The sequence below is a fragment of the Dromiciops gliroides genome, chromosome 4, assembly GCF_019393635.1.
Source record: "Dromiciops gliroides isolate mDroGli1 chromosome 4, mDroGli1.pri, whole genome shotgun sequence".
Classification (NCBI taxonomy): Eukaryota; Metazoa; Chordata; class Mammalia; order Microbiotheria; family Microbiotheriidae; genus Dromiciops; species Dromiciops gliroides.
The window spans coordinates 476,178,763-476,250,494 of record NC_057864.1 but is presented as its reverse complement, the minus strand read 5'-3'; the positions used below and the strand labels follow the sequence as shown (position 1 = coordinate 476,250,494).

Sequence of the window (71,732 nt, the reverse complement as noted above, 5' to 3'; positions counted from 1 at the left end):
AGGGGAAAGGGAAACCATGAAAGAAATCCTTGGACTTCTCATGGGGAGAGAGGCATGGCACAAAGCATGTGGCTCTGAGATACCAATCTCCTCGAGCAGGAGACTGGCAGGTACTTTTATAGAGGACTGATGGGGCTGACCATCTGACTGTGGAAAGTTCCTTTAGTGAGGGAGGACCATCCCCCACTGGTGGTGGCTGGAGGAATTGGGTGAGGGGTGGCTGTAGATCTCTGAAGCCATCTCCTCAGGACACAAAGGAAACAGGCACACCCAAATTTATCTCCCCAGGATTGAAGGAGACTAGAATGAAGGGTGGAGGTCCCGAAGCTATCTCTTTAGGTGTGTCTGTCCTTTAGATTAGTTTCTCAAGGAGAAGATTCTTTGAAGTGCCCCAGAGAACTTCTGGGGTACTCTGGGCACATAACAATTACATTGATGAAAATAACCAAGTCGTTCACAGCAGATCATCTTACAATATTGCTGTTATTTTATATACAGTACATTTCACTTTGCATCAGCTTATGTAGGTCTTTCCAAGTTTTTCTGATAGCATCCTGCTCATCATTTTTTTTTTATGGTAAAATACATTTATATAGTACTTTAAAGAGAGATTTCCTTACAATAAACCCATGAGGTTGATTATTGCAACAACAGTACTAGATAACCTTTATATAGTATCTTACACCTGATAAAGAATTTTCATCACAATAGCCAAGCAAAGTAAGTACCCTACAGGCCTGGATGTTTTTTTAAAGGCAATTAGGGGTAGTGGCCACTAGTAAGTGTCAGAGGTGAAATTTGAACTCAGGTTCTCCCAACTTTTATCCAATGCTCCATTTAGCTGTCTGGTATGTGTTGGATGTCCTTAGTAGAAGGTAAGCCCCATGCTCACTTCAGCAGCACATATACTAAAATTGGAACAACACAGAGAAAATTAGCACGGTCCCTGTGCAAGGATAGCATGCAGACAGGACTATTTTGTCTTTGTCTTTGCAGTTCCAGTTCTTTTCATTAACTTTTTTTTTTGCAGGGCATTGAGGGTTAAGTGACTTGCCCAGGGTCACACAGCTAGTAAGTGTCAAGTGTCTGAGGTTGGATTTGAACTCAGGTCCTCCTGAATCCAGGACTGGTGCTTTATCCACTGCACCACCCAGCTGCCCCCAGAGCTCCAGTTCTTAGCATAGTGCCTGGCAGATAGTAGACATGAAATAAACATTTGTTGATGGCTATGTGGTATGTATTTTATATTATAAGGTAAATGTAAACTCCTTGAGGGCAGGGGCTATTTAATTTCACCTTGGTATCTGAAACATAGTAAATGCTTTATAAAAGCTCATTGAGTAATTGAACTATTTGATCATTTTATTTTTGTTGAGTGGTGACTGTGAGCTTATTGGGCAAAGATCACATTTATCAATATTGCTATGGTTCAGGGGCAGCTAGGTGGTGCAGTGGATAAAACACCAGCCCTGGATTCAGGAGGACCTAAGTTCAAATCCAGCTTCAGACACTTAACACTTACTAGCTATGTGACCCTGGGCAAGTCATTTAACCCTCATTGTCCCTCCAAAAAAAATATTGCTGTGGTTCCAGATTCATCACTGGGACTTTTATGCTGGTGTGTCTGTGGACAAGTGGGGTCAGTATTACGTGTGAGACTGTCTTCTCATATGTACATAACAATAAATCAAGGTTGTTGTAGAGAGCAAACTTAGAAGCTGAAAAAACCTGAGAAAAAACATTTCTAAAGAAAATATCCCAGTTCAAGAAGGAAAAAATGAATTCTCAGTTCTGACAAGAAACCCTTTAGAAAGCTTCTCAAGTGAACAGGGAAAACTCTGCTTGGGCATCTCTTGGAGAAAGCAAAGTCAGAATGAGGAAGAAACTGGATGGTTAATTTCAAGATTTCCCTCATGTAAATTTCAATGAGGTTAGTACCTATAGATATAGTATCTATAGTACCTATAGATGTAAAAATAGAACATATTTTAATAATATCATATATTTTAATAATATAGAATATATATTTCACATATATACATACACATATATATCTTGTCAGAATTTGACAGGTTGGACTACTTTTTTTTTTGGATGGGGAGGCTTTGAGGTGGGATGGAAGTGGAAGATTAAATTGTTTAGGGAATAAAATCCCAGGGACAAATGTGATGTTTAAAATCTAAATTGTGTGGTTGCCTTAAATTAGAAGCTTTAGCACCAGTCTTTGGGCATTAAGCATTTATTAAAGCATACAGATATTCACTTGGAGTTCAGAAAATTAAGAAAAGGCCTCTTTAGCCTAGAGTTCCAGCCTGGTCTGGTTCTTCCTCAAGTCCTCAGCCATGAGCCTGCTTCAACCACAAACTCCCCAGCAAACTGAGTGTGGAAGCTTTTTATAGGTCTGGAGCAGAGGTGGTCCTTACACACTGCTTCAAGCTGATTGGTAGTCGTCATGCAAATCCATCGGTTCACTGGACTTGAAGGTGGTCTTGAATTGAGTCCTTAGCTTCTGAGAACAATACCTCCTTAAGGGGTAGCTAGGTGTGCTTACAATCTAGTTAATTTGAAGTAGGCTAATCAGCAGTCAATCACTCTCACTAAATTCAATCAGTTTAGATTAATCTCCAGGTGGGCCTTTGAGTATCTGCTAAATCCCATTATTTTATCACACAGATAGTGAACTTAAAAGATATTAAAAATTTGCAAGTAAATTGAAGTCACTGAAAAAAACACCCTACAATGCTCTTGATAAACAATTCTGAGGGAAGGAGTAATAAAGTGCTAGTAATATTTAATAGGGAAATCTGATGACAGTTGGATACAGAACTATTGAAATAAATTTTATAATCCTAGAGTAAGAGTACGTGGATAATGTCCTAGTAACTAGTTTATTGTGTCTACCTGTATTGGCACTTCTGTTCTCAAGGTGACTGGTCCTAGTGTCTAGTGCCAGCAGTTAAGGGTTTAAAAACTCCCTACTTCTTTTTTTTTTTTTTGCGGGGCAATGAGGGTTAAGTGACTTGCCCGGGGTCACACAGCTAGCAAGTGTCAAGTGTCTGAGGCCACATTTGAACTCAGGTCTTCCTGAATCCAGAGCTGGGGCTTTATCCACTGTGCCACGTAGCTGCCCAACTCCCTACTTCTTAAACACTGGAGGAAACAAGTCACTTAACCAAGATGAACACAGGTTGACAACTGATGATGATCCAGCAAAAGACATCGTGTTGATTCATTCCTACAATCAGGATAGGTGTAGAGACACAGTCGTCCTTGGTGTCAGGAAGTCCATATTCCACTTCTGACATGGATTGACTTCAGGCCTTGGGCAAATCATCGCTTCTCAGTCTCCCTGCCCCCCCATCCCTACCCCCACCCCCAAGCCCTTTGGGCCTCTAAGTCTATTTGTGGCAGAGAAATTTTCAGTTTGCATTGGTAGAGGATCTCTTAATCAGACAAAGTCACAGGGCTGGTCAAAATGATCTGAATGTGCTATCTCTGTATCTCTGTGTTTCTGTCTCTGTCTGTCTCTCTTTATCTCTCTGTCTCTTCCTGTCTCTATGTGTGTCTGTCTCTCTCTGTGTCTGTCTCTCCTCTAAATTCCTCTCAACTTTTAATTTCTCTCATTTGCCACTTAATCACACTCTTCTACTGTTGTAAGACTTTTCACTTCTACATGGCATGCCTTCCTAGATAGATAATAAGCTCCCTGATCACAAAAATAATGTTGTAAGTTTTTCATTTTATATTTGTTGCCCCTTGTGACTGAGCAGAGGTCCCTTAAACTTGATGAAGTTGACAAATATTTGTTGATTTAAAAATCATATATAGACACATGCACACACATATATGTATATATGTGTATGTATAGATATATGTATGTATGTTTTATCTGTGTATCTAAATACACACATATGTGTGTGTATCTTTCTGTCTGTCTAGCTGATAGGACAGCAAGGTAATACAGTGGATAGAATGTCAGGCCTGGAGTCAGGGAGATTCATCTTCCTGATTTCAAATCTGGCCTCAAACACTATCTGTGTGACCCTAAGCAAGTCACTTTACCCTGTTTGCCTCAGTTTCCTCATCTGTAAAATGGGCTGGAGAAGGAAATGGCAAGCCACTCTAGTATCTTTGCCAAGAAAATGTCCAATGGGTTTTTGGGTCACAAAGAGTCAGACATGACTGAAATTATCAAACAACAATAAACATATGATAGATGAGATCAGTACAGCCAGGATGCTAAAGCAATAGTCTAGGCTATCTTCTGTGATACTTATCAGATTGTTTTAGGCTAACGCAAACATTTTTATGAACAATAAATTGAAAGTCTGCTTTGAGAAGTTTATTGGAACTTTTGATAATGAGCGAGTTTGATTTAAAAAAAACCAGATGTTTTATTTAAAAACATTGAAAGGTAGTAGATATAATGGATAGAGAGCTGGCCTCAGAAATGTGGCCATTGGCACGTACTAGCTCTGTAAGCCTAATCTTTCTTAATCTTTCAGTGTTTTAGGCAATTCTCTACAGCTGTCAGTTTCAGAAACTGTGCTGACCTGCATTTGTTGGGTGGAATTTCTTCATCAGGAGCTCCTTATATAGTACTCATTCTGGAACTTGTACTCTCCAGTAGTGGTTCTCAGAGGGTGTAGCTTACTTCTTCTGACAGGGTTCTAGAGATACCTCGAAGGGGCTGGAGTTTATAGTGCTATTGAAGTAGTATAGTGTTGTTCATGAGCCCCCACCAGCGTGTCCCCTGTTGTTATCAACCAGTTGAACTTCATTAGATTTTAGAAAAAAAATTATCACTGAGGAAAGCAAAAAGAGTTGGTTAAAAACATTCCCTCACCCCAAACTGGGAGGCACACATGTACTGTAGGAGCTAAATCTTATGTGATTCCTTGGAAATCCTTGGTAAATTATTTAAAAATCTTAAGGAAAATCCTTCTACCCTTCTATAAGGCAATACTTAATTAGTATTTAATACCATCAAATGTCAGAGATTATGTGATCAAAGAATAGTTACGTTAGAGCTAGAAAGAACTTAGGTATCCTCTAGTCCCTAGTTTCTTAAACTGTGGGTCACAACCCCATATGTAACCTATTTCATATATCTACACACCTGGGGTCAGGTAAAAGTTTCTTGGGTCAAAAGGGGTCATGAATGGAAAAAGTTTAAGAAGCCTTGCTCTAGTCCATTCCTCATTTTACAGATGAGAAAAAAAACCCAACCCAAACAAAACAACTGAGTCCTAGAGAGCAGAAGGGATTTGTTCAAGGTCCCATACGCAGAAAGGGGCTGAACTGATTACAATTCAAATCAAGTTCTATGATCCCAATTTCCAATCTACTTTTGACTCCACTGAAAGGTGTTTATTTTGTTTCTCAGGGTATACATTTGTGTCTCCAGAGATAACAAGCTTATGAATAAGTTTATGGAGATGGGAGGAAAAATCAACAAGCTGACCAATTACATTGTGTCTCTGTCCATTGACTACTAATGAGAAAAACATTCAGGAATGCTAAGTTATAGAATCTTGGCTACATAAGGCCACAGTTTCAGTTTGCAGGCCCAGTGAAGCGTACATTGAAACGTCTGTTCCTTTGGGCAGGAATTCATGCTTTGTGGCACAAGTATGAGCTAAATGTCATTAGTCACTGATTGTGTGGGAGATGATGAGGCACCTAGCAAAGGCGTCACAATTTCCATTTCATTTAGTTGTGGGAAAGCTGTGGAATGAACTTCCAAATGAACTATCCCAATGACCCACTGATTTAAAACATGTGGTATGAATCTTAATGCTACATTGGAAAGAGCCCAGGCTCTGGTTTCCTGGAGTCAGAAGAAATGAGTGACCCTGGCCAGCTCCCTTCACACCTCCTTGGGCCTCAGTTTCCTCAATTGTAAAATAAGGGGGTTGGAATAGACAGCCTTTGAAGTGCCTCACAGTTCTAAATCTGTGATTGTTCAGTCACGTCTGATTCTTTGTGATCCCATTAGGGGTTTTCTTGGTAAAATATTGGAGAGATTTACCATTTCCTTTTCTAGCCTATTTGACAGATGAGAAAACAGGCAAACAGGGTGAAGTGACTTGCCCAGGGTCACAGAGTTACTAAGTGTCTGAGTCTGGATTTGAACTCAGGAAAAGGAGTCTTCCTGATTCCAAGCCTAGTTCTCTATCCACTGTATCATCTAGATGCTCCCAAATTGATAATTCTATGAAAAGGGAAAGTTATGCCAAGCTCTGAGCTGTGCAGGACATCATAGAATGCATGGATTATGGAGGTTATTTCAATTCAAGTTCTTCCATTTACTGGCTGTGTGACCTTGGGCAAGTCTTGTAAAGTAATATAGATTTGGAAGAGGACTCATAGGTCATTGAGCCCAATTACGTTATTTTACAGAGAAGGAAACTGATGGCAACGAGGTGATGCAGTAGACCAAGTTCAGGTGCTGGAGTTGGTTCTGGAGCAGGAAGACCTGCTTCAGATCTGGGCTCAGATTAGCTGTGTGACCCTGGGCAAATCACTTCACCTCTGTCGCATTTGTAAATGGGGATAACAATAGCACCTGCCTCCCAGGGTTGTTTTGAGGATCAAATCAAATGAGATGATAATTGTAAAGCTCTTGGCATATAGACAGATGAAGGGACACACCCAAGCTATGGAATTTCTCTTTTGGGCCTGTTTTCTCATCTTAAGTTTGAGGGTATTAGATCAGGGGGTCCCTAAGTGTGGCCTGGGAAATGCATTTGAAGTCAAGATTTGGGTCTGAAACCAGGGTTCTGCTGCCTCTGTGATCTTGGGCACAACTGATGAACCTCTCTGGGCCTCAAGGATGTGTATCCCCATCAAAGGTTACCACTGCCACACCAGATGCCTTGTGCAGAGCTGATCTGTTTCTGTTGGATCAGTATTTTAAAATGCGTTGTTCTAATAGTAATATATAGCACTCATACAATGCCTTAAAGGGATAGTTAGGTGGTACAGTGTGGATAGAGCACCGGGTCTGGAGTCAGGAAGACCTGAATTCAGATTCCACCTTGGACACTTTCTAGCTGTGTGACCCTGGACAAATCACTTAACCCCTATTGCCTCAGTTCCTCATCTATAAAATGGGGATACACTGGAGAAGGAAATGGCAAACTACTTCAGTATCTTTGCCAAGAAAACCCCATAGACAATGCCCATGGGGTCACTTACAGTCTGACATGATTCAACAACAACCCAAAGCTTTTAGGTTTATGAAGATCTTTACATATATTAGCCCATTTCATTCTCACAATGATCCACAAAAGGAGGTAGGTACAGGGCAGCTAGGTGGCGCAGTGGATAGAGCACCAGCCCTGGATTCAGGAGGACCTGAGTTCAAATCCAGCCTCAGACACTTGACACTTACTAGCTGTGTGACCCTTGGCAAGTCACTTAACCCCAATTGCCCCACAAAAACAAAATGAACAAAAAAAAAGGAGGTAGGTACTATTATCATCCCCACTTTACAGATGAGGAAACTGGAGAAGTTCAATGATTTGTCCAGGATTATATAGCTATTGTAGTAAGTGTCAGAGGCAGGATTCCAATTAAAGTCCTCCTGACTCCAAGGTCTCCTGTCTATCCACTGCACCACCCAGCTGCCTCTAATAAGAAAACAACTTTTGGGGCACCTAGGTGGTGCAGTGGATGGAGCATTGGCCCTGGATTCAGAAGGACCTGAGTTCAAATCTGGCCTCAGATGCTTAACACTAGAAGAAGAAGAAGAAGAAGAAGAAGAAGAAGAAGAAGAAGAAGAAGAAGAAGAAGAAGAGAAGAAGAAGAAGAAGAAAGCTTTTTTTCTTTTTAAATAATCATTTCAGAGGAACTCCTGTGCTCAAACATACCAGTGTCGGGAAAATTTCTAAGCCCGACAGAGGAACAGAAACAACAAAGTCTCCAAGCCATAGAAAATAGGTTTATTACTTACTAGCTGTGTGACCCTGGGCAAGTCACTTAACCCCAACTGCCTCACTAAAAAAAAAGAAAAGAAAAAAAAGAAAAGAAAAAAAAGAAAATAGGTTTATTGAGAGAAGGCCTCACAATAAAGCCAGTCAGTCAGGAGTTGGACCTGAAAGATCCTGAGTGACAAAATCAATGGGTTTTTATACCCCTCCCAGAGCTTGAATGCTTCTGTACAATTGTAATGAAAAAGTATCTAAAATTAAAGCATCTTATTAGGAAATAGAGGAACTGCCTACATGACAAATGTCAGCATTTTCCATTACTCATATTATCCTTCTTGTGGCAACAGGGTCATAAACTGCATGATCACTTCTGTTGTTGGTTTTTGTTTTTTTTTTAAGTGAGGTAATTGGGGTTAAGTGACTTGCCCAGGGTCACACAGCTAGTAAGTGTTAAGTGTCTGAGGCCAGATTTGAACTCAGGTACTCCTGACTCCAGGGCCTGTGCTCTATCCACTGTGCCACCTAGCTGCCCCGTGCATGATCACTTCTAATCAAGAATATCACTAGTGAGCTGCATGACCCCCTTGAGTCAAGAATAACACTTGTGGTTTCTAAAATATAGTATTGCTGACTATTGTATCTTGTGATATTACTTAATGCTTGACATTGGAAAGTATCATCTGACATTATTAAGTAGTAAGAAAAGAAACTTAATCTACTAATACAATTAAAATATCTAAATATAATACAGTTTTCCAATTAATATGCTGATTATTATCTTAATTCAATCACTTTAAATCTCTAATAACTAAGGGATGGGGAAAATCTCAATCACACTAGACTAGGGGAAAGTCCCTCCTCCCCCTCCCCCTGCCCAATTTTCTCTGGGGATAACTCCAGCTGTTAAAGGAGCCATTGTATTTAAATTTAATTTCAGTTTAAGATGGAAGTAAAAAAGACTTAGTATTTAGTGTATGTTTCAGGCTTGCAAAAAAAAAATCCCCAACCAATTAGTAGATAAATTTGTTGGAAAAGGATAGACATGTTGTTCTGTATGGAGACATCTTTTGTGGCTAGACTCTTGCTTTGGGTCTCTGCTGTGTGCTGAGCATGTAGATGATACTCAGGAAATATTGGTGATGAGGCACCCAGGAGGGGGTGGGAGGGGGCAATTAAAAAGGCAAACAAGCTTTTCTTCTCAGGACTTTCATAGAATAATGCATTCACTAGAAGAAGGAAGCCACGGGCAAATAAGGAAAATGTCGAAAAGGGCTCTTGATGCCAAGCTGGCTTAAACCCCTGAGGCTACATATATGCCCTAGGAAGGACTTCCAGTTCAGAAGAGAACCCTTTTTAAAAAACAATACATGGGGGGGGGGGCACCGGCCCTGGAGTCAGGAGTACCTGAGTTCAAATCCGGCCTCAGACACTTGACACTTACTAGCTGTGTGACCCTGGGCAAGTCACTTAACCCCCATTGCCCCATGCAAAAAACAAAAAAAAAAAATACATCGGGGCAGCTAGGTAGCGCAGTGGATAAAGCACCGGCCCTGGATTCAGGAGGACCTGAGTTCAAATCCGGCCTCAGACACTTGAAACTTACTAGCTATGTGACCCTGGGCAAGTCACTTAACCCTCATTGCCCAGCCCCCCCAAAAAAACACCACATCTTTTGTTTTGTTTTTTGTTTAGTGGGGGCAACAGGGGTTAAGTGATTTGCCCAGGGTCACCCAGCTAGTAAGTGTCAAGTGTCTGAGGCTAGATTTGAACCCAGGTCCTCCTGAATCCAGGGCCAGTGCTCTATCCACTGTGCCACCTAGCTGCCCCAAAACAACACATTTTTTTTTTTTTAAGTTTTGAGTTCCTCCTTGGCGCCTCATCACCAATATTTCCTGAGTATCATCTACATGCTCAGCACACAGCAGAGACCCAAAGCAAATTCTATTCCTCCCTCCCTTTCCCCCTCCGTGAGGTGGTAAGCAGTGAGATATAGATTATACATGTGCAATTGTGTAAAACATTTCCATATTAGTCACATTATATTGAATAAAAGGAAAAAAAGAAAGTGAAAAAGAGCATGCTGAAGAGAGCTCTTAAGGGAAAAATGTCAGAATGTCCAACTGATCCGTGGAGCAGAGAAAGTAGAGTGTTGTAGGATGACACCATCTCTGCCCTTCCATAAAGTGAAGTCTAAGGTTATAAAGCATAATAAGTAGGGGGAGACAAGCTGGACGAACTTAGGGAAGTCCTCGAGAAAACTCAACTATGCTTAATAGTGATTTTAATCATGTCATATTGACTCTAGGGACTACTTACTTAAGTCTAAAGGATTAGTACTAATTGGGCTGTGGAGTTCATGTCAGACAGATTTGTTTTAATTCATAGAATCTTGATTTGTGGCACCATACAATGAATAAATAGTTTACACTGCTAGCTGTATCCATCTAAGGAATCATTTATAGTAGATATCCTCTCTCTTATCAGAGTCTTGACAGAGTCAATTAATATGATGAGCATAGCATCTAAAAAACTTCTTGAGCTGTCTCTATTTCGGCCTTCCACATGATTCAAGCACGCCTTCTATAGCCTCCCAAATAAATGACCATCTTGTCCCTATTTGAGTATCTCCGGTCACAGAGAAGCTCACTATTTCAGGAGGCAGACAGTCCATTGTGGACAGCTCCAGTTGGTGCTGTTTTAGGTTGACCCGAAATCTCTCTTCCCTCTACTTGTCCTAATTCTGCTCTCTGGAGTAATACCAAAAACTTCCTTCTTTAAGACAAAATTTCTTTGAGAATTAGAAGATAGCCACCGCACCTCCCTTTTTAGTCATTTTCATTTCCCTAAAAGGCATCCATATTACATGGTTTTGGGAATCCACTTCAAATCGCTATTTGAAAAATGGCGTATTCACCTCTCTCCAGCCTTCTTGCATGTCTCCAATGCTCTAAAAATGATGGTCAGATGGGGGAGACAAGTCAGTGCTACCTAGCTCCCCATCTGGAGGCTTGCAGCATTTCTTCTTTCTCCTCACTTTGAAAGCCACCAGGATAAAAAAAGAGGAAGTCCAATCAAGTCTTTTGTATGTACACTCAGTTATGACTCAGAATCCAGTCAACTCACAAACATTGATTCACCACTCGTTATGTTCCAGGCATTGTGCTAAGAGCTGGGGATACAAAAGGCAAAAATAGGGACTGCCCTCAATGAGTTCACATTCTAAAGAGGCATCCACCTGGAAACAACATATATGCACATGGACAAAAGGCAGTTTCAGAAGGAAGGTACTCACGGGACAGAGGTTAGGCAAGGCTTCTCATAGAAGATGGGGTTTGAGCAAAACCATGAAGGAAGCTAGGGAAGTCAGGAGTGAGAGAATTCCAGGCATGGGGGACAGCCAGTGAAATTTCAGAATTGGAAGATGGAGTGACTTGGGAGAGGAACAGGAAGGAGGCTGATGTCACTGAATTGTAGAATACATGGAGGGTGGGGAAAGGTAAAAAGACTGGAAAGGTTAGAAGCCAAACAAAGGCCAATGTAGTTAATCCTGGAGGTAATGGGGAGCCACTGGACTTTGTCGAATAGGGTATCTCTCCTTTCTCTCTCTCTCTGTCTCTGTCTCTCTTTCCTCTCTCTCTTCTCTTCTCTCTTTCCTTTCTCTCTCTCTTCCCTTCTCTTCTCTCTCTTTCTTCTCTCTTCTCTCTCTGTCTCTCTCTGTCTCTGTCCCTCTCTGTCTCTGTGTGATATAATTAGAAGATACATTTGTTAGCTGAGTGGAGCATGGACTGAAGTTGGGGAGAGACTTCAAGCTGGGAGACCAACCCAGAGGCTATTTAAGGGTCCAGGTAGGAAGTGCTGAAGGCCTGCACCAGGGTGGCAGCAGTGTCAAAGGCAAGAAGGGGGAGAGAAGGTATAACTGACAAGACTTGACACCAGATCAGACCCAGGGGATGGGAGAGAGTGAGAAGCCAAACATGACACCTTGGATGTACTTGGGAGGATGTTGGTGCCCTTGATAGTAATAACAGGGAAGTTTTGAAGAAGGAAGGCTCAGAGAAGTTATGTGACTCACCCAGGGTCACTGAGTTAGTAACTGTCCAGTGCTGGGTTTGAATCTAGGTTTTCCTTGATCCAAGTTCAGCTCTCTCTCCTCTCATGTCTTTGACATTCATATATTTAAATTCATATTGTCCTCTTTGGAAACCACTTATTTCCATGATGTTGCCATCACTCAGAGCATTTTTAGAATTCTTCTTTTGGAAACATCTTTACAGTTGGGACACTTTTTTGTGTGTCAGATCTTCAACCTATGACAGTAGGTTTGGCTTTTGGAAGTAGCCAGAAGTCATTAGGCACTGTCAGGGAATCAGGTTAGTAACTGGTTTGGGTCTCCAAGAAAGAAAAGGAAAATAGTCAATAGTTGGTCAGTAAACACTTGCATGGTGCAGTGGATAGAGTGCTGGGCCTGGAATCAGGAAGACTCATCTCCCTGAGTTCAAATTTGCCCTCAGACACTGACTAGCTGTGTGACCCTGGGCAAGTCACTTCACCCCATTTGCCTCAGTTTCCTCATCTGTAGAATGAGCTGGAGAAGGAAATGGCAAACCACTCCAGTATCTCTGCTAAGAAAACCCCAAATGGGGTCATGAAGAGTCAGACATGACTGAGAACAAATGAACAACAATAACAAACATTTATGAAGCACCTACTATGGGCTAGGCACAGTGCTAAGCACTGGTCTAATTAGATGATATTTCTCATGTGACTTGGAATAGATCCCTGCTACCCTGCTCTACAGTTATCTCCCCCTTTTTCTGACACAGTCAACTTTTATTTGACATAAATTGATTATATTGTTTTAAGAAATCAGGCAGCTCAGGGCAGAGACAGAATCTTGCCCTCTGACTTCTTAAGCCTAAAAGGGTCAGGAATGTGTGTTCAAAGCCTATATCTGACACTTTCTATCTGTGGGACTCTGCTAAGTCACGGAATCTCCCTGAGCCTTGGGTAACTCCCTAAGCTCCCTAAAGTGGTGACCTGCTTTCGTGAAGGGAGTTCCCTACGTGAAAGGCCAGTGGAATCCCAGATCATCTGAACAGTAACCCCCCCCCCATTTTATTAGTGAAGGCTTCCCCCCACCCCCAGCCTGTGGCCTGCAGCTTCCTCGAAGGGATCACCGGAATACCAGAGCCCTAGGAGAGGGGTTTCATTATGGCTTCATAGAAAATATTGGGTTCACGTGGGTCAGTCTTGTGTGGTTTCCTTTAAGGTTCCTTTGGCCGTGTTGTCTCACTTGAGTCTTTGGACTGTTCCGCTTCCCTGTTTTATTACCAGCTCATTCCTTTTCAATGTGCTATTTCTCATATTCCACCTTTGACTGAGTGTGTTTCGACATAGCTTTTTAAAGTTTAGCTAATCAGTGAAACAAGAACTCGAGCCCGGCTTTGTAGCTTCTGCTGAGACATAAATGCAAACATTTAGCAATGGGATCTCAGGCTTGAGCGCTGCCTGCCCCCAGGCTGCTGCAGGCTCTCTTCACCTCTGGCCTGGACCATCGCAACCACCTCCCTGGAGGCTCCTTCTGCCGCCTTCAGGCTCTCCTCTCTCTCAGACCATCCTCCCCACAGCTGCCAAACGGCCTGTGATAAAGTGCAGGTCTGACCCTTGCTCAAGATGCTCTAACCCTGAGAATGCCCCTCGGCTAAAACACAAACAGCCTCCCTTGGCCTTACTTTTCCTGACTACTTTCACGTTACTCTCGATCACCTACTCTGGGTTGCAATCAAACAGGTCTACTGGCTGCTTTTCATACATGACATTCTATGAAAGAGAAACAGAGAGAGAGAGAGACAGAGAGACAGAGAGACACACACAGAGATGCGCACGTGCACACACACACACACACACAGAGCGAGAGTGAGAGCGAGAGCAAGAACGAGAGCGAGAGAGCGAGAGAGCGAGAGAGAGAGAGAGAGAGAGAGAGAGAGAAAGAGAGAGAGAGAGAGAGAGAGAGAGAGAGAGAGAGAGAGAGAGAGAGATTCAGACACAGAGTTAGAAAGTCAGAGACAGAGTTACAGAGACATACATAGAGAGGCAAAGACAGAGTTATAGAATCAGAAAGAGAGAGACAGGGGCAGAGAGACACAGAGACAGTTATAGAGACACACAGAGAAACACAGGCAGAGACAGAGAGAGAATTATAGAAACAGAAAGACAGAGGCTGAGACAGAGAGAAAGACAGAGACAAAGAAATTTTTCTGGCCTATAGAATGTGGGAAGAGGAATAAATTAGGCTGGAAAGATATGTTAGGACCAATTTGAAAAGGGCTTTAAAAGAGAAGCTTTTAGGGGCAACTAGGTGATGCAGTGGATAAAGCACCAACCCTGAATTCAGGAGGACCTGAGTTAAAATCCAGCCTCAGACACTTGACACTTACTAGCTGTGTGACCCTGGGCAAGTCACTTAACCCTCATTGCCCAGCAAAAAAAAAAAAAAAGAAGAAGAAGAAGAAGAAGAAGAAGCTTTTATTTTTATCCTAAGGGCAATAGGGAGCCACAGAGGTTTATTGAATAAGGGAGTGATGTTATCAGAGCTTTGCTTAAGGAAAATTGTTTTGGTAGCTGTGTGGAGGATGGATTGGAGAGGTAAGAGGCTTGAGGCAGGGAAACCAATTGGGCCATTGTAAATCGTCCAGGAGAAAGGTAATAAGTGTCTAAACTTAGTCATTGTGTGAGTAGATAAAACACACCAGGTGTGAAAGAAATAAGATTTGGCAACTGATTGTATATATGGGGTGAGAGAGAGTGAGTTGAGGTTACAAACCTGGGGGAATGGAAAGATGTTGGTGTCCATAGGTAGCTAGGTAATATGGTGGCCTTGGGCCTGGAGTTGAGAAGAATTGAGTTCAAATCCATCCTTAGATCCTTACTAGCTGTGTGACCCTGGGCAAGTTACTTAGCTTCTGTTTGCCTCAATTTCCTCAACTGAATAAAATGGGGATGATAACAGCACCTTCTTCACAGGCTTGTTGGGAGGATCAAATGAGATAATATTTGTCAAAGCACTTTGCACATCACCTGGCACATAGTAGGCACTATATAAATGCTTATTCCCTTCACTCCCCTTGATAGGATTAGATGAGTCCAGTACAGAGGTGGCGCTGGTGGGTGAAGATGAGTTATTCTGGACATGTTGAATTTGACATGCCTATAGGAGATCCATTTTCAAATATTCAATCGACAGCAGGTGATGGGAAACTGAAGCCTAGGGGAGAAGCTGCCTCTGTATGTAGATGGGTCTGTGAGTCATTAAAAATAGATTGTGGGGGCAGCTAGGTGGTGCAGTGGATAAAGCACCAGCCCTGGATTCAGGAGTACCTGAGTTCAAATCTGGCCTCAGACACTTGACACTTACTAGCTGTGTGACCCTGGGCAAGTCACTTAACCCCCATTGCCCCGCAAAACCCCCAAAACAAAAATAGATTGTGATAGCTAACATTTATTGTGCACCTACTATGTGCCAGGAGTCATGCTGAGCACTTTACAATTATAATCTCATTTGATCCTCACAACAACCCTTCAAAGTAGCCCCTGTTGTCCTCATTTGACAATTGAGGAAACTGAGGCATATGGAATTTAATGACTTGCCAAGGGTCACACAACAAGGGTCTGATGCAAAATTTGAACTCAGGTCTTCCTGACTCCAGACCTAGCCCTTCATCCACTACACCCCCCTAGCTATCATCTGTATAGAATAAAAATTAAACACATGGTTAACAACAAAATGAAGCTCTGAACAAAGAAAAGGTGCAGAGGAATTCCTTCAGTTGGGTAGGGAGAGCTCCTATAGAAGATTTGTGTTCGGAATGGGGTGGACAAGAATTGCCCAAGATGAGAAAGCTCACAGGATCAAGGGATCCCAGAATTCCAGAATTTGAGAGTTGGAAGGGACCCCACAGCTGTCTTCTTGTTGTCGTACAGTTGTGTCTGACTCTCTGTGGCCCCACTTGGGGTTTTCTTGGCAGAGATACTGGAGTGGTTTGTCATTTCCTTCTCTTGCTCATTTTACAGATGAGGAAACTGAGGCAAACATAGTGAAGTGACTTGTCCAGGGTCACACAGCTAGTAGGTGTCTGAGGCCAAATTTGAACTCAGGAAGATGAATCTTCCTAACTCTAGGCCAGGTGCTCCATCTGCTGTGCCACTTAACTCACCCCACCTCTACTGCTGCCCCCCACCCCCTACCAACCCCTGGCCAGTAACCATCTAGTCTAAACTATAGTTGAAAAAGAATTCCTCCTGTAACATACTAGTTTTGACGAGTAGTCTCCTTACCTTTTTTTTTTTTTTTTAGTGAGGCAATTGGGGGTCACGTGACTTGCCTAAGGTCACACAGCTAGTAAGTGTTAAGTGTCTGAGGCCGAATTTGAACTCAGGTACTCCTGACTCCAGGGCCAGTGCTCTATCCACTGCGCCACCTAGCTGCCCCCTCCTTACCTTTTTATATTGTAGATTTCTAGTCTTTCTAGAATTAAAAATTTTTTTTCTAGGAATTTTTGTTCATATTCCAAATATTCTCTTTATTACTTGTGTCTGATCCAGAGGAGATACTAAGTATGGGAAGGCGGTAAGGGGTTGAAAGGGAGCTGTGAGGGGAGGGTATGTATGTGTGTATGTGAGGGACCTGACCTTCTGGAATCGCCCCCCTCTCCCACTAAAGCTGAGGTGTTTCCTTCCTGGGCTACAAAGGAGGAGGGGGCCAGGAAGGGGTGGGGCAGGTGAATCCTTTGATCTGGAGGGGGAGTTCTCTTTTGGGCATCCTGCCTGGGCTTGTAGACCTCCAGTGAGGGATACCACGCTCCCTTCCAAGGCAGCTGAATTTTGCCTAGATAGGTGCTGTTCTTATCTCCATTTTATACTTGGGGAAACTGAGGCAAACAGAAGTTAAGTGAAGGATTCAACTTGTTCCATTTGGTCCCAAAGGGAAGAACCAGGAGCAGTGGGTGACTTTTTTATAGAGCAGTGAGTGACTATTTTATAGAGAACTCACATAAGGCAAGTATTCACATGAAGGTGACTAAAGTGACCCTAAAATAGCCACCCACCGCTCCTGGTTCTTCCGTTTGGGACCAAATGGAACAAGTTGAATCCTTCACTTAACTTCTGTTTGCCTCAGTTTCCCCAAGTATAAAATGGAGACAAGAACAGCACCTACCTAGAAGTGTTGTGAGGATCAAATGAAATAATAATTCCACAGCACTTAGCACATAGTGGTGGTTGTTCTTCATTCTCAGAGAGGACCAAAATGACCTCCTTATGTTGAAGTCAAGTTACAGTGTGTCCACCTGTGGCTGATCAAAGCAATACAGGCTCTGAAGGCTCTACCACAGGTTGGGCACAAATAGCTCATGTGAACATTTGGAGTGGAGATGGCTCTAAATTTGGGCATCTCTGATTTCTTTGGCTCTACTGCAATTCTGCTTTGCCCATAGAGCACAGCACCTTCCTTGATGTGGGCAGTCCTTTGCCAGTGTCACACAATCGATTCTAAAGTTCTTCAGAGAGACCTTGAGAGTGTCCTTAGATTGCTTCTTCTGACCTTCATGTGAATGCTTGCCCTGTATGAGTTCTCTATAAAATAGTCTTTTAAGCAAGTGTGCATTTGGCATTTAAACAACGTGGCCAGCCCATTGGAGCTAGGCTCTCTGCAGTAGAGTTTGAAGATGGGCAGTTTAGCTCAAGAAAGGACCTCAGTGGGGCAGCTATGTGGCACAGTGGATAAAGCACCGGCCCTAGATTCAGGAGGACCTGAGTTCAAATGCGGCCTCAGACACTTGACACTTACTAGCTGTGTGATCCTGGGTAAGTCACTTAACCCTCATTGCCCCTCAAAAAAAATAAAAGAAAAGAAAAAGACAGAAAGGACCTCAGTGTCTGGTCCCCTATCCTGCCAGCTGATATCAGAATCTTCCAATGACAAGTCACATGGAAGCAATTCCATTTCCTGGCATGGTATTGGTAGACTATGCAGGTTTCACAGGCATACAACCAAGAGGCCAGCTCACCAGTTGTTGTAGACCTTCAGTTTAGTAGGCAGCCTAATACCTCTTCTCTCCTATACTTTCCTTTGGAGCCTTCTAAACACTGAGCTAGCTCTAGCAATGTGTATGTCAACCTCATCATCTCTGTGTACATCCCTGGAAGGTAAGTGAACTTATCTGAAGCATTCACAACTTCTCCATTTGATGTAACCAACAGTACCACATATGGGTGGTGTGGTGCTGGCTGCTGGAGAATCTGTTTCCTTTGTGTTGTCAGTCTAAATTAGCATACGTGGCAGACCATACTTTGTTGCAATTCAACTTCAGAAGTTGCAGTGAGTACACCCCCTCTCTGAAGCTATTGGGGTTCAGTAACTTACCCAGGGTCACACAGTTATTAAATGTCAAGGGTCTAAGGCCGGATTTGAACTCAGGTCCTCCTGACTCCAGGGCCGGTGCTCTATCCACTGCACCACCTAGCTGCCCCATGTACACAATCATTTTTTTTTTTTGGTTGTTTTTGCTGGGCAATGAGGGTTAAGTGACTTGCCCAGGGTCACACAGCTAGTTAAGTGTCAAGTGTCTGAGGCTGGATTTGAACTCAGGTCCTCCTGAATCCAAGGCCAGTGCTTTATCCACTGCACCACCTAACTGCCCCCTACACAATCATTTCTGAGCAAGTTTCATATCAATTCTCCCTTCACTTGAGTCTTGGCTTGTAGCCTGTTTGAGCCTGTGGTAGGGGACCTTGATTCCATGTTCATCCTTGTTGATGTTGTCTAACAACATGTCTGAAGACATCATGCTAAAAAGCACGGGGGCAAGCACACGGCCCTGTTTCTTTCCATTGGTGGCTGGGAAAGCTCGAGGGCATCATCCATTATCCAGAACCCGTGCAAGCATGCCATGATGAAGCTGACATACAATACTGATGAGCTTCTCTGAGCGACCAAATTTTGCCATGAGATTCCATAAGTCCTCATGACTGACAGTATCAAAGACTCCAGTGGCATCAACGAATGTTGTGTGCAGACCTCTGTTCTGCTCCTGACTGTTTGTATGCAGTACCCCGTGAGTTCTCTCACAACAAGAGCTGTTCAACTTTCAGGTCTACTGGACCTCTTGTTCATAAGCACTGGCACATTCCACGTACTAATGGGGAAGGGGAATCCTCTTTGCAAAAGCTTTTGCACATTTCTGTGTGGTTTGATGGCAGGATGTGACCTCCGTGTGCTGTGGGAAGCAGGCCGGGTTTGGGTGAAGCAGACCAGGTCTAGGGCACCTTTTCGAGCTCTTTCCTCACACCAGGAGGTGAGCAGTCTGGTCCTGCTGACCCCCGGAGGGCTGCTGAATCCCACTGCTGCTTTAGTCCAGGGAGAAGATGACCCGATGGCCTGGGCTGCCTCTGTGCAGGGTTGTGACTACAGCTCCCAGTGTATCCACACCTGCTGCTTCGTCCCTTGCCGGCTGCTACTGGACTTTGAGGTAGGTAACAATGGTAAAGTGGAATGTGTGATGTCCTTTGACTTGTACATAAATTGGATTTAAGTGAAGCAGAGTTGTGTGAAGCCCATTGGGCCTCACTCGCTCTTCCAGAGTCACCGAAGTCCAGAGGCAGCCTACAGGTCAGGACGACTGGCGAGGGCTCAGGACACAGTGGATGGATGCCCTCGGTGTCTTTGATGTCTAACTAAGCTCTAAGTGCCCCGTGGCACCTGTGTCAGCTGTCTTCACGGCCATTGGAACAAATTGTTCTCATCCACCCATTCCACCGGGGGACGTCTTCCCATGCTTGAGGTCAACATTCCCCTAACTCACTGATTGGTTTGAGGCCTGTCAGTTAACCTCAACTTGGGTTAATCCATTTGCCAGAACGGTTTATGGGGGTGTGGCCTCTGGAAAAGCTACAGCTTCTTGGAGTCACAGATGAGAGTTGGGTGAGAGGTAGATTCCAAAGGTAGATGAGCAGGCCTTATACGAGGTGCTAGTCCTTCCTGAATGCCCGTACACCTCCCCCCCAGCCTGGCACCTAGTAGGTGCTATATAAATGTGTACTCCCTCCCCCTTCTATATGTAGTCCTTCAGCTATTAAAGATAGCTCTCATCCCCCAGAATCTTCTCTTCCTTAGGTTAAATAGCCCTGTTCCTCCATCCACCTGGACTTGAGCTCTCCACCATCATCCTCTGGATGCTCTCCAGGTCCCCAGTGTCCTTTTAGCCCTGTGCCTCCTACTAGGTAATGAACTTGGAGCTGTGAGGCTCCTTCATAGCCAGAGTCCAGGGGAGCAACTCTTGTGGAGATGCAACAGGGCAACTCCCTTTGGGGGTGTCACAGCCCCAGCTACTGAAGACCCTGAATAAAGTCTTCCCACCCACACCCTTGCCCCTACCCAATGGTTCACCATCAGATGTGGAGATGTGGTTTTATTAACAGAACTGGCATGAAAGAAGATGTTTTACCATCTGTCTTCTTGGAGGGTCCTACGAACAATGGGTTTGACTAGCAGCTGAAGCCTTGCACAAGTGCTGTCTCTTACTATTAGAGTGTGAGCTATGATGAAGGCGCCATCTTTCTCTGTATCTCTAAGCCTCAGCACAGTGCTTGGCACATGGTAGACATTTAAATGCTTTTCCACTCATTCCTTTCATCCAGCCCCCTCCTTTTATGGAAGAGGAAAAGGGAGATCTAGAAAAGTGACTTACTCAAGGTCACATAGGTAACATTAGCCGGGTCTGCTAACTCCAACTCTAGCATTATTGCTTATAGAATGATCTCACCTCCCATTCTCTCTGTACTAACAAATGGAAGGAAGCACCCAGGCATCCATCCACACAGCTGAGTCAGTCCAGAGAGATTCTGACTCTGGACACCCCTCTGAGCCTGGAGACCTACCTTAGTGCTGAATTAACTTGGAAAGAAAGGCTTTAACCAAGTAAAACTGAGCTCTCATTTAGAAACTCTTCAGAAATGATTGACTATCTTTCCAAGTCCAGTTGCCTGTTACCAAAAGGAAGAAGAGATGCCTTCATGGAAGGATTGGAAAGAGAAGACTCAACAGCCTAGGGAGTAGCCAGGCCAAGGAAAATAGAAAGAGATACTTTTTTTATGGCCGAGGAAGAAGATTTAGAAGGAAGAAGGTCACCTGCCATTACCCACAAGCCCTTGTTTCAGTGTTTTTGCTGATTGTGGCATTCACAGTTTCCCACTTCTGCCCAGTCATTTCTTTTTTCTTCAGAATTGTTCACTGAGGAATTCTGGGAATTAGAAACCGGGTCGGGTCTGCAGGCTCTTGGGTCAATGCCCTCTTTGGCACAGAGGTGCCAGTCAGTGACTTCTTCTTGTACTCCCTGACCCTTTTCTGAAATGTTGGCAGGTTCGGCATGGGAGAAGGGACTGACTGTTCTCGAGAGGCCTAGCCCACTGTCCTTGAGGCAGCCACAATAAACGCTCTGTTTGCTTAATGGAGAACTTGGCATTTGGTCTCTGGAGGAGGAGAGGCTGGAACAGGTGTGGCAACATACATTGTCCTCAGGCTGAACGGTCGACCGGGGAGTGGGAGGAAGAACCCATAGCAGCTTCAGGACTCCTGGGGGGCACTGGTCTTTCTCTGTCCCTGGGTGCTTCACGCCAAACACAACCTTTGTGCTTGGCTTCCTTTCCCAGGGGTGGGGGTGGAGGGTGGAATGGAAAAAATCATAGACCCGAAGACTCTGAGAGCCGGGAGAGCCCCTGAAGACCATGCACTGCCTCCCCCTCCCCTCGGAATTCCTTCAGAGGTCAGCTCAGCTGTCTCTTCCTACCTGAGGCCTTTCTTGACCCTCCGCTGCCCCCCAGAAGCTTCCTCCTGCAATCACTCTGCGCTTGTATGGACATGGTGCCTCTCTTATAGAGTATCATCTCCTTGAAGGCTTTGTATTTCTAGGGCCTAGCATAGTTTCTGGTATACAGTAGGTACTTACTAAGTGCGTGTTGGTTGTAGGGAGACTTTCCCAGTCTCCCTACTCTCCCAGGTGCTAGTGGGGCCTCCCCTCACCCATCCACTTTATATTTATTCTGTATAGACTTATATACGTCCTACTCTGTTGGAATTGAAGCTTTTTGAGGACAGGAGCTACTTAAACTTTTTTTGTTTTGCTATTTCCAGCACAGTGCCTAGTTGTATATAGTTGGCAGTTAATAAATTCTGGTTGATTCATTGATGGACAGTTTCAGGATTCCAGAGTTGGAAGGGACCTCAGTGTCCATCTAATCTAACCCGTTGCTAAAGAGAACTCCACTCTGACAGCCAGCCGGTGGTCTCAACCCTTCATTTGACAGACGAGTGACCTGAGGCCAAGAAAAGGGAAGCCATTTGCCTAAAGTTATACTAGAAGTCAGAGGCAGACTGATAACTGGAACTCAGGTCTCCCAACCCCCAGTCCAATGATTTTTCTCTAGTACCAGGCTAACTTTTCCTACTTGGAATTAAATATGTGTAGCCCTTCTAGGGCTAGCTGGATGGCGTGGTTGATAGAGTGCTGAGTCTGGAGTCAGAAAGATCTGAGTTTAAATCTGGACTCAGATATTCATTAGCTGTGTGACCCTGGGCAAGTCACTTGACCTCTGTTTGCCTTAATCCTCTGGAGAAGGAAATGGCAAAGCATTCCAGTATCTTTGCCAAGAAAACCCCATGGACAGCGTTGGCATGTTCATGGAGTCATGAAGAATGGGATGCAACTCAACAAGAAGAAGAAGAAGCCCCACTCCATTCTACCAAATTACAGCCACTCTGCTTTAGGAGATGGTTTCAAGTTACTGTGGTCAAAAACTTCAACCTCTTTCCCAGCAGTCAACTTGGCAATGAGTCTCTTCAAACTTAGCTAGACCGTTCCTGAGACAACACACTTGCCAATATTGTTTTTCAAAGCCTTTCCAGCTTGTGAGCACCTATCAGAACTCATCCATACCTAGTTTAGCCATTGGGAAATTCTGGTCTCCTACAGAATCATAGCTCTAGAGTTGGAAGGGACCTTTGAGAACCTGGTCCTCAGTTTTCTCATCTGTCAAATGAGAGGTTTGGAATAGATGGTCTCTGAGATCACTTTCAGCTCCAAGAAGGCCAGTTCACACCCCTTCCACCATCTTTCCCCCTGCTCCAACTCTCCCAACCCTCCTAGTGGTAGCTAGATAGCCCAGTGAATAGAGTGCCTGGCCTGGGGTTGGGAAGACCTGAGTTCGGGTCAGGCCTCAGACACTTGACACTTACTAGCTGTGTGACCCTGGGCAAGTCACTTGACCCTCATTGCCCCACAAAAACAAACAAACAAAAACCAAAAATCAGGCCTCAGACACTTAATAGCTGTGTAATGTTGGGAAAGTTATTTAACATCTGTTTGCCTCAGGTTCCTCATCTGTCAAATGGGGATGTGGGGAATTAAAATTGTCCAACCTGCAATAAAAGAGACTGAGGCAGAGCTTTGAGCCAATGGCACTTTATTAAAGGATCCCTTCTAATGATGTTCCTCACGATCTGAGATGCCCCCTTCCTCCAGGTCCTTATCTTTATAAAGTTTGATACCAGAACATTCTAAAGAGACTATACAAGAGGTTGATAGATCTTGCTTTGCAGGTCAGAAAATGATGCATCAGCTACAGAACTTATAATCGCTACCCCTATGGAACCCTATCAAATTGATTAATACTGATTGGAACAGAGTAGGAGTCCAAATGACTTCTTTCTCACAGGAATAATAATAGCACCCACCTCATGGGGCTGTTGTGAGGATCAAATGGTGCTTTGCACAGTTTCTGGCACGTAGAAGGTGCTTTTAGCTACCATTCGCTGTTCTTACTGAAAAGCAGTATGACTTCTCCATGAGTTCTCAGAGATTTTGGTCACACTAAAAGTAGCATGTCAAGATCTGCCACCCTGAGAAGTGATGGCAAAATTGTTATTATTGTGAAATATGGGTAAACTAGTGTTATTTTGACTGGACTTAGGACTTCCTTGGTAGGAGGAATATCAGATGAGAAATACCCTTCATCAGTGCAAATGAGGACTCTTCTGCAATCTGGGGTTTTAGAGAATTGTCCTGGAGGCACTGAGATTTGCAAGTGATATGGCCCCTATACTTGGGAGGCAGGATTTTCACCCAAGTCTTCTTGATCCTGAGGTAGACACTCCAACCACTAATACATTACATATGAGGAAACAGGTTCAGAGGGGAGATGAAGTGATTTGCCCACAGTCATACAGCTAGGACAATTAGACTGAGTATCAGAAGGGGTTCCACTTACCCTAGCCCCCTCAGTCTTCAGAACAAGTCCACAGGCAAGTTCCAGAAAACCTAGAGAAGTTTAATGACTTGTTCAGGGTCACAGGGATGCTATAGTGCATAGATAGAATCAGGCCTGGAGTATGGAAAACTCCTCTTCCTGACTTCAAATCCAGCCTTAGACACTTATAACCTGTGTGACCCTGGGCAAATCGCTTCACCCTGTTTGCTTCTGTTTTCTCATCTGTAAAATGAACTGGAAAAGGAAATGGCAAACTGCACCAAAATCTTTGCCAAGCAAACCCCAAATTGTGTCACAAAGAGCCAGATTTGACTGAAACTGAGTGAACAACAAACAAAAATCAGGGTCACGAGCCAAGGTCCTAAATACAGCACTGCTGCTTCCTCATGTAGAAGTTGAGACTTTCATTAATCATCTGATTCCAAGACTTTCCATTACTTTCATACTTTGCTTGAAGGAATTCATTGATTTCCTTGAGGACAACCTTATCCAAGATCTTTACCCCAGATAATATAATTAGAGGAGTACCAGGAAGTTCCCAATGCCCTTCTCCAATTAACTTCCTTACCAGCTTGTCATCAAGGGGATATTTTACCATTAGACATTCTTTCCTTTGGGTCTTGCCCTTTCTAAAAATGCAGAATTGTAGGGGAAACTTCACTGTCATTGATACACTGATATGAATGAGCATTAGCTGATTCTTTCCATCTGAAGCAGATTAGAGGCAGGCTTTTGAGGGTAGAGGAGTATGAAGCATGGGGTGGGGAGGACACAGGTAAATCATGCAGCTTTGTTATGGTTGCTTTCGGGCATCCTTCTTTGTCCCCTGGATGCTCATGTGGACCAGTCTTCTTAATGCCTCATCATCCTGAAACCATAGGGATGATGAGATCAGATGTTCCTGGAGTTGCTTGCTCCTGGTCACAGCCTGATGCCACTAGTTACTTCTCCGATGTGATTTCTACCTTGGCAGTTACTTTGGGCTGATTGCCCACTGACAGACACGTGGGACCCTGGGTAGGAGAGTGTACGTGAAAGCTAGAGCAGAAGACATGGCCACTGCCGTCAGAGATCCCTCAGTCCGATGAGGGGAGATAAAACCCTCACCTGTGCTCTGCTAGCTCCTGATCTGATGGGAGAAGTCCTTCCCTTTGGGGAGCCCTAAGTCTGATAAGAGTCAGCCCGCACTATCATATAACCCCTGGTCAGATGGGGAGATAGCCCCTGCCCCTGGGGAGCCCCAGGTCTGATAGGGAATGCAGAAGACACAGCATTCAGGGAGCCCTGGATCAAAACAGGGAGAGCTGCTTATAGTATCAAAACTTTAGACCTCAAAGTGGCCAAAAAGTTCATCTGGTTTGACAGACGAGGAAACTGAGGTCCAGGTGAGACTTGCTGGAACTCCAGCATCCCTACCATTATCAATAACAATAGCTAATATTTCTATAGCACTTATAGTGCCTAGCACTGTGCCAAGAACTTTTCACTTATCTCGTTTGATCCTCACAGCAACCCTGGGAGGTAGGTGATATTATTATCATCCCCTTTTTACAGATGAGAAAACTGAGGCAAACAGAGGTTAAGTAACCCGCCCAGAGTGACACAGCTAGGAAGTGTCTGAGGTGGGGTTTGAACACAGGAATTCCTGACTCCAGGACTGGTGCTCTATCCACAGTGCCACCCAGCTATCTACTATACTATGAATCTTCAGTCCTCAGGGAGTGCCTGGTCTCATGGGGGAACCACAGTCCTCACCCTTTGGGAGCTTCTCTCCCAGGCCTCCTTGATGGTGGAGGAAATTGGGCAGGTGGCAGAAAGCTAGGGCCAACAGTTGGCTCTGTGGTTCTGTTCCACCCAGTAGATGTGGGATGGAGGAGACACAGAGGAAGAAGGTGTTGGCATCCATGGCTAGGAGATGAAGAAGGAAGACACTGGCCCTAATACTGAAGGAGGCAGGGTGGGGAATGGGGCGTACTTAGCCCTTTATTATGCCCAGTCAATCAGTAAGCCAGCTGGCTGGAGAACAAAGGGAGGCCATTCCAGTGTTCTGGAGCCGGGGATTGGCGTAGCTTCGGTCACCGGGACACCCAGGAACTGGCTCAAGGCTCCCAAATGGGATGGGCGTCTCAGGTTTCAGCTTTGCTCTGGGGCCACAAAGAATGAGGTTTGGGCGCCCAGCTTCTCCACTGCCAGTGCACTGCCCCGCAGCTTCCCCCTGTCCCCAGTCTTCTCCCCTGACGGTGAGACTAGGACACTGGCCCTTCCTCTCGGACGTGCGCTCTTCTCATCCTAGCAATAGTCCCCCTTCGGTGGAAGTCCCTTCGGGCACGTGGCGCTTGGCCCTCTCTTCTCAGCCTTGAGCCTACATTTAGTCTTCTCCCGTCTCCAGTTCTGATGTTGAGCCCTCATCCCTGGCACATAGGCCCTCTCCTGGCATTTGCCACCCACTTTTGGCACCCAGCCTCCATCTTTGATACTTAAATTCCCCCCCCCCTACACACACACACACACACACACACACACACACACACATTCCTGATGTTTTTCTCACTCCCGGCACAGTCTCTCCCCTGGCATTTAGCCCTATTCTTGACAATCCATCCCCCCTCTCCCCCTAATCCTTGGCACTTAGCCGCCCCCTCTCCTTTCAGAATCACAGACTCAGAGGGCATCTGGTCGAACCGGTCTCCGAACACAATATTCCCTCTCCAAGCTCTCTGTCAGATAGTCAGTCGTTAGCCTGCACCGAGGGGAACCGCTGGGATGCGAACACTGCAAACTGCCTGATAAGGAAGCTTGCTTAGGAGCCCTCTTAGCGGACCCCAGTCTTGCTGTTCAAACCTTAAAACACATAATCCCAAACTGTGGCCACACCCAGGGCATGGCTGGAGTTCCGGGCTCCACTAGGTGGGAGCCTGGGGCTACGAAAAGGTGAAGGAAAGAGAAACGAAACCGAGGAAAGAAGGAAGAGTTTTCAGCACTGAGCCCTCAGGGAAACCTTTGGGCTGGTAACTGTTTCGATTCGGCAGCGCGAGGAAGCGGGACAAACGGATGGCAAACGAGGAAGCCGAATCTGAGGGGAGGGGGCAAGAGCTGCAGAAGAGGACGAGAGGTCCACTGTCACTAATACTGACACAGTAATACCTGTGCTTAGCCCTCATCCCCAATACCGAGTCCTAGCCGCCGGCCAATACGAACTCTTTGCACCTGACGCTGAGCTCTCCCACCCGTGACTGAACCCCCAAGCCCTGCCCCGAGCCCTAGACCAACACTGAGTCCCTATTCCAACACTGAAGCCCATTCCCAGGACTGAGTCCCCGCCCACCCCACAGAGCTGAGCCTTGATGCTGAGTTTCGCGGGGGCTGCTCCCTTTCCCCACCAGCAAGTCCACTTCTGGGGCCTTGACGTCGGACGGGGACCCTACGCCCGAAGGGCTACCACTCGGGGAGGGCGCGGGCAGCTGTGAGAGGCCGGGTCCCGGGAATCCAAAGGGAGAAAGAGCTTGAGATCCCCATCTAAGCTTGAAGGCCAAAGGGACGCGCGTGTGGGCTCCGTAGCTGCTCAGGACAAAGGGAACCAGCGGGTGCGAAACGAAACATTTTATTGAAAACCCCCTTCCCTTCCCTTCCCTTCCCTTCCCTTCTCTTCCCTTCCCTCCTCTTCCCCATCCCATTAGCGCGCTGCCACCGGTCCTCCTCACCCACTGGCCCAAGGTCTGAGGGCTGCGGCCCGACGTGGGGGGCTGGGGGACGGATGGGACCGCTTCCCCAAGGTCAGGCGCCCAGTCCACTCCACAAGCACTCCATCAGCTCGAAGTTGGGTGTAGCCGTCTAGTCCGGAGTTGCGGAAGACCTCAGTTTTCTCTTGGCGGGTCTGGCTGTCGGCTGCTCCAGTCCGCGGTAAGCAAGGAGCGGGTTTGAGGGGCTGGGACGTTGGGGGTGTCTGTTCACTTGGCCATCCCCCTCCGTAGGCTCCGCGGCTGCCCTGCGCGGGGCTGGAGCTGGCTTCTGGAGTTGCTGGGGACTCGCGGGGGGCGATGCTGCCCGCGCCCGGGGCGCGCCGTCTTGGCTCAGCCCAGGGGCAGCGGCACGGCGCGGCGCGGCGCGGCGCGGCGGGAGAGACCGCTGGGCGGGCGCCCCCTCCCGTCCACCTTTCAGTCGGTCCGGCAGGCCGCTGACCCGTGCCCCGCCGCCTAGCGCCAGCCAGACCGTCGGGGGCCCGCGGCGTGGCGTGGCGCGGCGTGGCGTGGCGGGCGCGGACTCCCTCACACGTAGTCCTTGCGGTCGTAGTTGGGCCCCACACCGGCGGCGGTGGTGGCGGTGGAACGCGGGGCGGAGTAGAGGATCTTGGCTGGCGTGTACTTCTTCTCCTTGGGTGGACAGGAGCAGCAGAGCAGCGCCCCGCCCAGCAGCTGCAGCGCCGAGGCCGCCCAGCCCACGTAGAGCCCCGCGCCCATCTCCCGCTTCTGCGGCTCGGCCACCAAGGGGTTGTAGAAGTCCCGAATGATGGTGTTGGCCGACCACGACACAGGGATGAGCGTGAGCACGCCGGCCAGCAGGAAGACGACGCCAGCCACGATGGTGATCTTGGCCTTGGCCGTGTCGTCCTGAACGCAGTTGGTGCACTGCGCGCCCACCAGCGATACGAGCAGTCCGAGCGCGGCCAGCAGGATGGCCACCACGAGCAGGGCCCTGGCCGCCTGCAGGTCCTGGGGCAGCGCCAGCAGCGAGTCGTACACCTTGCACTGCATCTGGCCCGTGCTCTGCACCACGCAGTTCATCCACAGGCCCTCCCAGATGATCTGCGCCGTCACGATGCTGGTGCCGATGAAGGCCGTCACCCTCCACATGGGCAGCGCGCAGCACACGATGGTGCCCAGCCAGCCCAGCACGGCCAAGGACACCCCGGTGATTTCCAAGCCCATAGACATGGCTGCGGCGGTGGTGGCGGCGGCCCAGGGGTGTGGGAAGGGGCGCAAGGGCTGGCTGGGGCCCCCTGGGCAGCCCTGGCAGAGACGGCAGAAGGCTGGAGGGTTGAGAGGCTGGCTGGAGCTGGCTTCACTGACTCTAACGGCTCGGCTCGGCCACACCTGTCTGCACCTGCCCACAGCCTGCTAGGCAACTGGACTCCCTCCCAGGATCTGGCTGCTTTGCCTTCGTTCCTTACCTCAGTGCCCCGGGCTGGATGGGGGCGGGCGGAGGCGGGGTCAGGACTTTCCTAGTTTCAGTGACGTGTCTCCTGCCACGCCCCCCACCCCCTCCCCTTGATGGTGAGAGGGGAAGAGGCCTTTGGGGCAGCTGGGTCCACCCCGCTCGCGTTCACTTCTTCGGCGTGAACAACTCTGGCTGGCTACCGGCCAGACCGGCCTGTGGGGGATTGCGGGGAAGCGGCCAGACCCCCTGGTGCCCAAGAGACCTAAAATATTGATTCCTGCCCCGCTCCCTTTTCTAGTCCCTAGAAACTCTCAAGTGAGCGCCGGGCTTAAGAGCAGGGGATGGTACGGGGGAGCCAATATACTTCTCCATTTGCCAGCCCCCAGTTATTGGTGTCCCTTTAGTATGCTCGGCGGGGCTTGGCACACATCAGGCGCTTAAAAATGCTTTTTGACTGAGAGTACTGGTTACTGTAGGGCAGCCAGTCTCCTGGGAACAGATGGGAATCGGTCTGGTCTGGACACTGTAGGCCTCCGAATATTCCCAGAAGAAGCACAGCCGGCCTGTCCTGGGACGGGGAAGAGGTCCTTCTCCAGCTCAATCCGTCAGCAATACCAGCCTGCCCTCATTCTTTGGCAGAATTGGACACACCTGCCTGTCCCGCTGGAGAAATGATGCTCTCTGCCTTTTCCCCCAAGTCTCCCCTATCTCAGTGAATGCGAGGGTTCCAAGGCCCGAGACAGAGGTCGAGTTCACCCTCCGCCCGTCTTAGAGGCCACAGAAAGGCCAAGTTCTGAGCCTCTGTCCCTGGCGTTTAACTCTAGGGTCTGGGGACATTTTCTATCCGATTTGAACAATGGGAAGAGCTGGGGCTCTCTAGGCAGAAGAGGTGGGTTTGCATTTCACACTTGCTGCCTGGGTCCTGTTGGGCAGATCACAACCCCTCTGGATCTTGTTTTGCTCCTCGGTAATATGCTAGACCCGGCTTCTGAGACCCCTTCCAGTTCTAGAGATGTGATACCGTAAGGCTTCAGCTCTGGGGAAGGGCAGCTCCCTTCTCCCATCCCCAGTGCCGAATGTATGCTCGGCATGGCCCAGGCCAGGGGTCTTGGGGGTTCATGGTAGAGGGTCGGTTTTGGGGGGGGATGTTTTAAATGGCCAGTCAGCTCCATCATTGGATGCATAACTTCTGGTTTGGGGCAGGGCAGAAGAGGATCCCCAGGAGAAGATGGGGCTGAAGTTCAGGGTAGGTGGTTGGCTAAGTTCCAGGTAGAATCTCCCCAGATATCTCAGAGATGGCCTCCAGTCCCATAGCAGGGCCAGCCTTTGGCAAAATCATGAAGTTTGTTTGCCTCTGCCTTCTTCCTTGTTTCTTCTCTTCCTCCCTTCCATACCTCCTTGCCTCTTTCTAAGCTCCCCCAATACTCTGTTCTTTTCCCTTCAGCCTATCAAATCTGACCCGCAGGAAAGGATCTGGTAAGCCCACTGGTTGTTGTGGGGCAATGAATTTGAAGAGAGAGGACCTGGGTTCCAGTGCTGGCTCTTCCACTTAGTAGTGTGAATCTGGGTACTTCCTCTTTCTGGGCCTCAGTTTCTTCCTCTGTAAAATAAGGGGTTTGTCTGCTTCAGAGATCATTTCCACTTAGAAACCCATGCTTCTATGAAATGGAGGTGGGGGGGTGTCAGACATAATGCCCTTGGTGGAGGGTTTGCTTTGTTTTGTTCGTAAGGAGAGGGCTTCTAGGAAAGGGGCTCCTTTCTGACAATCTTGAAGGCCTGTCTTTGCCAGGGAGTACCCCACCCATAGGCAGCCTGCACCCTGCCTTCCAGTGCTCCCTCTCCATAAATTTTCTCAGGTGCCCAGGAGGACAAACAGGGGAAGGTAAACAGACACTTAAGGCTCATAGAAACCTGGGCTCTGACTTGGGAAGGGGCAAAGGTCTGGCCAGTATTTTACTGGGAGTTTTATAGAGAGTGGAGGGCCCAAAATGTGATATGGATCTGTATGGGGAAAGGAGAAAAGCCGGGGTAGTGTGGAGGTAGAGGCAAAGATTGAAGCTGATAATCTCAAGCCTGCATGGTTTGTGTTAGGGAAGGGTCCTATTTGGGCCATTTGGAACTGGAACTGGGGCCAGTAACTTAGCAAACCCAGTGATGAAGCCCAGTGTAATCAGAGCCAATCATAGGAGTGGGAAGAGGGGGAGGGAACAGGCAAGGGGGTGATGTTGGATTTGTTGTGAGGGGTTGGATGAAGTGGGGTCATAAAAATGTATTCTGAATTTAATAAATAAAAAGAATACATTTTCATATACAAAGTAGATCAGAAAAATGGATTAGATGAGAAAATGTAAATCTCTGTACAGTTTGCTTTAACAAAATGTGATAAATTCAGCATATTATTTCCAAAACTGCCCCCATCTGTTTCCTTCTGAATTTCTCTTCTATATATTTGAAAAAATGCTTCAATGACCCTACTTCTTTTCTTTCTGCATGATAGCTAACTCCACCCTCCTCCCCAAGGTTCTACCCAGCCATAAAAAAAAAATAAACTACAACCCTTATAACAGGCATAGTAAAAAAAAAATATTATATATTATATATGTTATATATGTGTGTATATCTATACATATGTATGTATATTGTGTATCTATATATCTATATCTATTGTGTGTATGTCTCATTCTGTATCTTGAATCCATCATCTCCCTGTCAGGAGGTAGGTAGCATTGGTTTTCTGGACTCAGGAGTTGGTCATTTTATTCATTCAATGGAGTCCTTAAGTCTTTCAAAGGTGTTTGTCTTTACAATGTTATTGTTATTCTTACAATGTTACTGTTACTGTCTCTATACATCTGTATCAGTTCATACAAGTCTTCCCAGGTTTCTCTGAAACTGTCCCCATCATCATTTCTTATGGTACAAAAGTATTGAATTACATTCATATACCATATATTGTTCAGTAATTCCGGAATTGATGAGCAACACTTAGATTTAAAGTTCTTCACTTCAAAAAGAGCTGCTATAAACATTTTGTACATTTGGGCCCATTCCCTTCTTTGATCTTTTTGGGGTATATGCCCAATACTCTTCCTTTTACATATGAGGAAATTGAGGCCCATGAGGGATAAGTGATTTGCCCAGGGTCATGCAGGGAGTAAGTGATAGAGCTGCCGGGGGCAGCTAGAGCCTTTGGCATCTATCCTGGGAGTTTCTGGACTGGGAAGTTCCTCTATTCTTGGTCTCAACATTTGCTATTTCTCTCTCTCCCTCCCCACCCCCCACACACCCCGCCGCCTCTGTATGTGGGGATGGGACAAGAAGGGGGAATACTGAATCAAGGCAGTATGATGAAGCTATGGAATAAACATACATTTGAAGTCAGAAGACCTGGGTCCCAGTGTGGGACATGCTACCCGATATCAATGTGACCTAATTTGCCTCTGGGTCATATTTTCCTTATCTATAAAATTAGGGGGTTGGACTGGCTGATCCCTAAAATGCCTTCCAGCCCCAGCTTTCAGTGATTCTGTGAAGCTGGCCTGGGGTGGGTATAAAAACAAGTCTTACCAGAATTTTGCTTGAGGAATGTAGAACTGGTTGACAACTGCCTGACTCCTAAGTCCCCACTTTGGGATCCTTCACACAAGCTTGGCTTTGAGTAAACAAGAAACTTTGCACTGGGAATCAGCTTTGTGTTTCACTGAATACCCCTTCTCCTCTGTGGTTGTGAGGGTATTCTGGGTTGGGGTGGGGGAGTCTTGTGTACTGTCAATAGTCAATAAACATTTGTTGAGCGCCTACTAGGCACCAGGTGTGGTATTTCAGCACAGGGGATGCTATTAGTAAAAAGAAAGCCAGTGTCTGCCCTCAAAGAGTTTACAAGCCAATGAGGAACAAAGTACACAAAAAGAAGCTGAAAAAGTGGGAATGGGGAAGGGAGGTACCCAATGCCAGGGCGTAGTGAAGGCTGAGACCTCCCAAAGTAGTGCAGCCAGGTGGGAAATGAGTGGATGTCAGTGCTCAATCCCCTCCTTAAATGGGGGTTTGGGAGTTCATGGTTCCACACTCCAATCAAAGGGATTTAAAGTAGGGATGAAGTGAAGTCCCAAGGCTGATGGGATTTTGCAGAATATAGGGGTTTTCCCAACAATGAGCTGTGTTTATTGGAGACCCTATTCCTGTCCTGAAGAAACTTCTCCGGGAGACCTGTGAAGACACTAAAATCAGCATGGAGGAGGGGAGGAGGAAAAAGCAAGTCCCAGGAGGGAAGTGTCACGGTTCAATGGCAAGAGCACTGGTTTGGGAATCAAAGGACCTGTGTTCAAATCTCAGCTGTACCCTATAACCTGTGTGTTCTTGAGCAAATCACTGGCTTTCTCTGACCTTCTGTTTCCTCTTCTGTGAAAATCAGGGAGTTGGATTAACTGGCCTCTTTGGTCCCTGCCAATTTTGACGCTATGATCTTTGTCTGTATCTTAGATCTGTTCCCATGTGTACATGTTGCTGCCTGTGGTGGAATGTGAGATCCCTGAGGGCAGGGACCATTACCCTTTTTTTTTTTTTAAAGTGAGGCAATTGGGGTTAAGTGACTTGCTCAGGGTCACACAGCTAGTAAGTGTTAAGTGTCTGAGGCCAGATTTGAACTCAGGTACTCCTGACTCCAGGGCTGGTGCTCTATCCACTGTGCCACCTAGCTGCCCCGCCCTTTTGTTTTTGAAGCCTTGGTACCTGGCACAGTGTAGGGCACACAAACCCTTGTGGATTTCATTGAATTATAGATTTTAAAATGGAATAGACCGGGGGCAGCTAGGTGGCTCAGTGGATAAAGCACTGGCCCTGGATTCAGGAGTACCTGAGTTCAAATCCAGCCTCAGACACTTGACACTTACCAGCTGTGTGACCCTGGGCAAGTCATTTAACCCCCATTGCCCTGAAAAAAACAAAAAACAAACAAAAAAAAATGGAATAGACCTCAGGGGCCACTGTGTACAATCCCCTTATTTCCTCAGATGAGTAAATGGAGGTTGGGGGAGATCAAATGTCTTGTCCAAAGTCACAATGGTAGTAAGTCCCAGAGGTGGAATTCGAATCTGGATCTTCTTGATTCCCAGTAGTACCATGCCACCCTAACTCAGGGCCCTTCTCTCTCCCTTCCTCTCTCTTTCTCTCCCACCTCCTCTTTCTCTATCTCTGTCTCTCCTCTCTTTCCCCCCCCTCAATAAAATTTTAATATATTTTGTCTTAACATCACCTAGATTTCCATCCGAATGCCATCCTTTATAGCAAAAAATTAAAAAAGAAGAAGAAAAAACTGAACAAAATGAATGAACATATTGAAAAATCGAACTTTATTTGTAATGTTTGACAATTGTGGATGTCCTGCCTCCCACACAGAGGGCTCTTGCCCTCAAGAAGCACAGGCATCTTCTCATATATCTTTGGGGCCAAGTTTATTCTTGACAATTTCCCAGCTCTTGTTTTTGTTATTGCTTTGTGGTGGTGGTGCATTGCATTGATGTTATTGTGGTCATTGCATGTATCGCTTTCCCGGATCTATTTATTTCAACTTTTCTCAGTTTCTCTAAGCCTGTCTCCAAAGACATCATGTTTGTTGTTTCTTACCACACAGTAATGTTCCAGTTGATTCTTGTTCCAGGATGTGGTTGGCCATTCCCCAAACAATGAGCATCTACTTTGTTTCCAATAACTTGCTGTTCCCCCCACCATTAACCCCCACAAATGCTGCTACAAATATGTTGGTTTCTATGGAGCCTTTCTTTTGGTCAATGACCTCCTTGGGGCATGTAGCTAGCTGGGGAATCTCTGGGCTAAAGAGTATGGTTCTTTAAACACTTTATTTGCATAATTCCAAATTGTTTTCCAGAATCGTTGTAATGATGATAGCTAACATTTACATAGCATGCTTTGCATATATTATCTCATTTGATTCTCACAACAACCCTAGGAGGTAGGTGTTAGCATTACCCCCATTTTACCAATTGAGGAAAGCAGCCTAGCAAGGGAGTATTTAAGGCAGATCCTGACTGTACTTCTAGTGCTCTACCCACTGAGCCACTGAGTTGCACATTGTACCAACTTGACAGCTCCATCAGCAAAGCATCTACAAAGCAAAGGTCTACAACCTTCCAACATTAATTATTCCCATATTTTGTCATCTTTGCTAATTTGCTGGGTATGAGATAATGCCTTAGAGTTGTTTTGATCTCTCTCATTATTAATGATTTGGATGAGTGTTTCATAGGGGTATTAATGGTTCATAATTCTTCTTTGGAGAATTGCTCCTTCATATACTTTGGCCATTTGTCTATTTGGTAAATAGCTTTGCTTTCTCATTTCCTTGATTCATTCACTGATCCTGACCTAGGTGAGAATCTAGACCCTGGTACTCTTGCTTTCCTGACTCTGTTTCCTCATCTGTAAGATGGGTTTAATATTCCTTGCACTCCCCTCACATGGTTATGAGGAAAGAGAGATATAGAAACTTGTAAGCTGGTCTGGAAAAATGATAGGTGGAGGATAATGAAAGGCACAGGGAAGAAGAGATGTAGGATCCTGTTAGATAAGATTAGAGAGGCATCGAGAGGGTGCAGGGGATAGAGAACTGGCCTAGGAGTCAGGAAGTCAAATCCTGCCTCGAATACTTACTGTGTGACCCTGGACAAGTCACTTCACCCCTTTCTGGATCAGTTTCCTCATCTGTAAAATGGAGTTAATAATAGCACCCACCTCCGAGGGTTGTTGTGAAGTTCAAATGAGGTAACATTTGATAAGTACTTTGGAAATCATAAAATGCTGTGTTTATGGTAGGTAGCTAATACCAAAGTGCATTTTTTTTTAAATTTTGTGGGGCAATGGTGGTTAAGTGACTTGTCCAAGGTCACACAGCTAGTAAGTGTCAAGTGTCTGAGGCTGAATTTGAACTCAGGTCCTCCTGAATCCAGGGCTGGTGCTTTATCCACTGCGCCACCTAGCTGCCCCTAAAGTGCATTTTTACATATCTATATGTTAGAGCGGGAAAGGACACCAGAGACATCATGATGTATTGGATAGGACAGCTGGTGCCTCCTAGCTAGGAAAGACTTAGCTTTGAATTCTGACTCAGACACATCCCTGCTGTGTGTGTGACTCTGGGCAAATGACTTTTCTGTACCCTAGATAACTCTCCAGACTCTACATTGAAGAAAAGGCACTGACCTATATCAGCAGAGGGAATTTTCTCCTCTGGGGAGTTCCCTATACTGATGAACTCTAAGATCCAGTCTCTGCCCCTATGTGCTAGGCACTGTATAAGGAGCTGAGGATACAAAAATAAACATGTAACATTCTCTGTCCCCCAGGGACTTCCATTCTAATACTCCATCCCTGACGAGGGAATTCTTCTTCCATTTGAGCACCTCTAGTCAGGGGGAGCCTACAAAAATCATCAATTTGAAGTTGGAGGGGGAGCATGACTATCTAATCCTACCCTCTCACTTTATAGATGAGGATACTAAGGCCAAAGAAATAAAATCACTTGCCCAAGGTCACTTGTCAGATATGGGATCTGAGCTGAGTTCTTCTGACTTCAGAAAAATGGCTCTTTCCACCATATTATGTGGCCATATTTTTTTAAAAAAATGTTTTAGTGATAGTTTAAAAAAATTTAACACTTCAGTCACAACCCAATAACAGACACCCATTACTACTCTTCTTTTTTTCCCCAGGGCAATGGGGGTCAAGTGACTTGCCCAGGGTCACACAGCTAGTAAGTGTCAGGTGTCTGAGACCGGATTTGAACTCAGGTACTCCTGAATCCAGGGCTGGTGCTTTATCCACTGTGCCACCTGGCTGCCCCCAGCACTCTTCTTGATAAAGAAAAATGGTTAAGCAAAACCAGAAGCATGTCCACATCTATCTGTATATGCTGCCTTTTGTGCTGCCTGTGACCCCTCCTCCTGTACTGAAAGTAGGGAAGATATCAGTGGTCCTCCAGAGCCAAAGGCTTCCCACTGAATTTAATCTGAATTCTGTATTTTCTTTTCTTTTTTTTTGGTGGGGCAATAAGGGTCAAGTGACTTGTTCAAGGTCACACAGCTAGTAAGTGTCAAGTGTCTGAGGTTGGATTTGAACTCAGGGCCTCCTGAATCCAGAGTCAGTGATTTATCTACTGTGCCACCGAATTCTGTCTTTTCTAATTATTTTCATTAGTACCACATTAATATTAATGTGCTTATTAAGGACTAAATTCCTACTCTAGAGTCTCCTCCTTGGCATGGCGTGATCCTAGGTTCTGAAATCTATGTCAGTGGAACCCAAAGCCTGACATCTTACCAAAGAGGATGGACTTCAAGTGCAGGCCAATGACCGTGTCCATTGTTTTAGCTAAGACAATATCGCCTATCTCAGTTCGGCAAGGCTTATCACCAAGCTGGCCATAGGGGCAAAGATGCTTTGGCCACAGCATCCCTCAGAGACCAGCTATGGAGCTGTGACCTATGGGGATGGAACCCACACAGATGAGACTGCAGACCCTAAAACTATCAAAATAATTGCTCGTATAATAATTTGTCACTTAAGGAGAATTCGATTCACTTAAACAACTATTAAAGACCTATGATGTGCTGGTGGTGGGAGCCAAGAAGCCAGGAAAAGAGTTCATCGGATACATTCTGTCAGTGTGAGCATGGACACCTCACTGGCACCTCTCAGTGCCCAAGGCACCTTTCTCTGACTATAAATTGCTGAGCAGATGTTGATCAGCTTTGGTGGAGTTTCTTTAACCTGACCTCTCCAGACCAATGAAACCTCACACCTCGAGACCCCTTCACCCCCAAATTTGCCCACTATGTTAGGCATCACAAATCCAAAGACCCTTGCTTACATCCCACTCAGAGGTCATAACCAGAAATCAGGCAGAGAAAGGCAAAAACCCTAGAAAAAGGAATCTTGAGGGAGAAATCCCTAACCTTTGGGAACGTTCTCATGATGGAAGTGTGGTGTCTGAGATGAGCTTTGCTGGAATGCTGCAAGGCAGAGTTTGGAGCCCAGAGTTAGAGGTGGAGGTTGTGGAGTCAAACCCTCTCATTTTACAGGTGGAGAAACTGAGGCACCTAAAGGTTAAGTGATTTACTCAGGGTCACACAGCTAGTAACTGAGGCTGGATTTGAATCCAGATCTCCCTACTTTATGCCATGAAGAGTGCATTCCCGGTGGGGGTAACGCCTGTGTAAAGTGTGAAGCAAGGAGGGGGAGACATCTTGCATGGGAAACGGTGAGTAGGCTAGATTGGCAGGAACAAAGAGTGTGTGAAGATTTAATTTGCCATTGAGACTTGGAAGGGCATCATCACCCAGCACGTATGCCACATTCCTCCCACTGATGGCGGCTTAACAGCCTCCAAAAAGGAATTCAGTTCAGTTTAATTCAACAAACATTCGTTGCGTGCCAACAGCAGGAGGGCAGATTAGATTGGAACCCTGGACTTGACTGGTTGCCAACCACTGCCAACCCTCATAGTTCCCTGCAGCTATCATCCAATCACTAAACGTCGGATGTGGAAGGGACCTCAGAGATCATTCAGTGCAATACCTTCATTTAACAAAGGTGGGAATTGACGTCCAGAGAGCTGGGGATGTGGCTGGGGCTGGGGCTGCAGGGTTTAAGGTCTGCGATGGTGACAGAGATAAGACAGAATTACACAATTCTTGTTTCTCTCTTGCTTTTCTGAAGGGATGATCTTCAGACCGGAATGAGGAGGACACTGAAACCCAAGATAAGAGAGGAGCTCGGGGCTCTCAATGCAATGCAATCCAACAAACATTGATGGAGCAATGAATCAATCAACAAGCATTTGAAAGTTATTCACATTGCCAGGACGAATTTGCTAAGCACTGGAGGGGGTACAAAGGAAGGGTCCCTGCATTCTGAGAGCTTGCATTCTAATGGAAAGGCGGGTCCATAAGGAGGTGCAGGGAGACTCTGAGGTAACTTCTAGCTCTAGATTGGTGAACCTATGATTGTAAATTATTTTGCCTCATGGGGTCTCAGTTTCCTTCTTTGTAAAAACAAGGAGATTCAATCATTGACCTCCAAGGTCCCCTCTGGCTCAAGATCAATGATCCTTTGGTCCTAGTGCTTCTGATGTCAGAGCTTCATCCAATCACCAATAAGTTGATTTACTGCTGGTGGAACCGGACCATATCATTCCTAATCTGCCCTCTAGAAATGAAACCAGATAACAAAATTATATTGTAGCTAAATGGAGAACTGCCCCCTAGGTTCACAGGATCATATAGTCACAGCTGGGTGGGATAATTGGGTGTCATCTAGTCTTCCATCTTACTGATGGAGACATTGAAGCCCAGAGAGAGGAAGTGACTTATTCAGGGTCACAGTGGACATATAAAAAGATAGGAAGTGGCAGAACCAGGATTAAAATCTAGTTTTTTGGGGGCAGCTAGGTGGTGGGGGGGGGGGTGGGGTGAAGCTAGGTGGCACAGTGGATAAAGCACCGGCCCTGGATTCAGGAAGACCTGAGTTCAAATCTGGATTGAGACACTTACTAGCTGTATGACCCTGGGCAAGTCACTTAACCCTCATTGCCCTGCCAAAAATAAAAATAAAAATAAATCTAGTTTCTCTGACTCCAGATTCAGTGCTTTTCCTTCTCCACAAGAGAAAAACATGGGGACTGGTTTCATTGCAAGGCCAAAGGCACCAAGAACCATTACTTAATTTCATCTATGCTCAGCCACCTGGCCTGTGTTGATTATAGACAAAAGACCACCAGGTGAATAATTGTACTTTATTTACCAGGATCACTACAGAGTGTGATCACAGACTTAGAACAGGTAGGAACTTAAGGGTCAATCTAGTTTAATGTCCCCATTTTACTGATGAGTAAACTGAGGCAAACAGGTTAAGTGACTTGCCCATGGTCATACAGCTAGTAAGTCTCTATAATGGGATTTGAACCCAGTTTTCCTGCATCCAGGACCAGTGCCCTATCCTACTAACTCTACAAAGAGATTGACAAACTCTTCTAGCTTAAGGCAGTGTAAATGCTAGGAGACTTCTGGATGAAGATGATTGGGCACATGGGAGGACTCTATGCCTTTCTTTCTCCCCTTGGCCTCATGCAATCCTTGGTCCTTCAAATCACATTTCAAGTGCCAGCTTCCAAAGGAAGGCTTTCCTTAACTGCCTTCTTGAAATGACTTTGTATTGACTTATTCATGTAGCTGTTGTATCTCTCCCCAGTACAATGTATGCTTCTTGGCAGCTAGGAATGTTTCATTTTTGTCATTGTATCCCCAGCATCTAACACAATAGTTAACATATAAAAGACAACTGATCAATCAACAGACATTTATTAAGCACCTACTACATGCCAGGTGTTGCGAACATAAGGACAAAAGTGAAATAATTTCTGGCATTTAAGAGCTTACATTCCATCAAAGGACTTAATACATGTTTGCAGAAAATGAATTGATGATGAAAAGTGTGCTGAAAGATATGGATTTGTGATTCAGAAGTGAAAGAAGTGGTGTGACCTCTGAGAAATCATGGGTGGGGGTGGCTCAGGGCCAGAGTTTCCTCTCCATTGTGGTTCTGTTTGAGTGCGTGGCCAAGCACACCTTCATGCAACAGTAACTCAGGGAAGAATACACAGCCCCTGTTTGTCTGACAACCAGTGAAGGTAAATAGGGACAGCCCAGGTGAAACTTGGAACAGCAGAAACTCTCCAAGGTTGAAGACAGCCTGGGTCTGCCCTGTTCACCGCCCCCCCCCCACCCTGCCCAGTGGGCTAAAGCAATTCAGCGCCGGGCTCCTCGATCATGTCCAGGCAAGTCTGGGAGAGGAGAATCCCTAGAGTGAAAACATAGTCAGAAAGCAGGGAACCCCAGGGCACTGATCATCTTCTGGGATAGCCTCCTGGACCCTTATTGACTGTACTGATCAAATTTGACCTGGGCAAGGGCCCAGCCACTGAGGGATAATCCTTTTGTTCTCTTTTCATTGTGTCTTGATCAGGTTCCCAATCAAAAGAGGCTTCTCCTCTTTCTTCTAGCCCCAGCCAGGGGAAAGACAGCTGGATTTGGAGTCAGGACAAAGTGGGTTTGAATCCTGCCTCAAACATGTCACTTAACCTCTTTAGGTCTCAGTCTTCTCATCTGTAAAATGGGGATTAATAAAAGGCCCTACCTGACAGGGTTGGATTGAGGATCAAATGAGATAATACATATAAAAAGCACTTTGCAAACCCTGAAGTGCTAGATAAGCTTCAGGTATTTTTTTTTTTTTTAGTGAGGCAATTGGGGCTAAGTGACTTGCCCAGGGTCACACAGCTAGTAAGTGTTAAGTGTCTGAAGCCGGATTTGAACTCAGGTCCTCCTGACTCCAGGGCCAGTGCTCTATCCACTTTGACACCTAGCTGCCCCAACTTCAGGTATTTTTAAAGAGACTGGGCTTGTGGTTTCATTGGTACAGGGAACTTCTAGTGAGGAAACTCCCTCCATGAAGCCATGTTGACCCCTATTCTATACTTCATAGTCTTAGAGAATTGCCTTGGATACTGAGAGGTTTAATGACTTGTCTGGCATCACAAAGCCAGGAAATGGCAAAGATGAGACTTGGTCCCAAGTCTTCCTTAGCCCAATGTTTGGCACACTGTAAGAGTTTAATAAATACTATCATCCATCCATCTATCTATCCATTTGTCTGTCTGTCCATCCATCACCTCCTCTATTTCTCTATCCATCCATTATCCATCCATCCATCTATCCATCCATCTATCCATCTATCCATCCATCCATCATCCATTTTTCAATCATCTATATATTTTTCTTCCTCCATTCTTTCTTTCCTTCCTTCCATCCTTCCTTTCTTTCTTTTTCCTTACTTCTTTCCTTTCTTTTTCCTTCCTTCCTTCCTCCCTCCTTCTGTCTCTTTCTTTCTTTCTTGATCTATTATACCACACCGCTACCACACCGCTTCTCTATTACTAGTTTTATTATCCTCTCTTAGAAATTAGCTCACCTCTCACCTTCATGAGGTTAGCCCCCATGACCTCGCATTTCCCTTACTTTGTACCTCACAATCCTCCTCCGTTTTACCCATCCTCTCTTTTCCCCCACTTCTTGAAGAATTACCTGTCAAGACTAAATTTTCTATTTGTTTCCTTCACCCCATCTCCACCCTTGTCTTCCAGGATTTCCTTTTAGAGTCTTTCTGTCCCAACTCATCACCAGCCATCTTGTGTCCCCTTTGCATTCCCAGGCCTTGGGCTGATGAATTCAGTCAGAAGTAGATGGATAGAGATAAGGAAGCTTTCTCCAAGGTGTTGGGGGGGGTGGGGGGGATTAAGAGGGTTAACCCAGGGCATGAGAGGTGAGAGGAGAGACTCTGAAAGGGAAGAGGCATCAGGAAGGATGAGAAGCTCTCACCAGGGACATTCAGACAACATGACACCAATGCCTCCTGACTCAGTCTCTCCTCTCTCTTATCCATTGTCTCTAACATTGCCAAGCGGCTATTCTCAATCTCCTTCTCTGTAAGACAATGGGGTTGGACTAGGTAGCCTCCAAGGTCCCTCTGTGCTCTCAGCTCAGGACCTTATCTTTCTTTTTTTTTTTTTTTGCAGGGCAATGAGGGTTAAGTGACTTGCCCAAGGTCACATGGCTATTTAAGTGTCAAGTGTCTGAGGCTGGATTTGAACTCAGGTCCTCCTGAATCTAAGGCCAGTGCTTTATCCACTGCGCCACCTAGCTGCCCCAGGACCTTATCTTTCTAAACTGATGGCCCATCACTGCCCATTCCAGCCCGGCCAGCCTTTTTGTTCCTCATGTGTGATGCTCCACTTCCTGCCTGGAAATGTTGCCCTCTTCACCTTTGCCTTGTAGCTTTGCTGGCCTCCTTCAAAGCACGGCTCAGGTACTGACTCCCCAGGAGGCCTTTCCCAAACCCTGCCTCCCCCCTACTTGTTAATACTTTTCATTTACTCACAAAATGACTTCATTCTCTATATAATCACTCTATATTTTGTGGATGCAGGAAGAGCTGGGTTCAAATCCCAGCTCTGACATAGGCAGGCTATATGATACAGAACAGGTCTCCTTGAATCCCAGTGCCCCAAGCAGTGTGGAGGATCCTAAATGTGAGAGCTGATCTGCCTTGGATAAGGAAGGGCGTTTTCTTATCTGGAATTCCCTAGACCAATGAAATCCCAGGTCCTGTATAACAAATGACAGCAAAGTGATGGACATGTCCTTCTCTCCTCCTCTTTCCCCTCCCCCTCCCCAATGTAAGCTTATCAAGGGCAGAGGCTTTCATTTTTGTTTTTGTATTCACAGTACTTTGCACAGGGCCCAGCACACTGTGGCTGTATACTCATTTTCAGTTGGACTCTTCATGACCCCATTTGGGGTTTTCTTGGCAAAGATGGTAGAGTGGTTTGTCATTTCCTTCTACAGCTCATTTTACAGAAGAAGAAACTGAGGCAGAGTTAAGTGACTTGCCTGGGGTCACACCACTGGTGTCTGAGGCCAGATTTCCACTCAGGAAGAGTCTAGGCCTAGCACTGTATCCATGGCTCCACCTAGCCGCACCTGACATATAGGAGGACCTTAATAAGTGCTTGCTAAATGAGGAGGAAGGGTAGGGGGATATCAAATGCTAACTCGTCAGTCACAATCAGAGTGGTTTCCCAGAGGATGGAAGAGGGAGGAAGACATGTGGGGGCTTCTTGTTCAATTGCCTTCATTGTCCTGTGATGTATAAAAGGTGGAAGCAAAGGTATGTATGCAAAGATGAATATAGACCTAAGGGAACTAGATGAGATTTGTGAATGAGAACTAGGGACTATCTTGGCTCTGCTGGATCCCACTGCTTTGAGGCAGGCAGCTGGTGGGATGTCACCAGATGAGCAGAAGGGAGCAAAGTGATTTCTCTCCATTTTTGTCTCCATCTTCTCCAACAAGGAGATGGCTCTTTAGTCTGGGATGGGGGAACAAAGGAATTGGGGAGAAATCAAGACGTAGATAAGGGAGGAGAGCTCGGTGCGATTGGCTTTGGTGTTTGTTAGGTACCTAATACAAAGCCCTATGCCAGGCATCAGTTTCAAGCTATACCAAATCACCTGAGCTGGGTGAATTCCCAGGTGGCAGGAGATTGAGACAAGGCAGGGCAGGAAGTGAGCGCCAGAGACACAGGTGCTGCTCTGGGCATGGGAAGGTTACCTCTTCACCTCTCATCCATCGTGGGGGGGGGGTGGGGGGTGTGTGCTGTTTGGTAGGAGTTGATCGTCACCAGGAAGCACTATCAGGAAGTGAGCGGGTGACTGGTGATGTCACAAGGGGTGGAAGGAAGCTGATCTAGCTGCTTTGAGGGCTGGGGTGTGGGAGGACAGGTCGTGTGCTGATGTGTGGGGTAAGAGTCTGAGGGTGAGATGGGGGAGTCTGCTGGCTGACGTGGAGGGTTTGATGGATTTTGCTGTGCCTCCCTGAATGATCATCCTGGGCATTGGTGTGTGCGCTCGTTGGTGTGTGTGTGTGTGTGTGTGTGTGTGTGTGTGTGTACTTGGAGCAGGGGTTGTGGGCTGGTTGCCAATATACCATCCCCTCCTACCGTACCACCCTGCCCTTAAGTATATGCCAGGCTAATGCCTCTCTCCTTCCACGTGCCAGCGGTCACAAGCACCCAGATCAGCTTCCAGAAGCCCATCCATATACACCAGCCCTCAGCTCATTTCCCTTCTTAAATATACATTTTGTTGACATTTTTTATTTGGATCATAGATTGAGTGATTTATTTTTAGAGGTTAAGTGACTGGAGTGGTTTGTTATTTCCTTCTCTAGCTCATTTTACAGATGAGGAAACTGAGGCAAACAGGGTGAAGTGACTTGCCCAGGGTCACACAGCTAATAAGTGTCTGAGGCCAAATCTGAACTCAGAAAGATGTCTTCCTGATGCCAGGCCCTGCACTCTGTGCACTATGGCGCCCCCTAGCTTCCCAAAATGTCCCCGGCATAGTCACAATGAATTATTCACCTTTATTTCTAGAACTGATTATCAAAAGTATTGTTCCCAAGCACTAAGTATATTGCCAGGGGTCCCTGAAAGCAAGCATGCTTAATTAAGAATAATTCATACTAGACTAACTTCATTTCCTTTTTTTAGACAGAGTTACTAGACTAATAGACCAGGAGAATGCTACAGATAGAGCATGTCTGAAATTCAACAAAACTTTTGGACTGTTTTTCCGTGTGTGTGTGTGTGTGTGTGTGTGTGTGTGTGTGAATAAAATGCACAGCTGTGAGTCAGGTGATTGCTCAGTGAGGACGATTCCTAACTGGTTCCACAAACATATTCAACGAATATGATTTATTGGTATATCTAAAGACCTGAATAGGAGTCTCTGGTGTTGTGCTGCTGGGCTCTGTTCAATTGAGTTAGCAAATGTCTATTGATCAACTTTGTGCAAGGAATATAGAAACCAGAAATGCAAAGATGAACATAAAGCTGGCCCTGCCAATGAGAAGAGCTTCCATTACTGGGGCATGAAAGTATGTAGGTATGGTGTACGTATGTATTTTGTATATATATAATGTGGGTATATAAATATATACACATAGTAGTTATGTATATATGCACATAAATTGTAGTAACAATATATGAATTATATAAATATGCTAATTCTATATAGTATTGATTTTAAGAGGAGGAGAGCATTAAGACTGGAGATAACTGAAAAGGTTTCCTATAGGAGGTGGTATGTGAGATTTTAAGAAATGGAGGGGAGGAGGGAGTGAATTCCATGTATGGGGCACAGGCTAGGCAAAGCCATGGAGGCTGGAAATTGAATGTCATGTATATGGTATAGCATAGGCTGATTTGGTGGGAACAGAGTATATGAGTGGGAATATTGGAAAGGTAGACAGGAGCCAGGGTACATAGGGGTTTAAATGCCTGGATCAAGAGTTTGTATTTTATTCTAGAGGCAATGGGACATTCTTGAAAAGGAGAGGGACATGGTCAGACCTTCGTTCTAGGAAGAGTTTTTGTTGTTGTTGTTGCTTTTTGGGTTTTTTTTTTAGGTGTATGGAGGATGGATTGGAGAGGGGAGAGACTTGGAACATGGGAGACCAAACAGAAGGTTATTACAATAATCCAGATAGAGAGGGACTGAGCAAGGTTGGTGTCTGTGTGAGTGAAGAGAAGGGGACAGCTGGGAGCTGTGTCATAGAGGTGGAATTGACAAGACTTGGCAGTTTATTTGATGTGGGGGATGAGAGACTGAAAAGAGTCCAGGATGATCTCAAGCTCACAAACCCAGTGACCGGAAAGATGGCCATCCCCTCCACAGAAATCAGGGAGTTTGGAGGAGAGGCTGGTTTCTAAGTGTTGGGTTTGAGATGTCTGTGGGACTTCCAGGTGGAGATGTCCAGCAGGCAGGAATTCAGGAGAAAGAGGAAGTCTGAATGTGTGGATTTGCTAGTGTAGGGAGATGGCAGTATAACTCAGAAGCTGATGAGAATGAGAGAGAGAGAGAGAGAGACAGAGACAGAGACAGAGACAGAGAGACAGAGAGAGATCATGTGGCCACTGACTTCATTTTCCCAACCTGAACCAGGACCAGTCACTCGATTCTGCTGCTACTTCCAGGGACTCTAGCAATATTTATCTTCCTAACCTGTAGCTTAGAGGCCCCCAGCAGTGTGTTTCCCTTTAAAAATCCCCTTCAGACTCAAGTCTTTTAGCAAAGACATGTACTCAAAAGTCATAGCAAGAACAGTAGTTCCCAAGCTCTTCCTCCCAAAGCCTGGGGCACAGAGTGCATGGAGGGGAGTGGACACAAGCTTACAGTACAGTGTCAAGTGAGGCATACATCTAGAGAACATACATGGCCAAGGTATCTTGTAACTCTGGCACTGCAGAGCCTTGATAGCTTTTCTTTTTCTTAAAGGGTCCTCTTGAAGTTCGCTGTGGGGAGTGACATTGCTGATGGACAAATTGCTTTACTCCTTAGCTTGTCTGGTTTCTCAAAGGGCATAGTGTCTCTACTGGATGGGCAGCTCCCTTGAGTTTACTTTTTGAAGGTCGTGGCATCTCCACTTTGTGGGCCAGTCTGCTGCTGGCTGGACCTGGGCTTGGTTGCTGCTTGGCTAGACCAGGAAGGTAATTTGGCTATCAGGACCAGCTGTTGTTGAACTGAGCTATGCAGGTCATTTGACTGCTAGACTCTGCTGCTGCTGGACTAGGGCATGCAGGTTTTTCTGTTGCTGGGTGATCGATGCCTGCCTGGACCAGGCAGGAAAATCCACCAGTGGGCAGCCAGCTACTGGGAAGGTGTCTTGTCCTTTGGAGTTTTTTAGAGGGCATAGCCTCTCTGTGGGACAGGTTGATCCACTGGACTGTGTGTGTTCTGTCTTTTATAGGTAGGTATAGTCTTTTATTACTTTCAGTCACTAGCTAAGTGAATTGTAATATGGTCTTTTAAAATATCATTTTATTATATTTATTATTATTTTATATTCTCTTCACTTTAAAAATATTTTTTACTTATTAAAGATTTCCTGGGGGCAGCTAGGTGGTGCAGTGGATAAAGCACCAGCCCTGGATTCAGGAGTATCTGAGTTCAAGTCCAACTTCAGACACTTGACACTTACTAGCTGTGTGACCCTGGGCAAGTCACTTAACAATCATTGCCCTGAAAAAAAGAGATTTCCCAATTATATTTTCTTCTTATTTTATTTTATTTTTTGCAGGCAATAGGGGGTTAAGTGACTTGCCCAGGGTCACACAGCTAGTAAGTGTCAAGTGTCTGAGGCTAGATTTGAACTCAGGTACTCCTGAATCCAGGGCTGGTGCTTTAACCACTGCGCCATCTAGCTGCCCCCCTTTCCCAATTATATTTAAAAAATTTTAAACATTCATTAAAAAAAAAAATTGAGGGGCAGCCAGGTGGCGCAGTGGATAGAGCACCGGCCCTGGAGTCAGGAGTACCTGAGTTCAAATCCAGCCTCAGACACTTAACACTTACTAGCTGTGTGACCCTGGGCAAGTCACTTAACCTTAATTGCCTCACTAAAAAAAAAATTGAGTACAAAATTCTCTCCCTTCCTCCTGCCCCTCCCCCACCCCTTGAGAAGGCAAGCAAAATGATATCAATTATACATTTTACTTTTTTCTCTTTAGATGGAGAATTATGGTGCTTCTCTGTTCAATTAGAGGACTGCTTTCGGCATCACTTTGGCTCTGAGGTTTTTGAATTCCTGCCTGAAGACCAAACAATCTATCTTGGTTCAGAGCAAATTTCCATAGTAAGAGACTTTGTCTCTGCTTGTGGTAATCAGGCTCCATTCAGCCATTTACATTTCCCAGACAACTACTAGGGTCTTATCTACATGAGACAAGGGGGCAGCTATGTGGAGCAGTGGACACTGTACCTAGCCTGGAGTCAGGAGGATTTATCTTCTGGAGTTCAAATCTGATCTCAGACATGTACTAGCTGTGTTACCCTGGGCAAGTCACTTGACCCTGTTTGCCTCTGTTTCCTCATTTGTAAAATGAGCTGGAGAAGGAAATGGCAACTACTCCAGTATCTCTGACAAGAAAACCCCAAATAGGGCAATGAAGAACTGTACTTGACTGAAAAAAGACTGAAAAACCCAGGAGAAAGGTACAAGTAAAGGATGTACCCCAGAACAAATTAATTGGCTTGTCAATCTCCTCACATGTAGCTGAGTAATTCAGGTTTCAGAGTCTAAGGCATAGAATGCTTCTTTTAAATCTTTTTTTTTTTCGGGGCAATGGGGGTTAAGTGACTTGCCCAGGGTCACACAGCTAGTAAGTGTTAAGTGTCTGAGGCTGGATTTGAACTCAGGTACTCCTGAATCCAGGGCCAACGCTTTAACCACTGCGCCATCTAGCTGCCCTTCTTTTAAATCTTAAAACCTTTTCCTTTTACATTTCAATGTCTCTGATTTTTGTTACTTTCAACCTTTAGCTTTATGAGTCTCAATGGTGCAAACTGTTGCATGGAGAGAAGAGGACTCTGGAGTATCCCTATGCTTAAGGGGTGGGACAGGGAAAGGAGCATGAGAATGAGGAGACAGAGCATGGCAAGAGAACCAAGAAAGAACAGTGGCAGGAAAACTCAGGAAGGTGAGAGTGCCAAGAGCATCCAGGAGGTGTTCAGGGCTGTCATAGGTTTCAGAGAGATCAGGAAGGGCAAAGGCTGAGAAAGGACCACTGGATTTAGGAATGACAAATTTGGGGGTAACATAGGAAGGGTGATTTAATTTGAATGGTGGAGTCAGAAACTAGATTGAAAAGGCTGGGGGTGAGTGAAGGTGAAGAAATGGCAGCAATAGGGCTCCCCACCCCCAACCCCCCACCCCACCCCCCACCCCCCCAGGAATCTGTCTGTGAAAGGGAGGCAGATGGTGAGGAAATGACAAGGTAGAATATTTCTTGTTTGTTTTTTCAGGTGGGAAATATTTGGGTAAGTGTGTATGTAGCAGAGGAGGAATCAGTAGATGGGGGGAAGTGGGGAAGGAGAGAGGGGAAGAAGAAAAGAAGGAGGAAGAAGAGGAGGAGGTGGAAGGGAGAGACAGAGAGACAAAGACAGAGATGGAGGGGGAGAGAAAGACAGAAGGCAGAGAGGAGAGAGAGAGACAGAGATAGACAGAAGAGAGAAAGAGAAGAGGGAAGAGAGGAGAGACAGGGAGCAGAGAGAGACAGAGACACACAACACAGAAAGAAACAGAGAGACAGAGACAGAGGAGAAACAGAGAGATGGGGGGGGTGGAGAATAATTGAAAGAGAAAGAAAATGAGGGATAGTTTTAGGAGAGGCTAGACCTAACTAGGAGAAGGGATACATCACTGTGTAAGGGGCTAAAATTCTAGCTAGTCTGTCTAAAATATCTAATGAGTGGTCGCCAATAAATTATAAGCTTTAGCAAGAGTTAGACTTTTAAGCATTTATTAAAGAGAATAAGAATTTGGTAAAGAGAGAGAGAAAGGCCTAGATTCCTCTATCTATTAAAGGGAGAGCATTCCTAGCTCCACTCTCAACCAGAGTCCTGACGAAAGAGAGCGAGAGTACCAGCCTTGCCCCCTCTTCCTCCCACAAGCAAACGTCACTTCCTGATGCCAAAGAGCCGCATGTCTTGCCCTCAGACACCTTCTCCTCATGGTGGAGCGTTCTGCAGTAAGTCTCCAGCAGGTGGCATCATTCCAATCATTACAACTGTTAGAAACTAAAATAAAAGAGCTTGAGAAATGGGGGTTAACATAGAGGTTTTGAGACGTGGGATAGAGAAGAAAGAACTCATGGCAAATGGTCTCTGTTTCTCAGAAGGAGAAAGGTCAAGGTTCTCTGCTGAGAGGGAACGGGAGGGGCTGGCTGGGAGACTCGAGGGAGAAGAATCCAGTCAGCCCCCATCAGTATTGCTCTGTCCAATATGTTTCTGTCAGTGATTTCAATGAAGGCATGGATCCCGAGCTTAGTTAACTTGTGGGTATCAGGAAGCCCCCATGTTGGATGACAAGATCTTGACAGGTTGGGATGATGGGCTGAAACTAACAAGATGAAACTGAATAATAAGAGATGTCAAGTCTTGGTTATAGTGTGCTTTTACGTTTCTGTACAGAGTCCATTTACATTCACTCTGGTTAAAATAAAGAACTGTTTGCCTGAGTCCGTGATGGGAGAAATATGGACAGGAAACATTTCACTGAAAAAATCTTTGGTTTGTTAGTTGACTGAAAACTGAGTCAATAGTGTATTGTGGCAGCTAAAAAAAAAAAAAAAGACCAACACATTCTTGGGCTTCCTCTATGGAAGTCTGTTTTTTAAAAAGGGAGGTGACAGTCCCAGTGTACTCTGCCCTCCCTTGAACAACATCTAGAGTATTGTGTGCAGTTCTGGGTGTTACATTTGAAGAGGGTCATTAAAAAGCTGGAATGTGCTCTGAGGAGGGCAACCAGGTGGGTGAAAGACTTTGAAGCCGTTTGTTGTTCTGTCATTTAAGTCTTGTCCAACTCTCTGTGACCCTATTTAGGGTTTTCTTGGCCAAGTTACTGGAGTAGTTTGTCATTTCTTTCTCCAGCTCATTCTTCAGATGAGAAAACTGAAGCAAACAGGGTGAAATGACTTGCCTGAGGTTACCCAGCTAGTGACTGTCTGAGGCTGGATTGAAATCGAGGTCTTTCTGACTTCAGGACTCCTGCTCTATCTACTGTGCCACCTAGCTGCCCAAGGTTGAAGCCATGCCATATAAGTAATGGTCAAGACAACTAGAAACAACCTAGAGAAGAGGTTTAGGGAGGGGCATGATCCCTTCCATAAAATATCAGAAGAGCTGCTATGTGGACAAAAGAATAGACTTATTCTAAGTAGTTCTGGAGGGCAGAACTAAGAGCATTAGACAGAGAGCTTAGGGTATAACTTTTTATACATACAAAAAGAATATGGCATAGTGGGTAGAAAACTGGCCTTGTAGTCAAGATGACCTGAGTTCAAGTCCTACCTTTGACATATCCTGGCTGTATGACCCTGGTCAAGTCACTTGACTTTTCAGTATTATAGGCATCTTTCTCTCTTTTTTCCCTTTTGGGGCAATGAGGATTAAGTGACTTGCCCAGGGTCACACAGTTAGTAAGTGTCAAGTGTCTGAGGCCAGGTTTGAACTCAGGTCCTCCTGAATCCAGGGCCGGTTCTTTTATCTATTGCACCACCTAGCTACCCCCTATCTCTTTTAAGATTGTAAGTTGCAGAAAAGGTACCAACTTGAATTGCCAAAAGGTATTTCTGGGTGGGTGGTTTTTTTTTGTGTGTGAGGCAATGAGGGTTAAGTGACTTGTCCAGGGTCACACAGATAGTAAGTGTCAAGTGTCTGAGGCCAGGTTTGAACTCAGGTCCTCCTGAATTCAGGGCCAGTGCTTGATCCACTGTACCACCTAGCTGCCCCGACAAAAGGTATTTCTAACTGGGAACTCCTTACACTGAAGGAATCATAGGTCCTGTAGAAAAAAACAGCAACCCAACAACTGTATTTGTGTGTGTGTGTGTGTGTGTGTGTGTGTGTGTGTGTGTGTGTGTGTGTGTGTGTGTGTGTGTGTACAGGGCCTCATAGATCCAGTAGATGGGGGGAAGTGGGGAAGGAGAGAGGGGAAGAAGAAAAGAAGGAGGAAGAAGAGGAGGAGGTGGAAGGGAGAGACAGAGAGACAAAGACAGAGATGGAGGGGGAGAGAAAGACAGAAGGCAGAGAGGAGAGAGAGAGAGAGAGATAGACAGAAGGGACTTTGGAGATATTTGAGCCCAACCCTCCCATTTCACAGATGAGAAAAGTGAGGCACAGAGGTTTGCCCAGGGTCACATAACTAATAAGTGGCTGATGTGGGCTTTGAATCTAGGTGTTCCTAACTCCAAGTATAGGGCATTATCTATGATCCCATGCTTCAGCCCTCTCACTATAGGGGTGAGTAAATGCCCTAAGAAATTAGCTCATCTAAAGTGATCTGAGTAGTAAACAAACACCCAGCACAAAAAAGCCTGAATCAGTGCCTCCCCATCCCTAGGTGAGCAGAGACCAACTTTAATATAAAGTTCAGTTAAGACAGGGTTGGGGCAGCTAGATGGCGAGGTGGATAGAGCACAGGCCCTGAAATCAGGAGGACCTGAGTTCAAATCAGGCCTGAGACACTTGACACTCACTAGCTGTGTGACCCTGGGCAAGTCACTTAACCCTCATTGCCCCGCAAAAAAACAAGAAAGAAAGAAAGAAGGAAAGAAGGAAGGAAATAGACAGGGAAAATGAGTAAGCAGCTAAATAAATGAATAAATGAATAAACAAATAAATAAATAAATAAATGAACAAATAAATAAATGAATGGATGAATGAATGAACAAACAAACAAATAAATAAATAAATGACAGCCATAAAAAGCTACTTTGGTTGCAGGGAAGACCAAGACATAAACTCAGAAGAAGACACTGTGAAAACAGCTATAAGCAAAACCTCAAATTCAGGCCAAGAACTAATGCACTTTCCACTGTATTTTGCAGCTCTATGATGTCCTTTCATGTAGAAAGAAAGTTTCTTGAAGGCCGGGGAGTGTATCTTTAAATCCCTAGTGCCTAGTATGTAGTAAGTGCTTAATAAATGCTGGTTGACTCATTGGCTATAAAAAAGACCTTTAGTACCAGCTTGCAGATGGAATGGATGCTTTCTGATCCGGTGAGTTCTTGCCAGTGGAAGGTTTTGTTTGTTTTGTTTTTTGTGGGGCAATGAGGGTTAAGTGATTTGTCCAGGGTCACACAGCTAGTAAGTGTCAAGTGTCTGAGGCCGGATTTGAACTCCGGTCCTCCCTAATCCAGGGCTAGTGCTTTATCTACTGTACCACCTAGCTGCCCCGCCAATGGAAGTTTTGATAAAAATGCTGGGTGAAGGCCCATTTTCTGGGAGTCTTGTGAGGAAGTGGTATCCATGTATCAGTTGGGGAAGGAGCCATTTAGCCTACATGACTCATTAGGTCCTTCCAGCTCTGAGATTCCATGATTAACTTGGGGCCCACTGGCTGCTAGAAGGGTGTCTATGGGAACTCTTAGGGGTTGGGGAGACATCCACAGTAACTAACTTCTTTTAGACGTAGTTCCAGGAAGGGAAAACCTGACCCAGCACCCTATTTCCCATTTCCAGACCAGCTGGTGCCCCCTTCTGCCTGCCTTCTTCAGATGTAGAGGTCATTCTTGGGCTGCTGCTCTCCTCTCCAACCCCCTCAGCCATTGGACTGACCAAGGTCCAAGGTTCCCAGGCCCCTGAAGTTACTAAACTGTGCGTACCCTTTGACTCAGCAATAACACTACCAAGCTTCAAAGAAATCAGAGCAAGAGGAAAAAGACCTATTGGTACAAAAATATTCATAGCAGCTCTTTTTTGGTAGTGCTGAAAATTGGGGAAAAGATAATTAAATTATGTGATATAAATGCAATGGAATAGCATTGTGCTGAAAGAAATGAAGGGAATCATTTCAAAGAAACCTGTGAAAACTTGGTGCATGAACTGATGCAGAATGAATAGAGAAAACCCAAGAGAACAATTTATTTTTCATATAATTTATTTTTTAAAAATATATTTAGTGGGGGTAGCTAGGTGGCTCAGTGGATAGAGCACTGGCCCTGGATTCAGGAGGACCTGAGTTCAAATCAGGTCAAAGACACTTGACACTTACTAGCTGTGTGACCCTGGACAAGTCACTTAACCCCAATTGCCTCACCAAAGAAACAACAACATATATATGTGTATATATGTGTGTGTGTGTGTATGTATGTGTATATATATGTATATTTGGTGATTGTACATATATAACCTATATCAGATTGCTTCCCATCTTGGGGAGGGGGGAGGGAAGAGAGGGTGGGAGAAAAATTTGGAACTAAAAATCCTATGAAAACGAATGTTGAAAACTATCCTTACATGTAACTGGAAAATAATAAAATACTTTTATAAAATTAAGAAAAAACTTAAAAAAAAGAAAACAGATGTTGAAAACTATCTTTACATGTAACTGGAAAATAATTACTTTTATGATTTAATATATATATATTTAATATTTTATTTTCCCCAATTACATGTGAAAACAATTTTAACATTTTTAAAAATTGAGTTCCAAATTCTCTTCCCCCATATTGATAAGGCAAGCAAATTTTATATAGGTTATACCTGTGTAGTCATGAAAACATATTTCCAAATTAGTCATGTTGTGAAAGAAAACAGATACCCCCCCCTGCAAAAAAGAAGCCCAAGAAAAATAAAGTTTAAAAAGTATGCTTCCATCTGCATTCAGACTCCAGAAGTTCTTTAGGAGAACAATTTCTGAAACAACAACATTTTAGAGACAAACTACTTTGAAAGGCTTAAGAACTCTGATCAACATGATGCCCAACTGCGATTCCAGAGGACTGATGGCGAAGTCCATTGCCCACCTCCAGCCAGAGATGGGGTGGACTCAAGATGCAGGTGCAGAATGAGACACATCTTTGGACACAGCCAATGCAGGGATTTATTTTATTTGACCCTGCAGATTTGTTATGAGGGTTTTCTTTTTCTTTTTTTTTCTTTTCCTGGTGGGGGATGGGGGCTGACAAGAAAGAGAGAAAAGAAATACCTGTTAATTGTATGCGTGTCTGTGTGTGTGTGTGTGTGTTTGTTTTTGTTTTTGGTGAGGCGATGGGGGTTAAGTGACTTGCCCAGGGTCACAAGTGTATGAGGTCAGATTTAAACTCAGGTCCTCCTGAATCCAGGTGCTTTATCCACTGCACTACCTAGCTGCCCCCTGTTAATTGTTAATGGAACAAAACAAACAAACAAAAACAACAGACTCCCCACTCTCTGAAGTGTATCAGGAGGCACTGAGCCTCTGCGGTTTTCCTTAGTCCTGGAGTCTACTTACTTCCTCATTTCACAGCTCTATGCATTGAGGTCATTAGAAGCTCCATTCGATTGGGTGATCATTCATTAATGTCCTACCTGGTGCCAGGCACTAGGCCTCCATCTTCTCTTCAAATTATAGCCTTAGAGAGTTGCCTCCATCATTGATAAGTGAAATGACTTGTCCAGGGTCATGCCAGGGGCAAGGCTTAAACTCTGTTCTTTGTGGATCCAAGGCTGGCTTTCAGTCCACTGGACCTCATATGAGGTAAAGACAAATGAATTTCTTGTGTGTGTGAGGGATCTATCACAGGCCTCATGTTAGGATGGATAAGCAACGTGAGAGCAGGGACTGGGTCACTCTTGCTTATGTAGCCTGGAATACAGCAGGCGCTTAATAAATGCTTGCTGATTGATTGTGGTGGATCTGGGTTTTGAGTGAAGCTAATGATTCTCACAGCCAGAGGTAAGTAGGGAGTGCATTCCAGGGCCTGAGAACAGACTGTACAAAGATGGAATCTGATAGATGAGTGAGCAGCACGTTGGCCATTTGGGCTGGAACACAGTGAACAAGGGGGAGTAATGTGCCTTTGGTATGGAAACATATGTTGAATTGTGAAAGACTTTAAATGCTGGAGAAAGTAGTTTGTTTTTTTATCTTGGAGTTCGTAGGGATCCACTTCTATTCTCAGTGGGGAGTGACTGTGGTCAGACCTGGGCTTTGGCTCTCACCATTTGGTGGTTGTGTGAAGATGGATCAGATAGGGAAGAGGCTGAGCATAACTACCTCCCAGACTAGGGGGTATTTAACATTCCTGCCTTATTCTCTGCAGTGCCAATTCTCAGGCTAATTCAAGCGCTCTCTCTCTCTCTCTCTCTCTCTCTCTCTCTTTCTCTTTCTCTTTCTCTCAGGACAATGAGGGTTAAGTGACTTGCCCAGGGTCCCATAGCTAGTGTCAAGTGTCTGAGGTCAGATTTGAACTCAGGTCCCCTTGAATTTAGGGCCGGTGCTTTATCCACTGTGCCACCTAGCTGCCCCCAACCATAATTCTCTCAGGGCCTGGAATGTCCTTTTCTTCCTAACCCCCCAAATAGGGGTGGTGCCCTCTTTTCTAGGACATTCCATGCTGAATTAGGGTTGGTCTGCCTGGATCCTGTCTTGAACTCACTGGTCTAATACACGACATCAGCCAGTTCATAATATTTCCAGGGCCATGGTGGGGTTTTGCATGATCCATTTATATTCTTCGATGGACTGACCTAGCTTTCCCTTCACCAAAACCAAGGGGAAATTTAAAAAAAAAAAAGGTCTTTAGGAAAGGGAAATGGCCCTGGAATTAAGCTATGCTAAAAAATCAGAATTGAGAGGGCTAGGTGGCACAGTGGATAAAGCCCCAGCCCTGGATTCAGGAGGACCTGAGTTCAAATCTGGCCTCAGACACTTGACTTACTAGCTGTGTGACCCTGGGCAAGTCACTTAACCCTCATTGTCCTGCAAAAAAAACCCAAACCCCAAACCAAAAAAAATCAGAATTGTCCAACCCCTAACATGTTCCTGCCCATTCTAACAAGTTCACAAAAGATGTTATGTTTGAATGCCAGCCTCCTCCCAACAGAGACTTTGGTTACTGTTGCTATTGTTGTTGTTGGTCCTTCATTCTCCAAGAGGACCATGACATGTCATGACTTGCAATGAATTAGATTTAAATGAGGAAGGGCTATGCAAAGTCATCAGCTTCACTCTCTCTTCAAGAGCCATCTGGGTCCAGTGGCAAGATATATTATCAAGACAACTGGAGATAGCCCTGGATGTTTGAGGCAATCAGGGTTAAGTGACTTGAATCACACATCTAGTAAGTGTCTGAGGTTAGAGTTGAACTAAGGTCCTCCCCACTTTACTCTATTCATTGTGACACCTCGATGCCCCCACTACTACTATCCCTTTAAGAAAGAGGGATAGAGTGGGGCAGCTAGATGGCACAGTGGTTAAAGCACCGGCCCTGGAGTCAGGAGTACCTGAGTTCAAATCTGGCCTCAGACACTTAACACTTACTAGCTGTGTGACCCTGGGCAAGTCACTTAACCCCCGTTGCCCCACAAAACAAAACAAAAAAACAAAGAAAGAGGGATAGAATTTGGGGGTGATAGTTAACTGTTTTTGAGAAAGTCTGAAAAAAAGTCTGTGAAGAAAGATGGCAGATTAGAGGCAGCACCCCAATGGAATTCTTTCAACATTTCTCTCCCAACAACTTTGAAATAACACCTCGAGGAGGCATCTAGGTGGCACAGTAGATAAAGCACCAACTCTGGATTCAGGAGGACCTGAGTTCAAATCTGGACTCAGACACTTGACACTTACTAGCTGTGTGACCCTGGGCAAGTCACTTAACCCTCATTGCCCCACAAAAAAAAAAAGAAAGAACACCTCAAGTCAAATTTTGGAGCAGCAGAGCCAAGTAAAGCTCAGGTTGAGACAGATTTCTGGCTTAAGAAAACTTAGGAGAAGTCTGTGACACTGGGGCTGAGGTCTGTACACAGTCCACACCTGTGGGAACAGCTTTGGGGATTTTCAGACCAGAGATGGTAAGGGGGTTGGACATCTGGTCAGAAAGAGATTACAGAGTTTAGTTGGCACTGTGTGTAGCTTTCTAATACTGATTGGCAACTCTATTGACCATAAACAATTCTAGGTTGCAATTCTAGGATGGAAAAGAGCATTTGTGGTGCATCACAGAGAAATTGGGGACCTGGTCACAGTTCCAGGAACACTAGTTTTTGTAGCTACAGGAGAACAGGGGCCCTTCCTGGGTAAAGACCAGAGCACAAATCAGAAAGTGACCACACCTCTACCTAGATCATATAACCTTGGAAGCACTGAAAACTTGCAAACCCACAGAATTATCTCTGAAAACAGCAGCACAAAAAAGCCTGAAGCTTGGGGACAGTGCCTTCCCACCCTTAGGTGAGCAGAATACAACTTTAATATAAAATTCAAAGTCAAGAAATAGACAGGTCATATGAGTAATTAGCAAAAACAAATATCAACCATAAAAATCTACTTTGGTTGCAGAGAAGACCAAGCCAAAACTCAGAAGACACTGAAAATAGCTATAAGCAAAGCCTCAAAGAAAAATATTAACTGGATCCAAACCCAAAAAGAGAATTCTTGGAAGAGTTAAAAAAGAGATAAGTAAAAGTGGTTGAAGGAAAATTGTGAAAAGAAAAGAGAGAGAGGCAATAACATTATATAAAGATAACTAATAGCTTAGTAAAAAGGGCAGCAAAAATACTAAAGAAAACACATTAAAAATTGAATTGACCTAATGGTAAAAGAGGCAGAAATATTCACTAAAGAAAAGATTAAAATTAGAATTGGGCAAGTGGAAACTAATGACTTCATGAAACATTAACAAACAATAAAAACAAAGTTAAAAGAAAGTCTGTTGGGGCAGCTAGGTGGCACAGTGGATAGAGCACCAGCCCTGGAGTCAGGAGGACCTGAGTTCAAATCCGGCCTCAGACACTTGACACTTACTAGCTGTGTGACCCTGGGCAAGTCACTTAACCCCAATTGTCTCACAAAAAAAAAGAAAAAAAAAGAAAGAAGTCTGTTACGCACTGTGAAAGAATTGAGAATTTTCTTAAGAAGACCAGAGCTAACCATCATCAAGAAAACTGGTAGTAACTTGGAGAGTTAATTGTCAGCTTTGAGGTAATCTAAAGAGACATTTTGAGAGAACTGAGTTTAACTCTTATTCTGTGGAAAAGACATTCTGGGGAAATTCCTGAGAGACTTTAACTGCCAGTTCTAAGAGAATTTAATTGTTAGTTTGTGGTTCCAGAGTTTTGGGGGAGTCAGCAGAAGTAACTCTGGCTGTCACCTTTCTCACAGCTGATACATTGTTGAAATATTTATCTATATTTCTTAATTATTGGTTACTGTTTAAATTACATGACTAGGAATATTGATGTTGGTCTAAGACTATAAGTTTGTAGTGTGAGGCAGAAAGGAGAGAAAGTTTATAAGGAATGAAATTCTGTTTTTATAAGCTGGGGTTGAAGCTTGGAGCTAATTAGTTGATTGAGAGGTTTTTAATTTATAGTAATTTATGGGGAAATATAATAACATATTCCTTTATTTTCTTTCAATCCAGTAAGAAAATGAGTCAGGAAACAAGCTAGTAGCAGCTTAAAGGATGATGGTTAGATGTATCTGTCCTTGAGAATACCTTAGAGTTATACCCTCACATCTTGCATCTCATCCCTGCAAAGCTATAGGTGGGTTAGCAAAAGCCATGTAGCACTTGCAGCCTCAACCCTGTTACATGTGGAACATAACACAAAGTCTGTTATCCTTACATTTAGAATCCTGTTCCTCAACTTGTGGGATCTTGATGTTCTAGCCCTGAATCATGTGTGCTGGACTCTGTATTTCAATTTGTGTATGGTTTGACTATACACAACTCTAGAACCCAGAATTCCTTCTAGCTTGAACCCTTTGGGATTCAGGACACCTGAGGTTGACTTTTCTGGAGCGGGATGGGTTGTGAAGTGCTTAGGAAAGGGCAGCTGGGAATTGGGAGCCATAATTAACTTCTATTGTTGACATACAGGGTAAATCCCAGGAAACTCCAGGTATTGGAGGAAGGTGCAGCACTAAAATTTTTAAAGAATTAAATCAATATTTTCTTTATATCACCTTAATCTTCAAATAAATCCTTTCCCAGGGAACTGTATCCTCTCCTCTCCAGTTTTAAAAAAATACCTCTCTCCCCCCTTCATTGAATGCACATCCATTTTCTTCCTTCCCATTTTCCCCACCTCCCTCCCCTCCCCCACCAGTGAAAAAAGAGAAAAACAAAAACCCTGGAACAAATACATACAGTCAAACAAAATCAATTCTGGCAACGGTCACGTCCAACAACATGTCTCAGTCTGTTCTCTGAGTCCATCACCTCTGTGTCAGGAGGTGTTCCATCATGAGTCCTTTGGGACTATGGTTGGTCATTGTATGGATTGGTGTTCTTAAGTCTTCCAGAGCTGTTTGTCTTTATACTATTGTTTTTATTATAGAAATTCTTCTCTTGTTTCTTTTCGCTTCCCTTATTAATTCATGCATCTTCTTAGATTTCTTGGAAATGATTTCCTTCATCATTTTTTTCAGCACAATAGTATTTCATTACATTTATATAATGTAATTTGTTTAGCCATTCCCCAACTGATAACTACTCCTTCAATTTCCAATTCTTTACCACTGCTGCTACTGCTGCTACTGCTACCACTACTACTACTGCTACTACTACTACTTGTATTAGTACTACTACTACTACTACTACATACAGCTGCTCTAAATATTTTTTTATACACATGGGTTCTTTCCCTTTTTCTTTGATCTCTTTGTGATATAGACCTAGTAGTGGTATTACTGGATCAAAAGGTATTATATGTACTTTAATGCCTTTTTGGGGCATAGTTCCAAACTGCTTTCCAGAATGACTGTATCACTTCTCAGCTCCAACAACAGTTCATTAATATTCCTGTTTTCTCACAGTCCAGCACTTGTCATTTTCCTTTTAATCTGTGAGGTGGAATCTCAGCATTGTTTTAATATGCATTTCTCTAATTATTAGTGAGTTGAAGCATTTTTTTCAAATGGCTGTTGCTTTCCTGAAATTCTTCATCTGAAAACTGCCTGTTTATATCCTTTGACCATTTATCAATTGGGTGATGGGAGCCATCTTTTGTAACAATGATTTTTTTTTGGTGAGGCAATTGGGGTTAAGTGACTTGCCCAGGGTCACACAGCTAGTAAATGTTAAGTGTCTGAGGTTGGATTTGACTCCAGGGCTGGTGCTCTATCCACTGTGCCACCTAGCTGCTCCCTGTAATAATTATTTTAAAAGGAAGGGGAGGAAAACAATTCATCAAAGTTAAGCAATATATTAATGCAGTCTGGGAGGGTAAATCATATTCCATACCCACAGTCCCCTTCCTCTCATCTCATTTTTGGGATCAACCTTAGATCCAGGGCTTACAAGAGTCCTTATAGGTGTGCGTTATGAATTCAGTTGGGCAGCTAGGTGGCGCAGTGGATAGAGCATCAGGCCTGGAGTCAGAACTACTCATGTTCAAGTTCAAATCTGCCCTCAGCCACTTGCTAGCTGTGTGACCCTGGGCAAGTCACTTAACCCACTTTGCTTCAGTTTCTCATCTGTAAAATGAGCTGGAGAAGGAAATGGCAAACCACTCCACTATCTTTGCCAAGAAAACCCTTAATGGGATCACAAAGAGTTGGACGGGATTGAAACTACTAAACAACAACAATAATGAATTCAATTGTACAAGGTATCAAGGGGGAAAAAAATCACTGATGTGGTTAAATAATCGTTATTAGAATCTCCAACTTGGAAGGCATCCCAGAGGTCAGCTAATTCAACCTGTAACTCTAGAGGACTTACTCCTACAACTTAACTTACCAAACAATTCCCATCTAGCCTCTGCTCAAAGGTAGGTCCAGAGACCTTCTAGGATGGGGAGCCCACCAGCCCCAGGGACAACCTGTTCATTGTGCCTAAGTTTTTCCTTGTATCAAGCTTAAAGTTGCCTCACTACACCTTCTATTCATTGTTCCAGTCTGCTATGGGGTGGGGGGAGGGGGGAATCCTTTAAATACTGGGTGACAAGTCATCCTGTCCCTTCTCAGTCTTCTCCCAATTCCTTTAGCCTGTCCCCACAGGACTTCCCATCCTGTCCCCTTCTTCTAAGGTACTCAGTTCAGTTTCTTCCTTTTAGAGGAGCAAGGTGGCAGAGTCCATAGTGTTGTGTTAGGAGTCAGGAAGCCCTGGGTCATATCCTGTTCCCAACGCTTTGGTGGAGAGGGATCAGATCTGGAAATGACCCTAGAGCACATCTAGTCCAATGACTACTTCGCAAGTGAGGAGCCTGGAACCTTGAGAGATGAAGTGATTGCCCAAGGTCATACAGAGATGGAGCTCAGATGTCAGTTCAGGTCCCATGACTCTGAATAGAGAACTTGAGGTTTTATGCTGCGGAGCTAAGTGATCCTAGACAAGCCTTTAACCTCTCTGAGTGTCAGTTTCTCTTCGGTAAAATGACAATAATACCTACAGTACCTACCTCAGCGTGTAGTTGTCTTCCACTATTACAAATAATATATGTAAAGTGTTTTGTGGATCTTAAAATACTATGTGAAGGGGGCAGCTAGGTGGCACAATGGATAAAGCCCCAGCCCTGGATTCAGGAGGACCTGAGTTCAAATCCGGCCTCAGACACTTGACACGTACTAGCTGTGTGACCCTGGGCAAGTCACTTAACCCTCATTGCCCAGCAAAAAAAATACTATGTGAATTCCTATTTTCCCCTTCTTCTTCCCCTCCTTCTTTCCTCCTCCTCCTCCCTTTTCTCTCTCCCCTTTCTCTTTTCCTTCCCTCTCCTCCTCCTTCCCTCCCTCTCTTCTCCCCCTCTCCCTCCTCTTCCACTTTCCCTCTGTTTTCTCCTCTCTCCTCCTCCTCCTCTTCCCTTCTCCCACCTCTTTCTCCTCTCCTTCTCCTCCCTCTCCTCTTTCCTTCCTCCTCTGTCTTCCCCAGCTCCTCCTCTTTCCCTCTTCTTCCTACTCCCCCTCCTTCTCCTCTTTCTCTCCTTCCTCTCTTTTCTTTCCCCTCCTTCTCTTCTTCCTTCCTTCCTCCTCCCCTCCTTCCCTCTTCCCTCCCCTTCCCCCTCCTCTCTCTATTCTCTCTCTTTTCCTCCTCCTCTCCTCCCCCTCCTCTTCCTCTTTCCCTCCTCCTGCCCCTTTTCCTCCTTTTCCTTCTTCTTCCTCCTCCTCTTCCCCTTTAAATGTATCACCCAGAAGTAAATGCATATGTTTGCAGCATTTCATTCATTATCTCAACTGATCTTCATTACAATCCTATGATCTATGCAGGGCAGGTATTACTGTTTCCATTTCACAGATGAGGAGACTGAGCCTCAGAAAGTTTGTCAGTTATCCCAGGTTGTACATCTAGTACAGTAAGGGGTAGGGCTGAGTCTTGGACCCAGGCCTTTTTTGGGGGGCCTGGGCAATGGGGGTTAAGTGACTTGCCCAAGGTCACACAGCTAGTAAGTGTCAAGTGTCTGAGGTCATATTTGAACTCAGGTCTTCCTGAATCCAGAGCTGGTGCTCTATCCACTGTGCCACCTAGCTGCCCTGACTCAGGCCTTTTGACTTCAAATCCATGCTCTTTCATTGTTGTTGTTGTTTTTTTGGTGAGGCAAATGGGGTTAAGTGACTTGCCAAGGTTCACACAACTAGTGTTAAGTGTCTGAGGTCGGATTTGAACTCAGGTCCTCCTGAATCGGGGGGCCGGTGCTCTATCCACTGCGCCACTTAGCTGTCCCAAATCCATGCTCTTTCAACCATACAGGAAAACCAAACCAAACCCTTGGGTTCAGCTGTGTTGAAGGGATACTATTCCCATCCATTCCTTCACACTAACTACTCATGAAGTTTAGCTGATTCTCAAGGAGCCCGGGAACAAGCAGGAACTGTGGCAGGTGTACTTTGTTGTAAGGTTTATCTGATTACAATACAAGACTGGGTTACTGCATGTGCAGCCTTCCTAGTTTATGGCTCCCATAAATGTGAAAGACTTCTCTTGACAATTTGCAAACATCAGGGGGAATATTAACTGGTATTGCATCAAAGGCTGGGGGTAAATTAGAGCTGAGGAAGTACACCAGAGTCAGGACCATTCTGGGAGATCTGTCCTTCAAGCCAGATGCAAGCAGGGTCTCCTCTATGATCCTCCCACTCTGTTAATGTGATTGTACATATATAACCTATATCAGATGCTTTCTGTCTTGGGGAGGGGGGAGGGAAGGGAAGGAGGGAGAAAAATTTGGAACCTAAAATCTTATGAAAACAAATGTTGAAAATGAAATCTTCCCACTCTGGCCGGAAAGAAAACTGGCTCTCTGCTCCCTCCCAAGTTTATTTAAACATTTAAAGCTTTATCAAATGTGCTGTTTAACAAGAAGTCAAACAAGCAACACTTCTTGACCAAAGAGAGAGTTTATTTAAGATTAGGGCCCTATCAGTTGTTGCTTAACCACTAAATAAAAAGGTTGCTGCTTATCTTCTTCCAGAGGCCATGTTCCTCATCTGAGGAAGCTATGGCCTCCTGGTCTCTTGGGACTGAGGTCTCATCCCTGGTGCTAAGCCCCTGTCCCTAGCACCGAGTCCCTGTTCTTGGCACCGTGTCTATTGTCAGCACTGCAATCTCATCCCCAACCCTGGGGTCCCCCCCCCATCCTTGGCACTGAGCCCTGTGCCTTACACTGAGCCATCATCCCTGACTCTGAGACCCCATTCATGACACTGAACACCCATCCTTGGCACTGAGCCCCCATCCCTGATGTTGCTCTATCATCGCTGACATAGTGTCTACAGGGAGGCAGCCTAGGGAATAGAGCAGTGCAGGCAGGAAGACCTGAATTCCAATCCTGCCTCAGATACTTACTTACTTTACTGGCTGTGTGACTCTGGGCATGTCACTTAACCCTTCTTAGTCTTAATATCTTCATCTGTGAAATGAAGATAATAATAGCACCTGCCTCATACCTACCTTGGTTGTTATGAGGATCAAATGAGATAGCATATATAAAGAAGAGCTTTGCACACCCAAATGGGCTATTTAAATGCTAGCTGCTGGCCCCTCCTCTTCTTCCTCCTCCTCTCTCTCCTCCTCCTCCTCTCCTTCTCTTCTCTTTCTCCTCTTCTTCTTTCTTCTCTCTCCCTCCTCCTTTTCTTCTTCCTCCTCATCTTCTTCCTCTTCTTCCTCCTTCTCTCTTTTCCCCTTCCTCCTCCTCCTCCTTTTCCTCCTCTTCCTCTTCTCTCTTCTTCCTCTTCTTTCTTCTCTCTCTTCTTCCTCTTCCTTTTCTTCCTCCTCTTCATCTTCCTCTCTTTCCTCCCTTTCCTCCTCCTTTTCTTCTTTCTCCTCTTCATCTTCCTCCTCTTCTTCCTCCTTCTCTCTTTCCCCCTCCTCCTCCTTTTCCTCCTCTTCCTCTTTTTCTTCTCTCTTCCTCCTCTTCATCTTCCTCTCTCTCCTCCTTTTCCTCCTTCTTTTCTTCTTTCTCCTCTTCATCTTCCTCCTCTTCCTCTTCTCTCTTCCTCCTTCTGTTTTCTTCTTCCTCACTCAGGCCTCTAATTGCCATGCTCTCATCTGCTCTCATGATGTATTCACTAGGGTCGGTCCTGGGCTTTCTGCATTGGTCCTCACCTCCAGGAAGTTCTCAGCCACTGTGAACTCTCCTAGCACGCATGCTCCTGAAACCAGGCGAGTGAGAGGGAGGGGAGCTTTACTACTCAGTGGGTTCTATAGAAACAATGCTGAGAACTTGGAGTGAGTCTCTTGACCTCTCTGGGCATAGTATCCTGATCTATAAAAAGGGATTTAACTAGAAGGAGCTCTGAGGTCCTTTTGTGTTCATGATCCCTGAAGGGCCTGGGTGGGGATTGGATGGGTGCCTAGGGGTACAGGATGAGCCTGCAGGATGGCCCTGAGTTTGATGGGGAGATAGGACATTTCCACCCCATCCTGCCCCCCCCCATCAACTCTCCAAGGCACTGACTGACATCTTTGTTTTTCAGAGCTGAGGTTTTCTGTGCAGCCCTAGGGGTCCACACAGGGGTGGGGATGGGGCCTTGTTCTTTATGGAGGTGAATTTCCTGTTCTTTTTTTGTTAAATGAGGCTTCCAAGGCTCGGGCCCTGAAGGGTGTGTCAAATCCCAGTGTTTCTGGCTTAAGTCAACTGAGGACTTGGGGGGGCAGAGAACAAGTGGAGGGAGTGTGTGTGTGTGTGTGTGTGTGTGTGTGTGTGTGTGTGTATATCTAACTGTCTGTGTCTGTGCTTTTCCTGGGGTGCTGCTTGGCCTGGGAGGTTATCGCACCCCAGGGAACCTCTTAAAAGGGGACTTTACCTCCATGAAAGGAGGGGAGGTGAATGTTGTCCCTTGCTTGGTCCCCTGAAATGAGATGCCAAAGGAACGAAAATCTCCCCCTACATCTCCCCCTCCCCAATCCTTTCCTCTTCCCTCTTCCCTCCTGCCCTTGGCCCTGCTCTGGCCAGGCCTCCCTGAAGAGCCGGAGTAGTAAAGCCTCAGCTCTGGGAAACTGGTTCTCCAACAGTGAGTGAGATTACGGGGCGTGTGCTAGGGAGGACGGAGCCAGAAGAGTGTGTGAGTGTGTGTGTGTGTGTGTGTGTGTGTATGTGTGCGGCTTGTGTTTTAATTTGTGGGTGTGCCGTTCTTGTGCACGTGTTTGTGGAGATCTGTGTGTGTGTGTGCATCTGTACATGTGCCCTGACTGGGTGTTTCTGTGGTGGCTGTTTGTGCATATTTCTGTATATGTGAGTGCATGTATGTGCACGTGTGTGTCAGGGTGTGTATCTGCGTGCATGTGCAAATGTATGTGTGAGGTGGATATGCAGAGCATGTGTGTTCTGTGTGCCCTTCTCTGGGTGGGGTGTGTGTGTGTGTGTGTGTGTGATTGAATGTGGGAAGTGCATAAGAATCTATGCCAGATGTATGTGTGTTGCGGGGAAGGTAGGCAGGCATCTGTGTGCAGTGTGTTTTTTTGCATTGCATGTGCCCTCTGTGCATATCTGTGTGTATATGGAAGATGCACCTGCGCTTGTACTCTTGACTATACGTGTGTGTTATCTGAGCATTCAGTCACATCTGTGTAGGTTTATGTGTGTTCTCTGTGTGTGTGTGTGCAAGGTATTCCTGTGTTCATGCAGGAATTTGTGAATTAGTGTGTTGTTTGTATGTTATATATATATATATATATGTTGTATTCCTGTTTTTGTATAAGCAGAAGGTACACTTGTGTTTGTGTAGGAGTATGTTATATATTGTTGTGTTATTTGTATGTGCAGGCACACCTGTATATGTGTTGTATTGCTATCTCTGTGTGAGCAGAAGATACACTTGTGTTTGTGTTAGAGTGTGTTGTGTATCGTTGTGTTTTTTGTATGCACAGGCACGCCTGTGTGTGTTTGTTGACTCAGCTGGACTCTTAGCTCTAGAGCTGGAAGAGACATTAGTGGAATCCAGTCCAAGCCCCATATTTTTATATATGGGGAAACTGAGGCATGGGTGTGGGTGTGGGTGGGGGAGGGATGTCCAGGGTACCACAAGACTGATTTGTGTGTGTTTGGGTCTGGGTGCCCAGCTTTGTGTTGGGTTGTGTTCTGAGAATGTGTCTGAGAGTGTGTTGTACAGGTGTGGGGGGGTGGGGGGGGTGGGGGACTGTGTGGAAATGGGTGTGTATGGGTGTGCCACACATACAAATCAGCCCCCTCCCATCTCACTATGCTCTCTCCTGGTAGTTTTCCCTGCCTCTAGCCCAGCCTCTGAGGACAACATGCATGTGACAGAGAAAGGGCAGGACAATCTGAGTCACTCCTTTCTTTGACTTCTCTTGCCCCGCTCCCCCGCTTTGTAGAAAGTCCTTCCTTGTCAGATGGACAGTGGTATCGCCCAAAGCCATAAAGAGGTGGCTAGAGTCAGTCTTTCACTTTCTGTGGCTCAGCTTTCATCAGAACTGGCCCAGCTGGAGACCAGGAAGATGCTGCCACATCCTAGTATCTTCAATCATATGCCCTGTTGCTCGACCAGGGCAAGGTTGGAGGCTAAGGCCACTTCGGGACTTAAGGGCAGTTGGGACTCCCAGGCCTCTGGGTTCCTGTTCTTTTCCCCATTCCTGGTTACTCAGCATCCTCCCAAACTGAGCCCCCATCCCTGGCACTGAGCCCCCATCCCTGGCACTGAGCCCCCATCCCTAGCACTAAATCTCTATCTCTGGCACTGAAAACCACCCTTTCCTTGACACTAAACCCTAATCCCTGATACTGAGATCCCCTCCCTGGAAATGAGCCCTCACCCCCTGCACCAAGCACTCATGACTAGGACTCAGCCTCTAGTATTGGCACTGAGTCACATTCCCAGTACTGAGTTCACACCCCTAGCACTGAGACCTCATCCCTGGAAATGAGCCCCATCCCCAGCTCTGAATTCTTCTCTCTGGCACTGAGCCCCCATTCCTGGCACCAAGGACCACCCTGACACTGAGCCCCATCCCTGGCACTGAGTATCATCCTGATGCCGAGCTCCCATCCTTGGCACTGAGACTCCTTCTCTGGAAATGAGCTCTCACCTCTGGCCCTGAACCTCTATTCCAAGGCCTGAACACACTCATTAGCCCCAACAAACCCTTTGCATCATCTGGAACTCAGCCCCATCACTAACACTCAGTCAGTCTTCAACCACAGGACAGGGGAGTATTTTAAATTACATTCAGAACAGGAATAGAGAATAAGTAACAGAGCCAGGCAGTGTGTGTGTGTGTGTGTGTGTGTTTAGGCTACCATGAAGACTTAGAAATCCAATCCTCGATTCAACTCAAGGACCCTTCCTCTCTCTCCCTGATTCCTCCTGGATTGGTGGGTGTACTTCCCCAAGGACCCTGCTTTGCCCAGAGGTGAGACTCAGAGCCCATTCCCTCCTCCTTGGTCCACCATGTTTCTGGGGAGTGACTGACTTTCTGACCTGCACCAGGGCAGTGGGCAGGGATGGCCCAGCCCACCTGCCTCCCCATTCCCAGTAGGGAAGGAGCACTGGACTCATGAGACCCAGGTCCTAGTCTTGGCTATAGCATTATAGGACCTTGATTGAGTCAATTCCTTTCTCTAGGCTCAAGGTGGGTTGGATTAGATAATCTATAGTAGAAAGAGCCCTGAGTCTAGAGTCAAAGGACCCAGGTTCAAATCCCACGACTTGTGCGCAAGGTAGCAATCATATCACTTAAGTCTTCTGGGCCTCAGTTTCCTCCTTTGTAAAATGAACGGTTTGGCTTAGATGGCTTCTGAGGTCCCTTCTGGCTCTGTATCTATGATCCCCTCTGAGGGCCTGGAAGAGGACAGGATTGTGTGTTGGGAGTAGGACCGGTGGACTTATTTCTACCTGAGGAATCATGACAAAATCCAGGTGCACTGGTGCTCATCAGTGCTGGGGATGGGGGTGCGGTGTGTGCACCATAACAAACTTGAAATTCAAGAGGGAAGGACAAAGTGACAAGGGAAGGGGAAGGGACGGGGAGGGGGAGAAAGAAAAATGACGGAGCATCCCCTCTCTGACTTGGGAACCTAGGAATTTCTGAGCACACCCTCACCCATCTCTCATCCTCTTCCTCCCTTCTCCCCCTGCTTATAGCCAGATAACCAGATAGCTTGGGGGAGGAGTGTGTAGTATTTTGAAATGGTTTTCTGGGAGCCAGGGAAGGTTCAGGAAAACTCTTCACCTATATTGCCTTTTTTCTTTGATTTTAATTTTTTTCATTGCTATCTTTTGTTTTAAAATCTCTTCCATTTCCAAATATATATATTTCTCTCTGTCCTACCCAGAGAACCATCTCTTGGAACAAAGAGTAAAAGAGAAAAAAGTTTAAAAAGAAACAAACATGGAATTTTTTAAGTTTTAAAAATGAATGTTGGGGGCAGCTAGGTGGCATAGTGGATAGAACACCGGCCCTGGAGTCAGGAATACCTGAGTTCAAATCTGACCTCAGACACTTAACACTTACTAGCTGTGTGACCCTGGGCAAGTCACTTAACCCCAACTGCCTCACTAAAAAAAAAAAAATTAATGTTAAAAATTGTCTTTATGTGTAATTGTAGAAAAATAAAATACTATGTAAAATGGAAAAAAAAATAAAAAGAAAGTCACAAAGCTACATAATAAAGTTTTACCAAACCAGCTACTGAGTCTGACAGTATATAGAGTATTCCACATCCATAACTCCTCTCCCCCTCCCCCCATGAAGGGGAGGGGTGTGTGTGCATTTTTTCATCTCTTCTTTGGGGGCCAAACTTAGTCATTAGAAATAGTGTTCCTAGGAGCAGCTAGGTAGTGTAGTGGATAAAGCACTGGCCCTGGATTCAGGAGGACCTGAGTTCAAATTTGGTCTCAGACACTTGACACTAGCTGTGTGACCCTGGGCAAGTCACTTAACCCTCATTGGGAAAGAAAGGAAGGAAGAAAAGAAAAGAAAAGAAAAGAAAAGAAAAGAAAAGAAAAGAAAAGAAAAGAAAAGAAAAGAAATAGTGTTCCCTCACTCCTAGTTTCTGGTGTAAAAAATAGATTTTTATGGAATTCTTACTTTTCTCCCTTTTATTTCTGTTCCCCATCCCAGAGTCATTCCTTATAACAAAGAATTAAAACAAACAAAACAAAACAAAACAAAAACAGAAAAGAAAAAAAAGAGGAAGAGAAAGAAAAACAATTAGCAAAACCAATTAATATGTCCAAAAAAAAAAAGAAAGAAAGAAACATCCCAACCCCGGTTGTGTAAGTGACGCTGCTCACTAGCCTCACCCTATTTCCAAAGACAATACTGCCTCCTCCAAGTTGGGAATCTCCCATGGCATTGGCCTTGCTCTCTTCTTGACCTTGGGTTGGCTAATTGTTCCTACAATTGTTGGGACTTCCTGGGTCCTGACAAAGTGTTTTGACTTCTAGGTACCACTAGGGGGCTCCCTCTCCCACCCTTGAGAACACGGTGGCCTCCACCCTGTTCTTGTTTGTATCCACTTCTTATCTCAGAAAATCTAAGGCCTCCCAGTCCAACCCTCTGGGTTTTGTTTTTGTTTAAGCAGAGGAAGGAGAATTACTAGGATCTAAACTCTGCGTTCTTCAACCCAACCCCATCTCCGACTCCCCTCTCTTCCTCCCACTTCCTCCACTTTTTCTCTACTTACAGGAAGGATCTCAGACCATCTAGTCTAATCTCCCTTCCCTTTGCAGTTGAGGAAACAGGTCCTGGAAGTTAAGT

At 45.3% G+C, this 71,732-nt stretch overlaps 1 protein-coding gene and 1 non-coding gene across 2 annotated transcripts; one reads left to right on the top strand and one right to left on the bottom strand.

The window, feature by feature from the left end:
* The first annotated feature begins 884 nt into the window (after positions 1-884).
* Positions 885-992, top strand: LOC122727027. Its single transcript, XR_006353006.1, has one exon. It is a non-coding gene; the product is annotated as a U6 spliceosomal RNA (small nuclear RNA).
* Positions 993-28,379: 27,387 nt separating this feature from the next.
* On the bottom strand, positions 28,380-29,400 carry CLDN3 (claudin 3). Its single transcript, XM_044005449.1, has one exon. The coding sequence runs from the start codon at positions 29,180-29,182 to the stop codon at positions 28,517-28,519; it is 666 nt and encodes a 221-aa protein (XP_043861384.1). The 5' UTR covers positions 29,183-29,400; the 3' UTR covers positions 28,380-28,516.
* Positions 29,401-71,732: the final 42,332 nt, after the last annotated feature.

What these genes read in the sequence shown, in the direction of transcription:
- CLDN3 (XM_044005449.1), bottom strand. Translation starts at nt 29,182, where the DNA reads ATGTCTATGGGCTTGGAAATCACCGGGGTGTCCTTGGCCGTGCTGGGC.